This window comes from Lagenorhynchus albirostris, chromosome 9 (assembly GCF_949774975.1).
Source record: "Lagenorhynchus albirostris chromosome 9, mLagAlb1.1, whole genome shotgun sequence".
Lineage (NCBI taxonomy): Eukaryota > Metazoa > Chordata > Mammalia > Artiodactyla > Delphinidae > Lagenorhynchus > Lagenorhynchus albirostris.
The window spans coordinates 10,239,517-10,300,464 of record NC_083103.1 but is presented as its reverse complement, the minus strand read 5'-3'; the positions used below and the strand labels follow the sequence as shown (position 1 = coordinate 10,300,464).

Below are 60,948 nucleotides of genomic sequence, written 5' to 3'. Positions count from 1 at the left end.
AAAGGCTATAATGAGAAAGTTGGATAAAGAGATGGAGATGACAGTGGAGGTTTCTTAGAGTATAATATAATAATAATAATTTATTATAAATCAGAATTTCTCAAACTCAACACTACTGACACTTCAGACCAGCTAATTCTTTTTTTTTTTTTTTTTTATTTTGCGGTACGCGGGCCTCTCAGTGTTGTGGCCTCTCCCGTTGCGGAGCACAGGCTCTGGATGCGCAGGCCCAGCGGCCATGGCTCACGGGCCCAGCAGCTCTGCGGCATGTGGGATCTTCGCGGACCGGGGCACAAACCCGTGTCCCCTGCATTGGCAGGCTGTCCTGTGCATTGTAGGGTATTTAGCAATATCCTTGGCTTCTATTAACAAAATGCTAGCTGCATCCCTCCACCTCCGTGTGACAACAAAAATGTCTCCAGACACTAGCAAAATGTCCCTGGGGGGTAAAATCATCCCTGGTTGAGAACTACGGCCATAAATAAGTGTCTGCTGTGAGAGGGTATCGTGGGCTGAATGGTGGACCCCGAAAAGATATGTCCACATCCTAATCCCTGGAACCTGTGAATATTATCTGATAGGACAAAGGATGTGATTAAATTAAAAATCTTCAGAGGAGGAGCTTATCCTGGATTATCTTTTGGGTCCTAAATGCCATCACAAGTATCTTTATAAGAGAAAGGCAAAGACAAGAGGTAACAAGTATTGGTGAGGCTGTGGAGAAAGGGAACCCTCACGCACTGTTGGTGGGAATGTAAATTGGTACAGCCAGTATGGAGAGCAGTATGGAGGATTCTCAGAAAAGTAAAAAATAGAACTATCAGAGGATCCAACAACTCCACTTCTGGGTATCTATCTGAAGGAGTTATCTGCACCTCCATGTTCACTGCATGGAGTTATCTTGAAGAGTTATCTGCACCTCCATGTTCACTGCAACATTATTCAAGACATGGAAGCAACCTAAATGTTCACTGATGGGTGAATGGATAAAGAAAATGTGGTGTATATACACAGTGGAGTATTAGTCAGCCATAAAAAGGAAGGAAATTCTGCCATTTGCAGCAACATGGGTGGACCTTGAGGGCATTATGCTAAGTGAGATAAGTCAGAGAAAGGCAAATACTCTATGATTTCACATATATGTGGAATCTAAAAAAAATGAATTCATAGAAACCGAGACTAGACTGGTGGTTGTCAGAGGCAGGGGATGGGGAGGGGGGAAATGGGTGAAGAGGGTCAATTTACAAAGGGAGAGAGGGCTTCCCTGGTGGCGCAGTGGTTAAGAATCCACCTGCCAATGCAGGGGACATGGGTTCGAGCCCTGGTCCGGGAAGATCCTACATGCTGCAGAGTGACTAAACCCATGCACCACAACTACTGAGCCCGAGTGCCACAACTCCTGAAACCCAGGCGCGTGGAGCCCGTGCTCTGCCAGAAAGGAAGCCACCCAATGAGAAGCCTGCGCACTGCAACGAAGAGTAGCCCCCGCTCGCCGCAACTAGAGAAAAGCCCGTGCACAGCAACAAAGACCCAAAGCAGCCAAAAATATAAATAAATAAAAAAATTTATTTTGTTGAGAAAGAGAGAAAGGCAGAAAGGCAGAGGGAGATTAGACAGACCCATACAGAGGAGCAGGCACTGAGAAGACAGAGGCAGAGATTGGAGTGATGCTGCAACAAGCAGGAAATGCCAGGGACCTCCTGCTGTCACAAGAAGGTGGAAAAGGCAAGGTACAGATTCTCCCAAAGAGCCTCTGCAGCCCTGCCGACACCTCGATGTCAGATTTCTGGCCTCCAGAACTGTGAGAAAATAAATTTCTATGGTTGAAGTCACCAAATCCTTGGTAATTTATTACATCAGCCACAGTAAATAAATCTAAAAGAGATATGTCATTAGTGAGTGTGGTTTCACCGTTAAACGTTATACTCCAAGATTCACATTTCCATAGGAGAATTGATGAAAGAGGTCGTTGACATGATGATGGGGACCCCATCTGCTGATCACACAGAGCTGTAAACACTTTAGCCAGTGGACTCCAGACACCAAAAGATGTCTACAGGGCAGCTCTATATGGATGAAGTATACAGATTTGAATGTCAGGCCCTCTTCTTGGGGCCCCAGACCCAGCTATAAAGGTCCAGGATGACATGGCTTAGCACTAGTAGGACAAAAAAAGCCTTAGGGATTTTCATCAACGGTGAATTCAGGATGAATCAACATTGTTTGAGGTCACCCTTGGCCACAACCTAACAGTGGTTGTCAAGGTGATGAGATTATAGTGATTTTTTTCTTTTCTTAATTTTCAGAGTTGCTCTACTGTGCTTCTAAGGCTTTGATTGTTCACAAAGGTCACATTTGGTATCGGGGGTATCATTCTGCTCAACTCCAGGCTGATCAGACCCAATAGGGAGTGTTGGGTTCAGCAGGTACCACATTAAAATTTCAGTGGGGAGTGATCAGGAGGGGGCGTGGACTCGAAATCCTGCCCGTGGGAGAGGAAAGACACCTGGGCATCCTGTCCCTGTTGTCAAATGTCCACAAGGCTGCTCCTTCAAGGGGGCTTACGTGTCACTGGCAATGCTTGGGAGAAGAACAGGATATTCAAGATGCTGGGTTTCAGCTCTAAGTACCATAGCCCTTCCCACTGAACCAGCAGTTCTCAAAGTGAGGACCATGGGACCCTAATGGGTCCCTGAGACCCTTTCAGGAATCTAGGAGGTCAAAACTATTTTCATAAAGAAAGTAATTTTGAGATAACCAACAAGGACCTACTGTATAGCACAGGGAACTCTACTCAATATTCTGTAATAACTTATATGGGAAAAGAATCTGAAAAAGTGTGGATATATGTATACGTATAACTGAATCTCTTTGCTATACACCTGAAACTAGTACAACATTGTAAATCAACTATACTCTAATATAAAATAAAAATTAAATTAAAATTTTAAAGTATGAAGACATAATTTGCCTTTTTCCTGACATAATTTGCTTGGTACAAAAGCAGTGATGGGTAAAACTGCTGGTGTCTCAGCATGAATCAGAGGGGGGGCATTAAAGTTTACTAGTAGCCATTGAATTCTTCACCCCCATATGCACCCAGAGTAAAAAAAAAAATTTGCTAATTTTACTTAAGCATGTCTTTAAGGAAGCAATTAAAATGATTAATATGATTAAATCACATTTCTAATGTACACGAATTTTTAATATTCTACATGACAAAATGAGCAGTATAATATCGTAATAATGTATAAAACACTTCTGCTGAATATTGCAGTATAGTGGTTGCCTCTGGGAAGAGCAATTGTGCTATTGCTTGCTTTGCCAGCTGAACTAGTTGTTTTTTTTTTTTCTCATGGAACGCCACATTTACTTGAAACTATGGTAATTCAGACTTAAGGACTGGCAGACAATTTTGTGAAAATCAATGAAGTGAGCTTGTCACTTCAGAGAAATCAACTGACAGTATTTGTTGCCAATGATGAAACTGGAGCTTTTAAGTGAAAACTGGAATTTTAGAAAACTTGTAGTAGCCACCATGATCTTGACAGCCTCCCAATACTTAAAGTTTCCTGATGGGATCAGAGATGATATTAATGAATGTGATTTTTTGTTACATTGTATAATGAAATACATCAACCTTTGGAAGATCTACATAACCCTGTGAACCAGTATGTTCCTGAATGACTGATGCGTGTTATTTCAAAATCACGCATGGATAAAAGATCCATTCAGGTGCAAGACAGACCAATGGATTTTAATTTAATAGTGCATTAAAGTTCATTGATATGGTTTCAGATTCCATATTGCAACTAACCTTTAGAAATTATCACTTAAGTTTTGTAGTAGTGTCAGAGAAGACTAAAATTACCTAAAAAGACAATTAAAATACTCCTTCTTTTTCCAACTACATATCATGAGGCCACATGTTTTCCTTATACTTTAACCAAAACAACATATCTCAGCAGATTGAATGAAGAAGCAGATATGAGAATCCAAGTGTTTTCTATAAAGCCAGACACTAGAGAGATGGGTAAACATGCAATACAATGTTACCCTCCCCAATAATTTTTTTTTGGTTTGGAATATATATTAATGTTTTCATAAAAAGTGTTACTTATGTAGATATGTAATGAGTTTATTGTTGCTATTTATTTACCTTTTTATTGAGGTATAGTTAATTTACAATGTTGTGTTAGTTTCAAGTGTACAGCAAAGAGATTTAGTTATACATATATGTATTCTTTTTCAGTATTGTTGCTATTTTTGAGCAAATTACATATTTTAAATTTCTCAGTTTAATTTCAAATACGGTAAATATGGACAGATATAATCCACATAAACAAAAGTTCTTTGGCGTGCTTGATAGTTTTTAAGAACATCAAGAGATCTTGAGACCAAAAGAGGTTGAGAGCTGCTGCCCTATTTGTGCTGAACGATGGCAGAAAAACCACACAAAGGTTTAGGTGGCTGCCAAACTGAGGAAGATTTGGGAGATCCAAAGGTCTGGGGCGTGCTGGGGCATTGCCTCTAGGGTAAAGAACAAGCTTTGCACCTTACATACCCTACCGCTAAGAACAGCACAGTACACGGTGGACCTCTTTGGATTTTTTTTTTTTTTTTTTTTTTTTTTTTGCGGTACGCGGGCCTCTCACTGTTGTGGCCTCTCCTGTTGTGGAGCACAGGCTCCGGATGCGCAGGCTCAGCGGCCATGGCTCACAGGTCCAGCCGCTCCGCGGCATGTGGAATCTTCCCGGACCAGGGCACGAACCCGCGTCCCCTGCATCGGCAGGCGGACTCTCAACCACTGCGCCACCAGGGAAGCCCCCTCTTTGGATTTTGGAACATATATCACCTTTGGGGATTCTGTTCTGACTACTTCTCACGTGACCTGGGGAGCTGCTCATTCTGAGTGGGGCTCAGAGCAAGAGGATGTTCTTGTAGCAGGTCCAGGCAGTGGTGCAAGCCATTGTGCCATTCTGTCCCTAAGACCCATACAGTTTAATCATGCCAGAGACACCAAGGTGGATAAGGATGCTGTGTGAAGTCTCTGGAAGGCTCCAATGGAGGAGAATTTGCAGCACAAACCTTCAGGGTCCTGGAGCAAAGCCATGACTCCTGCCACAGAGAACCACCTGTCATTTGAAAACCATCTCCTGGTATGTTACCGGGCCCTGGTAGAGATTGTGCCTGATGATGGGTCACCAATGACCAGGCAACCTGAGGGCCCGTCATGATCTGGGCATTATCATACACACCAGTTGTAAGATCTAGGGAGAGGGTAGCAGTGATTCACTGTACAACAGCTTCAGGCCCAAAGAGGCCCAGAAGGTGCAAGTTAGTTACATGAACAGAAGGTCCCCACCTCTGTGGTCTCCATGTTCCTCTTTTAACTCATGCCTCTGTCCTCAAGGGAGCTGCCCTTGTTGGAGGCAAACCTCAGGCTTGGTTCACAAATGGGACAGCACAATGGTTGTTACTAACTTGAAATGGACAGAAGCTGCTTTAAAACCTCACTTAGAGGTGGTCCTAAAGGATAACGGTGAAGGGAAATGCTCCCAGCAGGCAGAGATGTGAGAGTACAGTTGGTCATCCACTGCCCATGGAAGGAAAAGTGGCTGGAGGTGTGGATATACATGGACCCCTGGGCAGCAACCTGGAAGGAACATGACTGGAAAATCAGAGATAAGGATATTGGGGTAGATGAAGAGGGACCTGTCTGTGGGAGTGAGCATAAAACCTGCAGTTCTTGATGTCTTATGTTAATGCCCAGCAGGGAAGGTGTACACAGGGAGGCCTCCAACAAGCAAGGGGGCGTGATGTCTTTTCCTGCAGGTGTTTCCAGCGTCTCTCCTTTGGCCACACCGGTGCTGCTGCTGTGGGTGACAGGAATGGAGGCCACATGTGGGGTGGACATTTCTGAGGACAATCTCATAAGTCTGAGATGGAGCACGAGTTGCACACAGTGTGGCCAACTCAGTGGTGCATTCTTTTACCGACTTTCCTTCTTTTCCGATTTCACTGCTTCTTGTTCCTCTCTCTGCTCCCTGGGATCCCATTCGCAAATAACCTACCTGCAAGCAAAGGCTCTATAAGGTATCACCCTATTTAAAATTATCACCTCTTCCTGGCACTGCTAACCCCCCTTACTCAGCGCTGTGTCTTTTCTCCATATAACTTACTTATTTATCATGTCTACTGTTTATTATGAGACTCTCTCACTAAAATGTGAGCTTTATAAGAACAGGAACACCTGTTTGTTTTGTTCAGAGCTGTGTGTCCCCAGCGCCTAGAACACATGATAAAGTTGTTTGAATGAATGGCTAAGGGATTAGGGCTAATGGCATGTACATCAAGGGGCTGAATATTTAGACTGTGGTAGAGAACTCTGGACCTTAGCAAAGACAAGGGCTGGCTGTGGCTGCTTTGAAGATTGTGGTCAGGACTTGGGTGTCTCAGGACTTGAGATGCAGCAGCAGGCTTGACTTGGACTGGGGGCAGGGCTGGTCCAAAGTTCAGAGCCCCACGGAGCCAGAGCCTTTCCTGGCAGAGGTGCTATGTTTCAGCCCAAGTCTTTATTGTTGTCTAGTGACAACTCCCCCCACCACCACCCCCAGCAAGGCTGAATTGCCTGTGGTTACAGGCAGGGTCTTGGGTCAGACAGACCTGAGTTCAGAGCCCAGCCCTACTACTCTTAGCTGTGGGAACTTGAGCAAACTACCTCTCTAAGTTCAGTTTTCTTATCTGCAACGATGTGTTAAGGCTGGTACCTATTTAGTTGGGTTGTTGTGAGACTTGAGCGGGGAATCCCATGTCAAGTGTTTAGTACAATAGAAAGTGCACACGAAGTATCAGTTGGCATTAAACGTTCCCCTATGTCACATGGCGGGGGCTGCAGCCCTAGGGCCTCCCTTCCTTCTGGTCAGAGTCAGATTTCCCTAAATAATGTTGCTTGTTCTTCTCTGCTGGGCCAAGGGCAGGAGAGAGATTCAGTATGGATGAAAAATGTCTGTTTGTCCACATGATGCAGAAAGATAAGGTGTTCTTGCAAACTGAGTTTGAAAAGTCCTGGCTCCAAGAGTTCTAAAAATGAGCACATAGATTTGGGCAGCCAGCTGGGTACATCTGCCAGCTTCCTGTTCAGAGTTTTGTGTCCACGAAACATAGGCTACTTCAGGTGAATCATGTGAGTTCCCAGTGATGCTTCCACCATGTGGTCCTCCCTCGTCTTACCCTGTAACCTCTGCCAGGAGCACCCTTCCTGCCACCCTACACCTGTCTCTACCTGCTGAATCTACCCATCCTACTGTTTGTCCTGCCTTTCTTATTTCATTTCTTTTCCTTTCCTTTCTTGGTTTTATAGAAGGCTTTCCCCACTAATTGTTCCACATTTAACACACACATTTAATTTAACAAAGCTAAAAGCTACTCAAAAATTTGTGTTCCTGCAAGTAATAGACCTTCTTTTTTTTTAAACTCTGATCACTCCTTAGCAATTCCTTTGCTATTGTTTCCTGGTTCTTTGTTTTTATCTTTTTTATTTTCCTAACCCAACAAATTAGACATTCTCACAATTATTTTATACCACTGATGCTTATTTAATTTATCTCCATGTTCACATATTCCTTTGGTCACTATTCCTACTTGAATCTTATACTTTCCTTCTGGGATTATTTTCCTTGTCCTTGAAGAATATCTTTTAGAATTTCCTTATGTGAGGGTCTGTTGTAAATGTTTTCGTTTTTTATCTGAAAATGTATCTGAAGCATACTCAAGCTTAACAGTTATTTTCTCTTTGCACGTTGAGATGTTATTCCACTGTCCTCTGGTTTCAATTGTTGCTATTAAGAAGTTAGCTGTCTGTCTACTTTATAGTTCGTCTTCTCTTCAGTGATTAGCAGTTTCGCTACTGTAGGTGTTGGGTGCAGATTTCTTTTTACTTATCACACATGGATTGGGGGAGCTTCCAGGATCTGAAGATTTTGTCTTTCATCAACTCTGGAAATTTTCCATTTAGACCTATTCAAGTCCTTGTTCCATCTTCTACATCTCTTAAGCTCTGTTTCCCATTTTCCATCACTTTGTTTCTCTGTGTTGCATTTTCCATAAGTTCTTCAGATATATTTCCAGCCCATGAGTTTTCTCTGTAGCTACGTTATTCTGCTGTTTAATCTGCCCATTGGATTGCTAGTTTTTTTTGAAAATTATATTCATCATTTATAGAAGTACTATCTTGTTTTTTTTTTCAAATTTTCCTAGTCATTTAAAATAGTCTCATTCCTCTTTTTAGGATCAAGTACAAGGTTGAAATGTTCCTTCTTTCAGGTTTCATGCAGCATGGTCTGGGGAGGAACTGGGCACCGAGCGGGGCTGAGGATGTGACCCAAACCAGCAGGTCAGCCTAGCCCTGGGTCCAGCCTCAGCCTGAGCTCAACCTTGGTCCTCAGCATTCCACATGTTTCTTCCCCTCCTCCCCAGTTCCACTGGGAAAGTCCAAACCTCCAGATATACTTCTCCTTACAAGACCATCGATTGACCTGGCTGGAGAACCTGAGTGTAAATCAACATCAGTCCAGGGGCCCAGTGGTAAAGCAGAGCCCACGTCTGTCTGAAGTGCTTAGCAATAAAGCAGAGGTGGTGAGTTTTTTTTTTTTTTTTTTTTTGTGGTACGCAGGCCTCTCACTGCTGTGGCCTCTCCCGTTGCGGAGCACAGGCTCCGGACGAACAGGCTCAGCGGCCATGGCTCATGGGCCCAGCCGCTCCGCGGCATGTGGAATCCTCCCAGACCGGGGCACGAACCTGCGTCCCCTGCATCGGCAGGCAGACTCTCAACCACTGCGCCACCAGGGAAGCCCAGAGGTGGTGAGTTTTAAAAATGAATGATAATAAAAAAAAAATAATCTCATTCCATATATATACCACTGATAACTAACTTTTATTTCTTTAGGCATAGGAAATATCCTTATTTTATATTATGTATACCATAATTCCAATATGCAAAGTTTTTGAAGATTTGAGTCTATTATTTATTGCTATGTGTAATTCTCACTTAAAATGACTTGTTGTGATGGTTAATTTTATGTGTCAACTTGACTGGGCCATATGCCCAGATATTTGGTTAAACATTATTCTGGGTGTGCCTGTGAGGATGTTTCTGAATGAGATTCACATTTGAATTGGTCGGCTGAGTGAAGCAGATTGCCCTCCCCAATGTGCGTGGGCCTCATTCAGTCCATTGAAGGTCTGAATGGAACAAAAGGACTGAGTAAGAGAGAATTTTCTGTCTCTCTCTGCCTGTCTTTGAGCTGGCATACTGATCGTATCCTGCCTTTGGACATGGACTCAGACTGTAACTTACACCATCAGCTCTGTGGGTTCTTAGGTCTTCAGACTTAGACTAGAAATACATCACCAGCATTCCTGAGTCTCCAGCCTGCCAACTGAGATCTTGGGACTTCTTAGCCTCCATAATCACGTGAGCCACTTCTTACAATAAATCATATATATATATCCTACTAGTTCTGTTTCTCTAGAGAACCCTGACTAATACACTTGTATCTTGCATTTTATGATTTTTTTTTTTTTTGGCATATGAACTCATGTTCCTGTGAAACTTTTCTGTGGGGGTTCTTTGAGGCCTAAGTTTAAGGTGTTACTCCAGAGAGGATTTTCCTATTTGATTCTGCTGAGTACCTAGGGAACAACTATCTACTTTCTTTAAATTCTCCCGTTGTTTTTGTTTTTTGTTTGTTTGTTTGTTGTGTTGTTGCCACACACGTGCTGTGAATTCCACCTCCAGGCCCATTTGGGGTCCGGCTGGTGGTTAGGAGAATTCAGGGGTGACGTTCCTTTTTCTTTCATTCAGTATCAAGGCTGAGCTTAGCAAGTTCTGCATCAGCTCCCTTCCAGAGGTTTTCCTCTCCTAGGTCATCCACTGGGGGTGTTATTTTTCATCATTTTGCTTTAAGTGGGAGCTACTGATTCTGCTTTTCACTTTGCTCAAGCTCTAGGTTTTGACCCATTAAACTGAAGTTCTTGGCCACGTGGGATCAGCAGGTACTACAGAGCAACCTCTGCTTATGCTCTCTGGGATCTCTTTGGATGTTTGATTTTGTTGTTTCTGGCCTCTGATAATTATCCTTAATTTCTTGCCACCTCTGCTAGGCATTTCTAAAGATACTTTAAAATATTTTTATCCAGCTTTTTTTTTTTTTAGTGGTTTGTTTCAGGAGAACTTTCCAGCACTTGCTATCTCCTGTATTGCCAGAAACGGAAGTCTAGCCTTCTTTCCTGTGCAATCAAACATGTGTCTCTCAGGACACTGCTTATCAGCAGGAGACCACCCACTGTGTCCATCCTACCCTGGCCTGCGGTTGGTCAACTGTGTTTGTGAACTACCTGCTCTTTGAGGGCGGGGCTGTGGTTTCTCTTCAGAGAGACCTGAAGAGGTCTCTCTAAGGGTCGGTTGAATGGAGTTGAGAATGGAAGTGGGAGGTATCCACCTGCTGCCTGTGCTACCAGAACTTTCCACAAGAGGGCAGCCTCAGCTCAACTCCCTCCACCCCGCAGGGACGGGCAGGAGGGGCCCAGGTCCCTGTGGCTCCAACACCTGTAACTTCAGATACCCCCTCTCCATTCCACAGGGCGGGGAGGTGAAGACAAGCAAGGATGAGGGAAGTGTCAAGCCAGGCCAGGTGAGTCTGAGATGGGGTCATGATGGGGAAGGGTCAGGACAGAACCAACCTCCTCTGGACTCAACTTCTTCAAGGGTTCTGTTTGGACGACCAAATTAAGTGACCTGTTCCTTCGTTCACCCAACAGCATTTGTTCGGCATCAACTGTAGGCCCCACAGGGAGTGCAGTGGTGAATTAAACACCCTTGGGGCTTCCCCCGTGGCGCAGTGGTTGAGAATCCGCCTGCCAATGCAGGGGACACGGGTTCGAGCCCTGGTCCGGGAAGATCCCACATGCCGCGGAGCAACTAAGCTCGTGAGCCACAACTACTGAGCCCACGTGCTGCAACTACTGAAGCCTGCGCGCCTAGAGCCCGTGCTCCACAATGAGAGAAGCCACTGCAATGAGAAGCCCGCGCACCGCAACGAAGAGTAGCCCCCGCTCGCCGCAACTAGAGAAAGCCCGTGCGCAGCAACGAAGACCCAACACAGACAAGAATAAATAAATTAATTAAAACAAAAAAACCCACCCTTGGTCCCTGCGTCTTTCCCAGTGTCCACTGCAGCCCAACTGGACAGCTCAGCGTTTCCCAAACAGCCCCGGGCGGCCTGCCCCCGCCCCTTTGCTCCTGCTGCTGCTTCTGGCCCAGCGGCGTCTGCCCGTCACTGCCTGTTGAAATCCTGCTTATCCTCCGGAGCCCGGCTCCCGTGCCTGCTTCCACAGAGCAATGAACCCTCAACCCAGGACCCAGGGGAGCAGGGACTGGAGCCTTCTGCGCCGTCGCTGGGGCCGGTTCCAGCCTGCAGAGGAGGTGGGGAAACCATCTATCAGACCCTTCCTGCTTTACCATTCTCTGAGGGGAGGTGGAGGTGCTCCCTCTTGAAAGTGCAAAGCCACGTCCTCTCTCTTCCCAGCCATCTTTGCACCTGAGAACAAGGTAAAGCTTGGGATTCAATCCCATGAGAGCCAGATTCCATGGACTAGGACAGAAATGGGTCACTCATCCACTCTTCTAATATGTACTGATGGGGCGCTCTACTTACTATGTACCAGGTCTCCAGAAATGAGGCATGGCCCTCTGCTTCCCTCTTCCTTAGGAGACCCTTGAGGCCCCTGTGTGTGTGTGTGTGTGTGTGTGTGTGTGTGTGTGTGTGTGTGTGTGTGTCTCACTCTGCGACTCTTGGGGTTCAGCCAGGCTTGGGGAGCTCACAGTCGAGGCAGCTGAGCTCTCCTCGCCTATATTACCAGCCTTGCTTCCTGGAGACCGAAACCACAAGTAGAGCACAGAGGCGTGAGAGACACTCACAGGCTGGGTTTGGCCGCATGCGTGCAAAGGGGTGCTGTCTCCTGCTGAGAGAGATACACAAACGGGAGCAGCTAAGGGCAGAGCCGCTGAGAGGGGCACTCGGTAGCCTGCCCACCTTCTGGCCCTAGGATGGTACTTCCCACTGGCGGGCAGGCATAGCGGTCGGAGATGACACCAGACATAATGCTCCTCTTCGTGGTTGCTGGATTGCTGACGGCAGCTCTCTCAGGTAGCCCTCTCCCCACCTCCTGCACTCCTGCAGGAGAGCCTGGGACCTGCCCTCCTGGCCCCTTTTCTGCTTCTTTTCTCACACTCACCTGTCTGGAGCCTTTTAGCCAAGAGTATACTCTGGTACCAGGATGGTCCCAGCTGTGTCAACAGCATTAGGGGCCCAGAGAGGGTACAGGGACCCCCGTGAGGGGCTGAGGCTGTGCCTGGGCAGTGCTAAGAGGACCCCTGAGGGTCAGATAATGCGGGTAGCACGTGGGGTGTCTTACCAATGGGCTCCCAGGCTCACAGGAGGGAGACACTCCCACCCACAGGCTCAGGAATCCCTGCATCCCTATTTCTTGCCAACTCTCAGGAAGGAACCGTTTGCCTTCCAGAGAACTAGGGCCACTGACGATCATACTTTCAACCCCAAAGCTGAGGCCCTGGGTTCACCAAGCTTGTACCGCTCACAGCAGAGCCGTCCTGAAACAGAATTCGGGAAGCTCAGCAGAGCTGGGGACAGCTGGCCGCTGGTTGCTCCACTGGGCGTAGTTTAGGGCACAAATGAACAGAAAAGCTCTGAGGCTCAGATCCTCCCTGATCCTGAGCTCCGTCTGGGTGCCCAAACACCCTCGCAACCTGGGCCAGGCATCGGGTGGCAGGAAGTTTTGGGCCCTGGGCTGTGCTCATCGGGTGCTTGTTGGCCCCTGTGGAGTGCAGGGTCCAAAGTGGCAGGAGCTGGGCAGGAGATGCTCTGGGCCCTCACACTGGGGGATAAGGAGATGGGTATGGAAACAGAATGCTGGGCCTGGGAGTCTGGGTCCACCTGGCAGTAGAGATGCTAAATGCTTTGAGTGTGGTGTTAGGGAGACCCAGGAAGGCCCCATCAGGAAGCCTGGAGCATTTGGGGAGCCGTGGGGGGCTCTTCTCCCTGCCTCTGTCTATCTAGAGGCACGTGCTCCCAGCCTCCTGACCTCACACTGGTTCAAGGAAAGCCGTTTAGCTCTGGGACCAGGAATAGGTGCTCCTTCGGCCCCATATGGGCCCGGAAGAGAAGCTTTGCCTGTCTCACTCTACCAGGAGACCCTGGAGCTTGGCCGCTTTCTGCCCCTGAGCTGAACAGACAGATGGTCTGAGACTGGGGCCCTCGCTCTGCGTCTCCATCCTCTGTTCTCCATGAGCTGCCAGCCTCAGCTCAAAATTAAGTCTGGGTCTGACGGCCAGATCCTGGGCCCCGGGATCTGGTCTTGAACAGTGCCTGAAGGGTGGTGGGAACCTGGGCTGGGCAGAGCCCAGGAAGGTGAAGAGGAGGGTCCCTTGGGGCCCAGTTCCTCACACATCACCTTGTCTCTGCCCGGCCCACTCCACTCTCAGGATAGTTATTTACTAACTTCGTGTTTTCAAAACTGTACTTACAGTCAGTTGACTCACTTGTTACTAATACAAGTTCAGTTTTGAAAGGAAACTTTATGTCACAATTACAAATGGAAAACTGACATCATTTGCCACAAATAAAAGGTAAAGGTAAGCATAAAAAAAAATGGCGGTGAGGGCTTCCCTGGTGGCGCAGTGGTTGGGAGTCCGCCTGCCGATGCAGGGGACACGGGTTCGTGCCCCAGTACGGGAGGATCCCACATGCCGCGGAACGGCTGTGCCCGTGAGCCATGGCCGCTGGGCCTGCGCGTCCGGAGCCTGTGCTCTGCAACGGGAGGGGCCGCAACAGTGAGAGGCCCGCGTACCGCAAAAAAAAAAAAAAAAAAAAAAAAAAAATGGCGGTGAAAACCAGTTCCTCTGATGTGTTAGTAAAAAGTTAGAAGAATGTAAGGCCCTTGAGCCCGAAGCCTTTGGCAGCCCTCTTTGTTAAAGGGAAGATGAGGGGATGATAAAGACATCCTGCCTCCAAATTGTTATTTTCTTCTTGACGCTTCAGGGGGTCTGAAAGCCCTTTGGACGGGAATAGTTTCCTCGCTATGCGATTTAATGGCATTAAATGCTGCTCCCTTCGACCCTCCTGAGGGTGCGCAGTGGTATAGGTCCTAGTGTTGGGAAATAGGGCCTGGCAGGAGGGGCACTCTGGGCAGAAGGGAACTTGCGAAAAGAAAAGGAAAGAAAGAAAAACAACTGGGAAGAGGGAGGAAGGAAAGGGAGCTGGGAGAATGAGGTAACAATCAGGGAGCTCCAGGGCATCACCCCGAGGGCTGCACGTGGCCTGGGCGGGTTACCAGGCCGTGCCCTCAGACCACAGGCACGTGGAGTATGGCCCTCCTGGGTCCTGGTGGACCCGGCCTCCCCTTTCCTACTTCCCTTTGCAGTCTTGCCTCCAGGCTCCATCCTGGGCCTCACACAGCTGTGTCTCTGGCCAGGCTGGCCTGGATTCTGGGCCGGCCTCTCGGCAGGCCTTGGTTTTTGTTGTCGAATGACCAGGGCAGGGACCAGGGCCTAGAGAGCCCTGCTTCCGAATTCTCTGCTGGCGCTCCCTGGAGGCCTGGGTCCAGGACCTATTTGTCCACTTATCCTCCAGTTCTGCCTCGGTTTCCAGATCAACCAAGTGGGGATGGAGAGGTGGAGAGAATGAACTAGAAGCCCCTGACCGGGGAGGTTGTGGGGGAGGGGAGTCAGGAGACCAGCCGATTGCTGCCACCCTGCCTTTAATTCACCTTGTGACGGTGCTTGTCGGCTCTGGACCTCAGTTTGCGTGGAATGGGGCTCTTTGGGCAGATGATCCTTAAGAGCTTGGTCAGATCTGACACTCTGCATTAGATGCAGGAGCAAAAAACCCGGCCGTTCCCACCAGGGCCGAGCCGGGGTCGGTGACTCGAATTCCATCCGGACCGTGGTTGGCGCGAGGTCCTCAAGGGCTGCCGTTGTGCACTTGAAAAGGCTATTTGTGGTTTTACTTTAAAAAAATAGTTTCTTAAATTAACACATTTAAAAAAATCTGTTTTTCCTTACCTTGTAAATTCAATACACAGATCTCATTTTTTTTTGCAAGTCCAGTAGTTTTTAACAATGGCTCTCAAGGGGTCTTTGTTTAATATTTCAGCAAGTCGAGTTGAACAGAGTAAGTCTCCTTAAATAATAAATACCACTGACAAATGTAGCTAATTGAGCTCCCTTAGATCTGTGATGTCTAATCTAGCTGCTATTAGAATGTACCATTTGGAACGCGGTCGTCTGAATGGAGATGCGTTAGGAATATAAAATACACAGCAGAGTTTAAAGATGTGTTCAAAAAAAGAATTGTAAAATAGCTCATTAGTAACTTTTATATGATTACATTGAAATGATAATATTTTGGATATGTTGGGTTAAATAAGTGTTACTGTTACAATTAAGTTTACCTATTCCTTTCCTTCTTAAAAATGTGCCTCCTAGGGGCTTCCCTGGTGGCGCAGTAGTTGGGAGTCCGCCTGCCGATGCAGGGGACGCGGGTTCGTGCCCCGGTCTGGGAGGATTCCACATGCCGCGGAGCGTCTGGGCCCGTGAGCCATGGCCACTGAGTCTGCATGTCCGGAGGCTGTGCTCCGCAGTGGGAGAGGCCACAGCGGTGGAAGGCCCGCGTACCGCAAAAAAAAAAAAAAAAAATTGAAAAATGTGCCTCCCAGAAAATTTAAAATGACCTATGGAGCTCACCTTACATTTATACTGGCTAGCACCACCTTAGATACTCTACACTACATTTATAAATTTAATGAATTTGATTTTCTTATAAATGCTTCAAATACCTCTAAGAAACACAACCTTCCCAAGGATTTAAAAGAATGCTTATAGATCTAAAAAACTAACTTATTAAGAAAGTGAATATTAAGTTCTCTTAAGTAGTCTAATCAAGTTTACAGATTTCAACTGAAGTCAGTTAGTCACAAACATGAGAAACTCTATGGCTAAAAGTTCTTAAACATTAAAATACAGGATTTTATGCACCAACATACAGAACTTGACCCAACTTAAACGTAACAGAAAGGTACAGATACTATGGGTTTCTGTTTATTTCACATCTCTATTTTTTAAATTCTAATCTTCCTGGGCTTAAAAATCACTTACCAAGGAGAAAAGAATCCTACCTTTGCACGTAACTTGGCTTATCCCGAGCAGGTTGGAGTTTCCATCTCAGTGGACTGAGATGAGGACAGCTTTTTGGTTGTTTTGCCAAAATATAAGATATGATTCTCTTGTGCTGCTGACGGTTAGCCCATGGCCTCTGATGGGGCTGGTTGCTCGACCCGCGACCCAGGTTTCAAAAACTTAGTTCTCTCTGTCTCCCCCCAGCCCAGGGAGTTTTACCACTTGATTGGATTAAACTAAACAAATGTTTACTATTCTTTTTTCCCCTCCATGTTCTTCCTGCCTGGCAAGACTCCAACTCATAGATCTATAAATAACGTATGACAGACACCTGCATATTTCTCCTAGCATAGTCTGGCTCTCTGGTCATATGACTGGTGGGGACCTTTAGCATGGCCGTGACCATGTGGTAATGTGGGACAAGGCAGCTCCTAGGGCGTTGGGTCTGGCATTATTTAGCCAAACATAGATGATTCCAGAGGGATCTAGAATGAGTGAGAAACGCTGCCCACGGCCTCCTTCGTTCAGTTCGCATTTATTGAGGCCTGCTCCGAGCCAGCCTCATTTCTCACAGGAATGCTCGAAAATTCAATTGGGCTCCCAGCTGTCGGATTCTGAGGCTGACGCATCAGCCGCGCCCCTGGGACAGGGAGGGGTAAGCAGTTGACTCCAGCTGAGGCTTTGGGACAGGGGCCTGGAGGAAAAGACCCCCCTGGCATGGGGCCCACCCTCCCCCTGCCTGGACCACAACTAAATCCCATGCCAGATGCTCAGCCCTGCACTGAACAGACGCTGGTGGGGCTGGAATGCCCGGGTCGCTAGCCTGCCCCAGTCTCAGGTCCTCCAGACCGTCCATCCCCCCCTCAGCACTGCCTCCCATCGGCCAGGTCAGGGCGAGGTGCATCAGAGGAGCGGCATTTCCTGGGGGCCCTCGTTCCTGCCCTTCCGGACGATTACTAAAGCTGCCATCCTACCTGACCGTTTGCTTGATACTCTTAATGGATGTTTTAAAGTATAAAGACATTTATTTTTAGAAAAAACTTTATATTGCTGCCTTCAAGATAAAGCCATTGTAAATCACCTGATGGTAACGATGGTGAAAATAAACATCGTGGAAACAATGTGATTCATTTCTGGCCAGACATGTGGTATTTAATACCCTGTCAGTGACCACCTAAATGTGAGCTTATAAATGTTACACAGCCAAGACAAAGATCTCTTACATGTAAATACAGGATTTAGCGGTTCACGTGATGCCATTTGCACAATAAACTCATTTACCCACGTGACAACCCCATGGTGTAGGTGAGGAAACCGGGGTTTAGCAAGGCTGAGGCCTGTCCAAAGTCTGGAGCTAAGACGTGCCAACGCTTGAGCTGAGGTGTCCTGACGGGGAAGAGTGGCCCGCCCTGTCTCCTGGCTGGCTACCCCTGGGGTTCCCTCTGAGGATGAGGCATCTCCCCAAGGTGTTGTACCTTCCCGGGTTTGCAGCCTCAACATTGCATCCAGGGACAGCCCCGAGCGGCCTCTGGGGTCCTGGGACCCCCCGGAAGACTTCTCAGGATCGGATGGGAGCAAATGGGCTGCCTCTTTCAGCAAAGCCCAGCCTTCATGGGTTTGCTGGGCATTTACCCTGCCCACCCAGGCCAGGAATGAATGAAGTGAAGCTGAAGAGACACAGTGAGACAAAGGAAAGCTTGTCTGGTAGGGGGCTCCCTCTACCCACAATTTATTTAACACCTGCTATGTGCCAGGCCCTGGGATGGCACTGAGATATGAAGGTTTGACCTTGAACATATTAAATGTTGAAGGTGGCAAAACATACAAGGGTCATTCTGGGATAGATGTGACAACAGGTGCAATCCGATGACAGCCATAACCACCCTCCATTGCAGGGGACTTACGTTCTCCAAGCAGCAGCCATGCTTATCCTGTCCTACATTGACACTGGGGCACTCGTCCCCATTTTACAGGTGGGGAAATGGAGGCTCAGAAAGTTCTGTATTTTGCCCCAGGCTAGTGGGTGATGCTGAGTTTAAAGCCATGTCTGTGGATCTCCAAAACCCATGTTCTCCATCACTGGGCTGCACTATTTCTGGGAGCCCGGAGTCAGAACAGGCAGAGCTTGAGCGTCCCGGAGAGGGGGACGTCCCTGTCCCAGAGGGGCTGGACACGGGGGACAAGAAGGCTTTTGCATACGAAAGAAAGATGGCCAAAACATCCTAGGCACGAAGACATTTTTTAAATGTGTGCGTGCAAAGGCTGGTGAGATAGTCGTGTTGTGCCAGGATCAACTTCCTGGGTTTGGCAATTTACTGTAGTTACGGAATAGGTCCCCGTCAGGGAAAGCTGGAAGATGAGTGCATGGGACTTCTCTGTGCTATTCTGGCGACTTCTTGTGAGTCTATCATTTCAAAATAAAAAGTTAAGGCATTTCAGGCAAAAGGGCCCATTGGAGCAGGATCTGGAGAGCATGGTCTAAGGCCTATGGGGTAGGTAGGGCCCCAATTCCCAGACGAGCTGGGCTCCGGGCTCTTTTTCTGCTGACTCATCCAGACTGCTGTGTCATGAGGATGCAGTGAGCACGCCAGGCACAGAGACCGGCACAAACCGTACATTTACATTCGCCAGGCCGACAGGTGTAAATTCATATACCTGTCTTCTCCTCATCACAGCCCTGTGAAGTATGAGTTATTGCCCCCACTTTACTGATTCAGCAACTGAGGCTCAGAGAGGTGAAGTGACTTTTCCTGGATGGCACAGTTAATAGCCTGTTAAAAGATACACTGAGGCATATTAAAATTTTTAAACTGAGCAAAAATCGATTCAAATCGGCGGCATACGATCTAGCAGATAGAAAAGACAGGTATAAAAGGGGACTTTTATAGGCAGAAGGGAGTAGGAACCAGAAAGTTATACTAGGCAAAAAAGCAGATTGGTTATTGCAAAGTTACTCTTTTTTTGTCGTTTATTGTTATTTTAATTTTATTTTTTTAAATTGAAGTATAGTTGATTCACAATCTTGTATTAGTTTCAGGTGTACAGCAGAGTGATTTAGTTATACATACATATATATCTATTTTTTTTCATATATATAGGTTGTTACAAAATATTGAGTATAGTTCCCTGTGCTGTCTTTGTTGGTTATCTCAAAGTTACTTTCTTTTAGGGGCTGGCGGGGTCTAGCAGGCAGATGACCTAACTAGTGCTGGTCAGGTGATTTCTGATTGACGGGTTTAAGATGCCATTTCTGGGAGAGCTGAAACCATAATTAAGTCTCGGCTTCATGATGTGCGGCTTTAGCATAAACAACTCCACTTGGGACCTGTTGTCTTATTTTTTTTTTTTGGCGGTACGCGGGCCTCTCACTGTTGTGGCCTCTCCCCTTGCGGAGCACAGGCTCCGGACGCGCAGGCTCAGTGGCCATGGCTCACGGGCCCAGCCGCTCCGCGGCATGTGGGATCTTCCCAGACCGGGGCACGAACCCGCGTCCCCCGCATCGGCAGGCGGACTCTCAACCACTGCGCCACCAGGGAAGCCCTGCTGTCTTGTTTTTAGCTAGTAGGCGCCAGATCTTTAACTTGACTTTATGACTCCAAATCCACGATGTTTCCCAGCCCTGGAAGACCGGCGGGGTTTGGAACTCCAGCCACCTCAAGATTTTTATAGGAAGGGTCCCCCATTCTCTGGGGAGTTTGCACCTCAGCTACCAACAGCTGGGCTGTCATGGAATTTGGGTGAAAAAACCCCTTGAAGGAACTTGTGTGTCAGAAGCCACTTCCTGGCCAAGCTTCCGCTCAGCCTCAGTTTCCCCAGCCATAAAGTGGGGTCAGTGGCAACCTCCAGAGCCCAGGGCTGGGATGAGGCTCCATGAGACGATGGTTGTGAAGTACTTGGGGAAACATGGGGCTTCTCGGGCGCCAAAGACCCTCGTGGCCACACCTACTGTTGGGCGTGGGGCCAGGGCAGGAGCTCGCGGAGGGAAGCCCGGGTTTCCGCCCACCATTTTGTGGATTCCTGTGGCCCAGCTGCCTCTGCCTGAAAGTGGCAGCTGAGACAGCCTCCAAGAGGCCGGGCAGGGAGGCAGGGCTGAGGGGCTGAGGAGGAGACTGCGGAGCCCTTGGGAGATGCTGGATTAGGGTACCATAATGGGAGAGTGACCCCCTTACTTTCCCCTGCAAGGGGGTTGCCCCCGGGTCTCCACTGAGTGTTAGGAGATGGCAGGGCACATTAGAAGTTCCAGCCTGTAAGTTTTCAGGACACCCCCGACCGCTCTATCGTGACTCTGAGCTGGGCTGGGCTTTCCGGGCAGGGCCAGCATAGCCCAGGGAGTCTGCACCCGGAGCTGGGGGCCAGGGCTGTGCGGGGACACAGGCTGTGTGAGTGAGGGGGGCTCCTCAGAGCTGAGAGCTTCTCAAGGCGTCCTGGCAATCCCATCTGTGTGCCGCACTTCCAGTTTGGAAGTCACCTACTGAGCCCCGAGTCAGGGGGAACACAGGTGAAATCGCTGTGTCGCCAGCCGTGTGCAGAGCCAAGCATGGGTCCGTCCATCTCGCAGAAGCACGAAGTGATGCTGGGAAGCTGCGGCCACACAGCGAGTTGCCGACAGAACTGTGACCAGAGTCACCTTCCGGGCACCAACCAACCCATCCCCGCCAGCTGCCTCTTCCTAAATGGGGCTTGGGGAAAGATTTTCTCACTTCAATAAAATTTTTGCTAGGATGTTCATCTCTTCCAGAAGGGGCGCCTGGGAGCTGGGCTGGGGCGGGGGCAGAGGTGGAGAAGCGTGTCCCGGACAGGGAGGACGTCGACTCCCCATTCTGCTCAGCGAGACCAGCTTCCTCTCTTTCCTTCAGCTAAACTAAGTAAACACACTTGCCAAGTGAATCAAGCTCCTTGGAGAGATGTGCTGCACTCTCCAGATGGGGTTCTAGAAATACGGCAGCAGTATCTGAGCTGGAAGACTCCATCCCCAGAGGGCTGCCAGTCATTGACATCCACCCATTTGTCAGAGGAGGAAACTGAGGTGCAAAATGGGGAGTGAGGCACCCAAGGTCAGGAGCAGGGGTGAGAAGGGTCTGCAGGCTCTGCCCGGGGTCCCTTCCCCACATTACCCAGAGGGTGTGGCGCTGGCCTGTGCCCACAGATGCGTCCTCAGCGCCCCCCGCCGCGATGTGGAGATGGCAGGGGAGGGCTGTGGTCTGACGTGGGTCTGAGGTGAACGCAGCTGACCCTGGGCTCTGAGATGTCAGCTTTGTGAGGCGAGGAGCTGGCTTCCTGCAGCCACTTTGCCTCCACCACCTCAATGGCTCCCCGACTGTTTTGTTTAGTTTTATTTAAAAAAATTTATTTCAGCACAATTTTAGACTTACTGAGAAGTTGCAAAAATATACAAAGATTTTCCATATGCTCTTTACTCAGATTCCGGACTAGTAATATTTTTATCATTTTCTCTATTTGTCTATTACATTTTTCTTGAACCATTTGAGAGTAGGTTGTAGACGTAACTTCCCTTTCTCCTAAATACTTCAACATGTCTTAAAAAAAATAAGGTCATTCGCTTATGTAACCACCGTACACATATCAAAATCAGGTGATAAACGTTGCTACAAAAATAATCTGTAGAACTTTTTCAGATTTTGCCAATTGTTCCAAAACAATTTGCCTTAGAGGCAAAAGAAAATTCCATTGAATGTGTTGCATTTCACTCTCCTTATTTTCCTTTAATCTAGACCAATTGCTCAGATTTTTTCTTTCAAGATACTGATCACTTTGAAGAGTACAGCCCAGTTATTCTGTAAAATGTTCCCCAGCGGGGCTTGTCTGATGATTCCTCATGATTAGTTGTGTTGTTTCTGGCAGGAGTATCACAGAAGTGAAGTTGTGTCCTTCTCAGACATGGTATCAGCTTGTCCCATTACCCATGGTCTAACTCTGATTGCTTGGCTAAGGTGACGTCTGCTAGGTAAAGTCACTCTTCTCCTTTGTGATAAATATGTCTCTTGTGGGCAGATTCTTTGAGAATACGTAAATTTTTTGGTTCCCTTCAAAGCTTTACCCACTCGTAATATTATGGCTGATTCTGGCCTGGATCAGTTATTATTGCGATAGTTTCTTGATGGTGATGTTGTGATGCCATTGTTCTCCTACAGATACAGTGGCCGACTCAGCTTTCTCTGCTGGCTCAGTGAGTGGGAACCAGCTGGCTCAGTGTCCTGAAGGCTGGTGCTGATGGGGCCAAGAGTGAGCTCTCAGGTTGAGCCTCTGACGGCCACCACCTTGCCTTGCCTCCTTGTGGAGCCTGGCGGGGCTCCTCCCTGCTCCCCGGCCCGTCCTCCCTCCACCTTCACAGCTTCCTGCCGTTCATTTGTGGAGCTCCTATTACGTGCTGGGCACTGTTTTTAGCCGCTGAGGATGTAAGACAAAGTCCCAGAATTCAAGGAGCTTATATTCTAGTGGAGAAAACAGACAAATGAATAAACGTTTAAAAAATAGTATCGTTTCAAAGCAGAGAGACACAGACGTAGAAAACAAATGTATGGATACCAAGCGGGAAAGGGGGGGGTGAATGGGAGGAATTGGGAGATTGGGATTGACACCTATACACTATTGATACTATGTATAAAATAGGTAACTAATGAGAACCTACTGTATAGCACAGGGAACTCTACTCAGTGTTCTGTGGTGACCTAAATGGGAAGGAAATCCAAAAAAGGGGGGATATATGTATACGTATAGCTGATTCATTTTGCCACACAGTAGGAACTAACACAACATTGTAAAGCAACTATACTCCAATAAAAATTAATTTTAAAAACTGACTACCAAAAAAAATAGTATCATTTCAGAGAGGACTATGTGCAACGAGGGAAATAGAGCAAAGGAGGGAAGACAGAGAGACTGGAATGGGGATCCAGGTAAGGCCCCTGACGGCACGTGAGCAGAGATCTGATTGATGGGATGAGCTGGGTGTGCCAAGATCAGGGAGCAGGACATTCCAGGCAGAGGCCATGGCAGGTGCAAGGGCCCTGAAGCGGGAGTGAATTTCACATGCTGGAGGAGATTACAGAGGGAAGGGGAGAGTGGAGGAGATGGAGGTGGAGAGGTTGACACGTGTCAGGGAAAACAGATCACGTACGGGCTTGGAATTAATCCAAAGGAAATGGGAAATCGTCAGAGAGTTTTAAGTATAAAAGGATGTGATTTGATTTGCCCTTATGTATATACAATTATTTAACAAATACTTTTTATAATCAACTTCGTATGTAAGCCTAAGTAAGTTGATTTAAACCTAGACATCTTCTAGGTTTCATGTGTCTCAGACCAATGTTGCTTCAATAAATTGAATATATCTGTATAAACAGATAAGACACTCAGAACAACTGCGTCATTCACTAGCCCGCCAGCCAAGCCCAAGTCAGCTCTCCCTTTGTGAAAGGCTTGTAATCCCCAGGACTGAGCAATTGGAAAAGGAATCATCTGCTTACTGTGTGATTCAATACTATTTAATCTTGGATCTTAAATTGGTCTGGTGTGGGATATACTGCGTTAACTGGTGGAAAGACCAGTTTGGGGGAGGCAGTGGGGACAGCGGGGTCTGTGTTGTGAGGGAGGGAAGCAAAGTCTGCTTGGCAACCTCACATCAGGGGCTGTCGGAGGAGGGCAAAGGGGACAGGGACTCACCCAAGGTCATAGCAGTGGCTGGTCTCAGCTCTACCGTCTCTCCTTGTCACTCCCACCTGGTTCCAGCTGAAAATTCAGACACGATGTAAACATTAGTCATCCTTATTGTAAGAATGTTATGACAACCACATTAAAAGAGATCTCACCCAGCACGCACACACTGAGGCCCTTCGTTCCTGAGGGAGGGAGTGTGTAGGTCTCTGTAGCGTCGTGGGCGTTTAGTCGCGTCAGCGCGGAGGTGGGTGTGCGGAAGGGCACCGTGTTGGTTGTGATGAATATTTGTCAGAACGGCTGTGAGAACGTGGATTCTGGGGTCTCGGAGACCAGCATGGGATCCCAGGCCGCACCACCTTCTCTGTGACTTTGGGCACGTTTCCAAACCTCTCTGAGGGGAAATGGGTACCACCGGAACGTCAGCTCCCCAATTCTCGCTCTCTAGATAGACTCTAAAGCCATCCCTGAAGGTCTTTAGAGACCATTTTTCATCACCTGCATCTGTGGGGGCTGGCTCGGTTCCAGCCACGTCCATGTAGCCATGAAGCTCAGTCCCACAAAGCACTTGTGGAATTTCTGACTCTGGCGATCTGGAAGTGGAGGGCACAGCCATCCGTCCTGCGGTTCCCCCCCTGCCCCCCGCCTCTCCCAAGACTCCCCAGAAGCAGCTGTGGGCTTTTGTCAGCTCTTGCCTCCCAGAGGTGACCTTTGTTGCAGGTACGTGTGTGACTTAGTTTCCTAGGGCTGCAAAGTACTATAAACGGGTGCATGAACAACAGAAATGTATTGTCTCACAATTCTGGAGGCTGAAAATTCAAGATCAAGGTGTCAGCAGGGTGGGTTCCTTCTGAGGCTGTGAGGAAGCATCTGTTCCACGCCTCTCTCCTAGCTTCTGGTGGTTTGCTGACAACCTTTGGCATTTCTTGGCGTCTAGAAACAAATCCCCACCTCTGCCCTCCTATGTGCATACGTCTGCCTCCAAATTTCCCCTTTTTATGAGGACACCAGTCATACTGGATCAGAGCCCACACACTAGTGACCTTATTTTAACTCTGTGCAGACCCAATCTCCAAACAAGGTTGCATTCTGAGGTACTGGGAGGTATGGACTCCAACATATCTGTTTTGCTGGGACACGATTCAGCCCATAGCAGTGCATGCATGTGTGTGCGTGTGTGTACATGACTCAGGAGTGGAATTTCTGGGTCACGACTATGGAAATGCTTTCTAGAGTGGCTGTGACAGTTTTGTTCCACCCCGCCCCCCTCCAGCAATGTACAGAGTCTCTACTGATCCCCATTCTCAGCAACACTCCATATTACCACCCTTCTTAATTGTCGACAATCCAGGGCCTGTGAAACAGTCTCTCCGTGTGGCCTGACATTGCTTTCCTCTGCGGCTGTGTGGCTGGGTTTTTCATATGTTCAAGGGTCCTGTGTGTTTCTTCTTCTGTGAAGGGCCTCTTCCTGCCTTTTGCCCATTATTCTATTGCTTGCCTTTTCCTCACTGGTTAATGGATGAAGATTCTTTTCTGAGGAGGGTTTCCACTGGGGAAGGTGAGGAAAGAAGAAGATAAAGGGGGAAGTTAGGTCATTATTTCTGGCCTTAAATTTCAAGAACTCATCCACACAGCTGCTCCTTCAAGGGAAAGACAGGAAACCATTTCAGGTCCTGAGTCTCTTTCTGGAATCTCCGGGGCCAGGTTCAAATCAGAATCTAGAATGTTAGGATTTTAGAGAGGTGACATGTTTATGTGATGTAATGTCTCAGCAGGGGCCTGAGCAGCCTCTGTAACCAAATACCTTAACATTTCTGCAACAAAATATATGATTTTTCACACCATGTAGAATAAATAAAGACCATGGACAAACCAGCATCTTTTCAGGTCAGGAAGTTATGAAAAATCCACAGAGTTATGAAAAATCCAGGGGTATCTGGGGCTTCAGAATTGCATTAAAGATTGTGCAAGCGTGTTGCCAAATAGCTATTGAGAGTCAGGCCCCATCACGATCATTTTCTCTTTTAATCTCCCAATAGCCCCAGGAGGTGGCTATGAACATCACCGCTTACTTTGACAAAGGTCACTGATGATACTAGAGTTTAGCAAAAAGAGTGCATATATGTATATGTAAAACTGATTCACTTTGCTGTGCACCTGAAACTAACACAACATTATAAATCAACTATATGCCAATAAAAATTTTTTAAAAAAGAAAAGAAATCCAGATCCTGGTATTAAGAGGAAGAGATGGGATTCGAACTCACATCTGTCTGACTCCAAAGCCCACCTGCTTCCAACTCTGCCGTGCTGCCCCCAACCCTATGGAGGTGGCTTCTTGACTTCTCTGCTCTCCAGGATTCTGGAGTTTAGAAGCAGAGTCACCAGCCAGAGGAGTGGATTGGGAGGGCGGGATGCGGTGGGGAGTGAGTAGGTGGGAGGTCTGTTGGCTGAGCCAGACCCTCACCCCAAAGCAGTGGGTGCTGGTTGCCAGAGTTAGAATGCCCACCTCAAACCTCTGCAAAGCTTCCCAAGGGTCCATCGTACTTTGGCATTGACCAAACATTCAGCTGGCTCTCTCCTTGCCCCAGTTTGAAGGCCTCTTTAGACACCGGAGGGGGAGACACTGATCAGAGATCTTACCTGTTGCTGGGGTTCAGGGACTGAGAAAGCAACAATGTCTTCCCAGCATTTAAGTCAGAGCTCGAGCACCTTTGCAAGGAAGGATAGGGAAGCCCTGTGGTGTCAGACCACTGGTGGGGAGAAAGGGTGGCATGGAGAGTGGTAGGTCACTGCCCCACATGATCTCTCCTCTGAGCCCGCTCACCCCCTGGAAAGGTACAAGTTAGATCTCCAAGGTTGTTTGGCAAAGGCTTGGATATTTCCTGCTCTCCATCATGTTCTCATCCTTGAGAACTCCTACACATCCTCTAAGGCCCCTCCCAATTGTCAGAATGATTCCCTCTCACCTCTACTCTTCCCAGAGCACTTTATCCTGACCCCTGGGGTAGCACTTCTACCTGATCATAATCAACTCTGAGTATATCTTCATCCTCTGCCATGGCTTGGGACCTGGCACAGAGCCTGGCCAAGAATGAGGAACAGATGAACGAATGAAGGAAGGAAGGAGTGACTAAGGGCTAAGATGGGCAGAAACGTGAAAGATTTTGAGCCACTTCAGAAATGCCCTAGACGTGACTTATGGAGGGGAGTGTGGGCTGACCATGTCTCCAGAGAGCCAAGAAGTGGGCTTGAATTTAGAGAGACCGGAAGTTGAATTCTGGTTCTACATCTTAGTAACTGTGGCCTTGGGCAAGTCGCTCAAGTTTCTTACCCGGAAAACTGAGACTTCAGTGGGCCCAACGGAGAGTCATAGGAGAGTGCGTGCTGTATGTAAAGCCGGGACACACACATGCTACCTCTTCCCAGGGAGCCCAAATTTATTTCCTGAACTTGAACTCATGGGCCTGGTTGGCCTTGTGGCCGTTGGCTACTGCCGGCCTTTAGCTGCTAATGACACAAGGTGGCCGTGGAGATTCAGGCTGAATATCCCCCGTGCCTCCCCAGTTTCCCCTTTGAATCTGGATTTGGGCCTGGATTTGTTTAGAGAGAGGAGGTGGGTAGTGAGAGGGGAGGGGCCCCTTGGAGCTGATGGGCACAGCTGCTGAGCCAGGGTTGGTCCCTACATCCCAGGAGACATTCTGGTCCCAGCCTGCTTGGGAAGGGCTGTGTTTCCTTCCCAGGAAGGATGACGATGACTTCCAACAGCTGCTAGATGCCTGATATTAAGGGGGCCCTTCTCCGAAGGGGGCTTTCGGCCACCTCAGGAAGGCGTCAGCATCACCCCTGAGAGCTGGGGGGATTTTCACCCCTTGCCCACACTCAAGCTTCCTTCACCCAGAAACTGCTGCTGCAGCAGCTCTCGGAGACTTCGAACCAGAGCCACTCCTGAGAGCCGGTGGGTGGGGACGGGCCCCCTGGAAAATCCTGCATGGCCAAGCAGAATTTCAGCTTCCACTGAAACCCGGAAAAACCCAGCCCTGCCCTTCGTACAGAGGCCAAACTCTGGGGAATTTTATTCTTGAATTTCACATACTTGAGTTTCTAGCTTAACACAGCAGGCCCTGTCCTGCCTCCGGGCCTTTGCATGTGCTGTACGCCCTACCCAAAATGCCCCTCTGCCTTCTCTCACTTGTAGAAGCCGCCTGACACAGTGGAAAGAGTGAATCTGGGGAACATGCTTGGATTTGAATTCTGGCTTTTTCACCACCAAGCTCTGTGACCTTGGAGTAGTAACAATTTCTCTGAGCCTCTTTGTCAGTTAAATGGGTTTCATGATAGCACTTCCTCACAGGGTCATCATGATGCTTCTGAATGACGTCTATAAAGCTCTCTGTTCAATAAATCTGGATCCGCTCCCTCTGCCCCAGTGAAATGTTCCTAGACCCCAAGCCCTGGCCCAAAGGTCACCTCTCTTGCAGTAAGTTCCTGAACAGGTGTAATCAAGGCAGCCCAGGAAATCCTTTGTCTGGGTGCAAATCCTTCTTTGCCTTTATTTATTTATTTATTGGCTGCATCCGGTCTTAGTCGCGGCACGCGGGATCTTTCGTTGCGACGCGTGGGCTTCTCTCTAGTTGTGACGCAAAGACTTCTCTCTAGTTGTGGCAAGCGGGCTCCAGAGCACGTGGGCTCTGTAGTTGTGGCACTCGGGGTCTCTAGTTGTGACGCGCAAGCTTCATTGCCCCGTGGCATATGGGATCTTAGTTCTCCGAGCAGGGATTGAACCTGCGTCCCCTGCATTGCAAGACGGATTCTCTACCACTGAACCACCAGGGAAGTTCCCCTGCTTTGCCTCTTATGAGCCCTGTTGTTCTGGAAAGTTCCTCCACACCTCTTGGGCCCTATATTTCCCCATTTGTAAAGTGGGGATAATAATACCTTCCTCTGAGCATCATGATGGAGATGAAAGAATTTAAAGCTATTAAAAACCCATGTAAGCACACAAGACTCCTTGGCAGGGGGCATTGATATGATTCAAGCAATTTACAAAGGCTTTTTCACATATGTTGTCATTTAAAAAAACTGTTGTTTTCATTTTCAACACTAAAATTATATATAATGTAAATAGTACAGAATTTAGCAACTACAGGAAAACAAAGAAAGAAATTTACCTGTAATGGTAACTGTTGTTACCACCCTGTTATAGAATCTTCCAGACATTTTGTTAGAGAGAAATATTGAAAAACACACAGAAGTACAGAGAGTGTTTCAAAAACTCCTAGGCATCCCCACCACCCAGATTTAAGAAATGTTTACATTTTCACATATTTGCTCAGATCTATTTTAATAAGAAAACAAACCATACAGATGCTGCTGAAATATTTCCTTATCCCTCCCTCCCCAGAGCACTCACGCTCCAAGGTGTGGTGTGTGTACCCTTCTTTTCCATGTTTTTGTACTTTTATTACATAAAAATGTATCAATACCCAATAGATAGTACATGTGCCGTATTTTCTATAAACGGCATCATATTGGATGCATTGTTCTACAGCTCACTCCTCCTGCTCAATATATGTTTCAAAGATCTATCCAAGTGGCTAGATATAGATCTAGTTCATTCTTTTAACAAAATAATTCAGTCTATAAATATAACATAGTATCATTAATTATTTTCTGCTGAGGAACTGTTAGATTACTTCTAATTTTCTTTGATTACATACAGTGCTGCAGTGACAATCTCTGCATATGTCTGCATGTGAACTTGCCAGCGAATAGTTTTCTAAGCTATATATAGAAGAGTATTGCCGTGGAGTCAAGATAGCAGCACCCTCAGCTTAATGAGATCTCTGGCCATTTCTCTATGCATTGTATTTACAAGAATATGGTCATCCTGTGTATCTTGTTTATAATCCTTTACTGCCTATTACTCATATGCACACGCACATCTATCACATATATTCATTTGTGCTTGTTGATTCTGCAGGATCCTCTTCGCTACTTACTGCGGCCAGGTATTGGATTTTTGTGTGATCTTGTTTCAGTCCTGTGAGGTTTTTATACCTGTGAGGTGAGGGAGGCAAGTTGGCCATATGAAGAGATTTGCCCAAGGTTTCCATAGTAAGGAAGAAGCTGGTTTTCAAACTCAGGCTTGTTCAGTTCCAATCCCATGCTCTTTCTGCTGCCCAAGACCTGGTAGGCGGTTCTACGCAATCCTCATTCTAGAGCCCCATCCAAGACCTACTGAATCGGAATTCTAGAGGAGGAACCCGGATGTCCATTTCCTGCACGCAGTGGTCTGAACCCTTACGGGGAGATCAAGAAGATGGGGCTTGTAAAAGGCCAGTGTCTCTGGCCTGCTGGGCTCACTTGGAGAAACTCAATCGTGAGTTGCTCATGATTCTCTATGCTTGGTGGTATCCCATCTTACCATCTGGTAGCTGCAAAGAAGGCAGAGTCTGGCATGGGAACCTGAGCAAGCCTTGCGGCCAGGTCCACAGGAGCCTTTGCTTTTAGAGGAACTCCTGTTACCATGGCAACTGCAGTCCACATCTCATCTCTAGGAATGCTGGATGCCGTGTTTGTAGGGCCAAGGAAGGGAATAGCGAGTTGTGAGTGTGAGGCAGCTCTGCTAAGCTTCCTAAGAAAGACAGGGAGGCAAGAGGAAAGAAGGCAGCTTTGGGGGAACTGGAATTGTCCCTTTGCAGAGAAAACTGAGGCACCCTCAGAGCCATCTTTATGCCTGGGGTGAATGAATAGATAGATAGAGCTGCCCTCCTATGTCCATTGGGGATTGAACAGGAGAGAGCAGGGTGGGGGGACATAATGGCAGCGGCCATGTACCACGTCCTAAGCATGTTACATATGTTATCCATGCACCCCCTCAAAGCGATCCAATGTGGCTTATGTATTATGCCCAGTGCCAGGTTAAAACTGAAGTCTAGCAGGGCTCAGTGACTTTCCCAAGGTCACACAGCTAGTGATCAACAGAGATGGGTTTGGATCACTATTCTGTCTGTCCCCAAAGTCTCTGTTCTAAATCATGAAAAGAGAATTTCCTGTTTGTTTCCAGTTTGGCTATCACAGATAAGTTTACTATGAACATGTACATAAAATTCTTTATATGAACATATGGTTTCTTGTTCTAAATGAATGACTGTACCCATTTGTATTCCCATCAAAAGTATGGGAGCAGTCCAGTCCCCCTGTATTCCTCACCGGTTCTTGGTTGGTATGATCAGTACTTTGAATATTACCTGTTTTAAAAGTGTGGAGATGGGGCTTCCCTGGTGGTGCAGTGGTTGAGAGTCCGCCTGCCGATGCAGGGGACGCGGGTTCGTGCCCCGGTCCGGGAGGATCCCACATGCTGCGGAGCGGCTGGGCCCGTGAGCCATGGCCGCTGAGCCTGCGTGTCCAGAGCCTGTGCTCTGTGACGGGAGAGGCCACAACAGTGAGAGGCCCGCGTACTGCAAAAAAAAAAAAAAAAAAAAGTGTGGGGATGTATCTCACTATGGTTTGATTGCATTTCCCTAATGATTCATGATGTTGAACATTTTTGTGTTCATTTGCCAGGTGTATGTCTTCTTTGATTAAATGTCTGTTCTTTTACTAGTAACTGAGAAGACAATTAAAAAAACTTGAAAATAAAAAAATATTTCCCAAGAGTGGCAACTGTGAAGCTGATGCATTGGTGCTGGGAAGGCTGTGGACTCTCCTACTCCCAGGATCATCTCATTTACGCTTACTTCCCTAATACGTACTCCAGGCCCCAGCACGTGGTACAAGTTCAGCAAGTGTTAATGGAATTGAATGCAGAACAGCGATAGACTCTTTTCTCAGCTTTCCGGAAAACATGGCTCACACGCCCTCACTTTCCTGAGCATGAGAGTAGGAAGGGGAGTTCCAGAAACAGATCATACCCCAAAGCCGGTGGTGTACCCTGATTTCATCTTTGAGTTTCCTCTCACTGCAGATTACGAACGGTTGTCTTTTACCTCCCCTGGGTTTGGTGATGGAAAGGAGGGGAGTTCAATCTGGCATGTAGGGAGGATGTCATGCAGGTGAGCATCCTCTGTTATATAACATGGTGACAAATACAAGCTAAAAAGTCTGGATTTCTCTGACCTGCGTGACTGAGGACCTTTGGGGCTGGGACTCTTGAAGCTTTTGTCATCACTTTTCTCTGTCAGTCACGTGCTGCTTTAGCTTGGGCAAAATACCATAGACTGGGTGGTTTAAATGTTTGTGGCTTAAACAACAAACATTAGTTTCTCACGTTTCTGGAGGCTAAGAAGTCCAAGATCAAGGTGCCAGCAGATTCTGTGTCTGGAAAGGGCTCTCTTCCTGGTCTGCAGACAGCCGCCTTCTTGCTGTATCCTCACACCATAGAGAGATCTTATGTCTCTTGCTTTTCTTTTTTTCCATCATGAGGGCTCCACCTTCATAACCTCATCTATCCCAAATTATCTCTCAAAGCCCCCACTTCCTAACGCCATCACAGTGGGGATTAGGGCTTCGAATATGAATTTATTCATATATGAATAAAATATGAAATTTTAGGAAGACATACACATTCAGTCCATAGCCTGTGCATTGAGTTTTCCTTGTGTCCCTAAGCCTTTCCTAGGTATGATGAGAGAGAATGAAAACAAACAAACAAAAATCCTGTAAAATATATTAAGTAAGCCTAAGACACCAAGTTGCTGACTTTCTCTTGGGTTCCCAGGGGGGAGAAGTCAGCCCAACCTTCCTGGGTTTTGAAAGTCCCCAGTGGGTACAGCCTGGTCTAGTCACATAGACATTGATGCCGGTCACCTCTGGAAGCGAGGACCACACTGTCCCACCAAGCCCCCAGGACAGCTTCAGTCTCTGCGACAAAATAAACTCAACCTAAACTCTCCAAGTCCCTTCAAAGACAGGACACAGCTATTCCCTCTGAATCAAGTCATAAGTTATTTTTGCGAGCCAGCGCACTGCTTCTTTCCAATTTTAATGGAATTATAGACTGTTTGTCTCTTCTTTCCAGTTGTTTTAACAATTGCTCTCCATCGAGTTTGGGACTGCTTGTACACACTGCTATATTTAAAATAGATAACCAACAAGGACCTACTGTACAGCACAGGGAACTCTGTTCAATACTCTGTAATACCCTAAACGGGAAAAGAATTTGAAAAGGAATAGATATATGTGTACGTATAACTGAATCACTTGGTTGTACACCTGAAACTAACACAACATTGTTAATCAACTATATTCCAATATAAAATAAAAATTAAAAAAAAGCATTTCAGAGGTTTACTGTTCCACTAAAGATCACTAGCTATCAGTAAATAAAACTAGTATTAAACATAAAAAAAAAATTGCTCTCCATCAACAACCTCAAGAGAGTCTTTCAAAGAAAAACATTCACTGTAGTCCCAGCACCCTCCCACTCGGGGCTCCTCTCCCTAAACTCCCTGGGACTATTAGTCCTTGACTCTTCCAAGTAACCCGTTTCTCCTCTGGCCTCAGAATTGAAACAAGCGGGTTCAGGGAGTGCCGGAGCCAGCCTGTGTGGGAGAGTCGGTGGGGAAGTGGTGGAACAGCTCATGGCTGGGCTGCCAGACCTCATCTTGTCCTTGTTGGGGGAATGGCGGGCAGAATGCCATCTCAGGGGCTCCTGACCTAGGGAAGGACAGCTTCCTCGTGGCCGCACATCTTTAGAATCAGGGCCCTTTTGGGAATTGGTCCCTGGGGCTTGACTGAGTACTGAGTTGTATCACCCTTGGAGGTGGGCTATCTAAGTTCAGGGCTGGCTGAGTGGTAGAGCTGGAAGGAGTTTGGAAGACCAGCCGGGCTGTCAGAGCTCCCTGCCCCTCGCCTTTGGCATGGTCAGTCGCTGAACCAGAAACCAGGATGTGGAATTCCAACCCAGTGGAGTAGAGTGGTTAAGAGTGTGGGTTCTTGAACCATGCAGCCTGGGTTCGAATCCTAGCTTTGCCATTTTCTTGCTGGTTAATCTTGAGCAAATTACTGCTAAACTTTTTTGCACCTTGGTTTCCCCACTTTGTGGACTTGCTGTGAGAATTAAACTGGTTATTTCATCTAAAGTATTTTAAAAAGGCCTCGTATGTGAAAGTACTGAATACATGTCAGCTATATCGCTGAGCTGTGCTAGGAAGTTGTGGTGGGTACCTGGCATGTCTTGGGGCCTCCCCTTTCTCCATCAGAGCAATGGGAAGAATCAAAAAGGCCTTCCCTTATCTCTCTACATTTCGGACTCAAGATGCCTGAGATGGGTAACGGCTCCCATCGGTGTGGGATGGAAATAGAACACTAGTTACCCATCTGGTTGTCTCCCAAATGTCCGTCTGCAAACTGGGAATGGCAATCCAGTGCCCACCCAGTGAATCTCAGGACTATGGGCCAGTGGATGTTTCTGGACAGCTGCCCTCTTTGAATATCTGGGCCCCAAGCTAGAGCCTGGGAGGCAGGTCCTCCTGGGTTCAACTAGCCTTCGTCATCCTTGCTCAGGACACGAAAGGCTGGTCTGCATGAACACAATTTGTGGTGCTCTCCCAGCCAACAGTCCCATGCCACTCCCAAAACTTGTGGGCACTGCAGTCCCTGGGGCCTGGTCCCAATCCTGGAGAGGGGCACACCCCACTCCCGCCCCAGCAGTGCCCTGGAGCAGTGGCTGGGCCAACTTGGGAGACACTGCACTGGGAGTCTGTGGGCCTTGGGATACACATGGGACTGTGTGTATTCAGAATTCAGTGGGACTGACAGCCACCAAACTGCTCATAAATAAAATACGTAATCACCTGTGGCTGGGGTCACAGAGGAAAAGTCCAGGGTACGATGAGAAGCTAGAACGAGGCATTGAACTTGGGTCCCTCTGGGTCCTGGAAGACCTTCAGAAGCTTAAAGCCAAGGCTGGGGCGGGAGCCCTGGGGAGAGAGAACTGTGTATCCTGCTTCCATCACTGAACCTTGCAACATGGTCTTCCCCTCACATCCTTAAAAACTCTTGGTAAATTTCGTTTTTTGCAAATATTTTTAACATGCTGTGTTTTCCTAACCAATCCTTCGATCCCTTTTAGACAATTCAGTTGTCTCCTTGTCTCCAGTTTTGTTTTTGTTTTTTAACTATTAGAAGCCACGTGGCCGCAGGCTTTTTGTCTAACAAGGCAGCCACTCAGGGCGCCCCGGCTACACCATCTCTCTTAATCCTCATGGCAAGCCCGCAACGTGGGTGCTTGTTGCTCCCGTTTTACAGGAGGGCCACCGAGGCTCAGAGAGGCCAATGATTTGCCTGAGTCACACAGTTAGAAAGGGGTTCAGCTAGCAAAAAGAACCGAGAACTTTCCAATTCCGATGCGTGGACACTAACCGCTGTGTAGTGGTATTCTGGATCGTTTCTTTAGGATAGGTTCCCAGAAGTGGGATTACTGGATCAAAAGGGGCTGGTTTGTTCCTTTTTTTTTTTTTTTTTTGCGGTACGCGGGCCTCTCACTGTTGTGGCCTCTCCCGTTGCGGAGCACAGGTTCCGGACGCGCAGGCTCAGCGGCCATGGCTCACACGCCCAGCCGCTCCGCGGCATGTGGGATCTTCCCGGACCGGGGCACGAGCCTGTGTTCCCTGCATCGGCAGGCAGACTCTCAACCACTGCGCCACCAGGGAAGCCCTCCTTTTTGTTTTTGAGGCTGTTGACACACGTGCTCACAAACACTTCGCACTGATATTAAGGAGAGAAAGGTGAGCTTCTGGCCAATGCTGCCTGCCCCGCTCCCCTCACTGGTTCTTTTTGTGGGTTCCTCCCCCCCTAGTTCTGTAGCCCTGCTCCACCGTGCCTTCCCCTCTGTACAGCATCTCTGCATCCATCGTCCACTGGGTGAGCATTTACTGTGCGCCTACGTGCTCCTCGGCACATCTGATGGAGCCAGGGCCGAGGGTGCCCTCAGCGGTAGCTGCTGTTTATCTCACCCCCATATGGGTGTGTGGCCAGGCCGGCATTCCACAGCCCCTACAGGGACCTGAAACTCTCTGTGTCAGCCTTGCTCTGACACTGGGCTGGCCAGCTGGGGCCTTGGCTGGGAGAACAACCCCCTTTCCTTCAGTGTCTGTGCCTCCTCCCTCCCTGTGTCTCTCACCTTCCAAAAGCTACGGGGAAATCCCATGGGCCTGGGTGACCCAGGAAGGGGACAAGTGGCCCATTTTTTCCGGTTCCTGGCAAGGTGGCTCTGCAGTGCTTTCATTTTCCCCATGCTCTGGTCTCCTTCACTTCATCCTCCCCTGGCATCTTCCTCTTGCTGCCCTAGCCAACATCCTGCCCCACTCTGCTTGGGACAAGCCTAAAAAAGCTGCCACCTTCCTTGGGGGTGCTGGGTAGCTCTCCCAACTTCTTTCGCCTCCCAGTCAGCAACCTCCCCTCCCTCCCTTATCCCTCTTGGTCCATAACTTTCCAGAATGTAAGGCTCAACCCAAGATGGTTTTCTGGGCACACAGGAGAATTTCAAGTGGTAAATGAACTGAGCATTAAATAACACTGAACAAAGTGGTAAAAAAGGTATTTAGGGCTTCCCTGGTGGCGCAGTGGTTGACAGTCCGCCTGCCGATGCAGGGGACGCGGGTTCGTGCCCCAGTCCGGGAAGATCCCACATGCCGGGGAGCGGCTGGGCCCGTGAGCCATGGCTGCTGGGTCTGCGCGTCCGGAGCTTGTGCTCCGCAACAAGAGAGGCCACAGCAGTGAGAGGCCCGCGTACCGCAAAAAAAAAAGGTATTTAATTATTTTATTTTCAATGCTCTGTCATCCTCAGAGATCATCTGATCTCCTCAGAGAGTCTCTATTTGATGATGACATGTCTTTCAACATTTCTAACTTGGCTTTATTTCTAGTATACTTATTTTTACAATTCCCTTGTATTTTAGGCAAGCAATACAAAAAGCCCATTTATCTTGTTATCTTTCTAGTTTTTCTGCATATCTACCTCTGTACCTAATCTTATATAGATGGAATCTATATAAAATTATGTATAATCATCTGTATATGTGATTTTTCTTAGTACAGCCTTTCATCTCTCCCTTTCACCACTTGTTTCTTCTCTCTCTCCCGCCTCTCTTCTCCCAGTGACATGACTCACCCCCAGGACCAGCAACATAATTTGCAGGGCCCAGTGCAGTATGAAAATTCAGGACCCTTTGTTCCAAAATTATTAAGAATTTCAAGATGGAGACGGCAGAGCATTAAACCAAGTCCAGGACACTTAAGTGCAGGTCACACGGCCACGGAGCTGGCCCTGCTCTGTCCTTCCCTTGAAGCCCTCCTTTTTTGGGGGGGTGTTGCCTTTTTTTGGCTTGCAGGATATTTGTTCCCTGACCAGGGATTGAACCCGCCCCCTTGGCACTGAAAGCACAAAGTCCTAACCACTGGACTGCCAGGGAATTCCCACCCGCCTTTCTAATTTACCCATTTTCATAACTTGGTCTGTGTTCTTCCATAATTTCCTCCATGTTCACATAGTGATACCAGTTCGTAAGTGTGGTTTTTTGGCCATTGTTTTGCAAAAGTTGTATCATATTATTTTTTCTTCTTTGTATCTTGCTTCCTTACTCAACAGAGCGTGGAAATCCCTCCAACTGGTATAAGCCTATTTCATTCTTCATAAAGGCTGCATAAGATGCCATGCTGTAAATAGACCATATTTATTCTGCAACTTTCCCAGCAGATGGGCATTCACTCTTTCTAATTGTTTGCTGTTCAGAAAACTGTAATGTATACTTTTACGTTCGGGCATCTCTGCGTTGTAAAGCAAATTCACAGGATAGGGTAAAGGCTCCTTTTCAAATAACTTTGTTGCAGCAAACATGAGAATTAAATTTATAGAAAAGTCTGAAGCACAGGGCCGGGCAAAGGCAGTAACAAGGTCTGGGAAGGGCAGATCCTGCGCCGGGTTCTCTGTGAACCCAGGCCCGGATGGAAGGAGGCTGAGAGGTAACTTCTGTTCCTGCGCACAGAAGTCAAAACACAAAAGCCAGTCTCCCTTGTTGGGATAGGGGACAGGAAGTGCCTGTGACACAGGAAACAAACCCTTGAGTATATCTGGTATCAATGAACTGCCTCGGCAATGGCTGTCCTCGGAGCTGGCGGCCCCTGCTCACTCTTTCATTCATTCAGTCAATCAGCAAACACTGTGTTGGGCACTCTAGGGGTATGGGGCTGACCCGGCCTTTGGCCCTGCCCTCCAGGGTTTTCTGATCTAGCAGAAAACATGTGTGCCTTTATGCATGAGGAATAGTTTCTCAGACCAGAGATAGGTATACAGAGGCATGTAGAGACCCCCCACAGACACACAGGCAGTCACAACAACACACACACTCACATATACACGCAGAGACATACACATACACACTCTCACAACCACATACACACACACCCCCCACAATCACACACGCACGCACCACAGCCAGCATCCCAGTCCCTCCATTCCCCTCCCCACCCCAGCACATGGAGAAATAATAACAACTGCACAGCAGCACCGGGACCATTGCTGGGGGGAACCGGGACTCTGAAATCCTGACTTGGGAGCATTTGAATCCTCTATGACATTAGCTGCAGAGTTTGTGCTCTGAATTCTGAGTCATTTCCCATTCAGGGGGTCAGGCTGGGCAGCCAACCAGGGAGTTGGTGAGGACAGGCAATTAAAGGCTTGATTACTTCTGTCTGAGTGATGGAGTAGCCCAGTTGGATGCTTGTAGGAGAGCTGTGTCTGCAGGTGTGTGTGTGTGTGTGTGTGTGTACGCTCATCTAGGTGTGAGTCCATGGAATATTCTCAGGTGAGGCTGGGAATGTATAGCAGTCATGCCTGAATCTTCAGCCCCTGCAGCACTCAGGCCAGGTCAGGCTAGGCTGTGATAATAAGTACATCTCAAAATCTTCAAGGCTTAACACTAGAAAGGCTCACTTCTTGCACAAAACTCAAGGTGGGTCAATGTCCCCCTCCACCTCGTCTTTGCATTGGGAGCCCAGGGCTTCTAATTTGGCTACAACAGAGCAGGAAGAGATGGAAGAGGCTCACTGCCTCTTACCTACCTTGGTCCAGCAGTGGGTACACGTCCCTCTGCCTAGACATCAATGGCTCCAACCTAAGGGCAGGAGAACCCAGAAGTGTAGCGGAGCTCCTTTATGAGCACTACAGTCCTAGCCACATCCCTCCTTTCATGTTTCTGCCAACCGAAATATCCCTGCCCGGCATGGATCCAGTTCCTTGGAGACAGTTCAAATCCTGGCCTGCTAGCTTGCTAGCTGGGCACTTGCTAGCTGGGTGGCTTCAGGCCATGTAGCAGCCAGGGTCCCAACAGGAAACAGGTGGCACGCTCAAAATAGGAGTTTGAAGGGGTCTCAGTTAGAAAAGGACTATTTAGAAAGGCTAATGTAGTAACCAGGAGCTCGGAGCAGCTGAGCTGCCATCACCCTGAGCAGACAAGACCACAGAGTGGTCATTGAGACCCAGAAGGAGAAAGTCAAGGAGAAGTGACCCCGTGGAGAGGACCAATGACCTTCAGATGAGGGACACAACCTGCCCAAGGGATCCCACCGGGAGGGAACCAGTAGGATAAACACCACGACTTCACTCTCTTCCTTCCCTCCTCTCTCTGCTGGGACTCCCCATTGGCTGAGCCCAAGTGCCCTGGAAGATGCTGATTTAGTTGAAACAGGTCAGCCTCCCAGGGCAAAGTGGACAGAGGCTCTGGAGGGACAAATGGACACAATCCGGCACAGTCAATTGATTTCTATTCTCTGGGCCTCCCTTTCCTAATTTCTAAAAAGTGGATGCTAATACCTACCTCACTGTGTTGTTGAAGGAAAATGGAATAACATATGCAAAGACCTTGGCGTATAATCGGTCCTCAGCAAATGTTAGCTTCTTAGTGTCTGAAAGTACTTCATAGTCCAATGGTTCCCAGCTCAGGACGCTCCAATTACCCTAAAGTCTGGTGTGAATTTCTCAGACAAATTTTCCAAACCGAAAATGTTTTTCCTGATAATAACTCCCATTTTTTAACTTCTTCTGTATGTGAAGTGTTTTACAGGTATTGCCTCCTTTTAGACTCGCTAAAACTTTTGTAAGTGTTATTGCCAACTAACTGGGACTCTGGCCGAGAGCAGTTAGTAACCCCTCCACGGTCACTCAGCCAGTAAGTGGGTCTGGCCCCAAAGCCACAGCTGTTCCTCTCTGCTCTCCTCTGATTTCTGAGGGTGCGTGCACGATTAGTAGATGAAGTGCAGGATGCTGCAACTCCAAAGCTTGAGAATTTCCCTACCCCGGAAGGAGGTAAGTGCACCCAAGGTCGAGGACCCTGTCCTACCAGAGGCCCCATGTAGCCACAGAAGGATCCAGAAAGTGCCCCCTACCCTTCAAGGCACCTGTGTGCCCTCCAGGCCTGAGCTCACTCATGCTGTTGCTGGTTAATTTCAGGTCACCCAAGTCCAGCCCCATCTGGCCAGCCCAACACCACCAGTGAAGAGAGCCAGCTCTTGCAGCCAGGTGAGGAAACAATCTTGTGGGACTCACAGTCAGCTTTCTGAGACCAAGTAGGTGGTCTGTGGGGGGTGATGGGAAAGGGAAATGGGTTTTTATGGTACCAGGGAGGCTCCCTGACTTCAGACAACACTTCTCCTTCCTGACCCAATGCCTGAAGCTCCACCACTAGATTCACTTTGAGATCTTAGAGCTGCCATCTTTGGGAGGCCACTGATGAAAGGTCATGCACATGTGGGCAAGGTGTTCAGCGGGCATTTAAAGGGGATTTGTTGAGAACAAGCTAAAGGACACTTGGTAGGAGTGGTGGGGCTCCATCAGATGGGTCCTCAATTAACTCAACAGATATTTAAGGACCTACTCTGTGCAAAGTTGTGTGCAATCCTGGGCAAAAACAGGAGGTGATTCCCCCAGGAGGGGCTTTGGGGAAGGGGGGACCACCATCCACTGAGGCCGCCCACCTTCAACCCCATCACCAACCCCATGTCCATCCTCCAAGGTTCCGGTGTCACAATGGCAGCCTACATGGTTGTACCCTCAGAATAGCGGAGGGGCCTGGGAGGGGCAGCATGGCACCCACAGTAGCGGGGGAGAGGGCCTCTCAACCCAGAACCCTGCCCTCCTTTCACACAAGGGTGACTCTGGAGACAGAGGCAAGAAAGAAGGGTCTATGGGAACTGGACACCCCAGGGCTAACCCATCCTAACCTCCAGTCACCTTCGGCCCTACCTTCTCCTGTCTCTAAGGAGGACCAAAGGGTCAGGCGATGAGGCAGCCCAGCCCCATTTTGCAGACTGGAAGGCTGAGGCTCAGGGCGGGTAGGGTATGGTCCAAGGTCACGCATCAGATCAGTGGTGGGACCCTTGGCAGCTGTCCGCCTCCACCTGCATCCCTGAGGTCGGCAGAATCCGAATCAGCCGAGGCTCAGCTAGGGTCTGGCCCTTCCAGGGGAGCGACTCCAGGTCCGCCTGATGAATGGGAGCAGCCGCTGCAACGGGACGGCGGAGGTCTGGTTCCGGCAGTCCTGGGAGCCCGCGTGCGGGGCACTCTGGGACCTCCGCGCCTCCGAGGCTGTGTGCCGCTCGCTGGGCTGCGGCCGGGCGGAGCCGCTGGAACAGCCCGTCCCGCCGACCCCGGCGCTGCCGACTGGTGCAGCCGCGGGAAACGCCAGCTGGGCCCCGAATACCACGTGGGCCCTAGCGCCCACCGTCCAGTGCAGCGGCCCCGAATGGCAGCTCTGCAAGGTGGTGGAGCACGCGTGCAGCAGCGACGAGAGGCCGGTCCAGGTCACCTGTGCAGGTACGAGCGGACCAACCCGCTCCCGCCGCCGGCCTCCTCCCTGTCCTACCTCCCCGTCCTTCGGCCACTGCCCCGCATCCTGTCCCCAGCCCTGGCCACTGGACCCAAGTCTCGCCCTCCGGACTTCTACCCAGACCCACCACCGACGCGAATACAATTGGTTCCCTCACCGGAGGGCTGCAGCGCCTCTACCCCCTGGTACAGAAATATGCCAGGTTCCCAGGATCTCTTAGCGCTGCCGCTCCCCAGCCCCGAGACCTGCTCTTCAGGCTCCGCCCACCCGGTCTCTTGCCCCACCCACTAGTCTGCCGCTGAGCCTACCCCGTCCGCAGCCCTGAGCCGATTCCTCAGCACCGCCCACCAGGTTACTAGCCCCTCCCAAAAGGCTCCCAGCCCCTCCCACTAGGTATCCAGCACCGCCCCTGGGTCCCCAGCCTTGACCAGTTCCCCACCTCCGCCCCACCCCAGGTCCCCAGCCCAGACAGGCCGTGTTCCCCAGTCTTGCCCACTGGGTTACCCGCCCCTCTTTCTCTCACTGGGTCCACAGCCCCGGGCACAGCTCTCCTGCCCAACAACCCTCCCCCTGACTTCCCTTCCTTTCGCCCCTTCCTCACATCCACAAACCCCTTCTCCTCCTATCCCCAGAAAACCTCGATTTGAAATTGGTGGGTGGTGGCAGCCCATGCGAGGGCCGCGTGGAGATGCTGGAGCACGGACAGTGGGGTTCGGTGTGTGACGACACGTGGGACCTGGACGATGCCCACGTGGTGTGCCGGCAACTGAGCTGTGGCTGGGCGGTCCAGGCCCTGCCCGGCTTGCACTTTGCGCCTGGCCAAGGACGCATCCACCGGGACCAAGTGAACTGTTCCGGGTCGGAGACCTACCTGTGGGACTGCCTGGGGCTGCCGGGAAATGGCTACTGTGGCCACAAGGAGGACGCCGGCGTGGTGTGCTCAGGTCAGTGGACGATGCTGCGCCACGGTTATCCAACACTTACTGCAGGCCTGCTGGGCGCCAGGACTGTAGTTAGTGCTGGACAGATGGTCCCTGCCCATGGGACGTCATAGCCCAAGAGGGAAGATGAGACCCAGACAGACATAATCCAGGAGAGAGAGTGGCAAATGCCTTACGAAAGGAAGCCAGGTGGAGTTAAGAGACAGCAGGCAATCCAGAGCTGGGGGGCTAAGCCTGCCCACCTCCTGGAGTAGGTGACATTAGAAGTGAGGCTTTTTCTGAGTGGGAGTTGGTCACCTGGTTCAGAACAGCAAGAGGAGATGGAGGCTGGGAGGCCCTGTGGAGGCTGTTGGAGCCCAGATGAGGACAGGAAGTTCTGGTCCAGCCAGCGCTTCTCTTAATGTGCCCAAGAATGGGGAGGGAGGCAGGTCTCGTCCAATGTACATTCTGATTCAGTAGGTCTGAGGCAGGGCTTGAAATTCTGCATTTCTAACAAGATCCCAGGTGATACGGAAGCTGCCGGTCCAAGGACCACATTTGAGCAGCCAGGATGTAGACAGCAGCAGGGCCAGCTGGAGCAGGTGGGGCAGATGAGAGGAGGGATGCAGAGGCAGGAGGGAGAGCACACAAGATCTGGAGACCGATTGGCTCTGGGGAGTTTGCATTTGTGGGTCGGGGCTGGTGAGGGTTTCTGCCCAAAGGATCCTGACCTGACTCTGATCCCCCCCACCCCCTGCAGAGCACCAGTCCTGGCGCCTGACCGGGGGCGCTGACCCCTGCGAGGGCCAGGTGGAGGTGTACTTCCGAGGGGTCTGGAACACAGTGTGTGACAGTACGTGGTACGAACCAGAGGCCAACGTGCTCTGCCGGGACTTGGGCTGTGGGACTCTGGCCCGGGTGCCCAAGGGGCTGCCGCACTCCCTGTCGGGCAAGATGTACTACTCATGCGAGGGAGGGGAGCCCACGCTCTCCGAGTGCTTCTGGCGGTTCAATAACTCCAACCTCTGCAGACAATCACAGGCAGCCAGGGTCCTCTGCTCAGGTACCCCTCCTCCCACCCACCCCACTCCCCCCACCCCCAGATTTGGACTAGGAATTGCATCTGGATTTATAGCCCAAGGAATACAGCTTGCGCTAGATCAGGAACGGCAAATACTGGCCTAAGAGGGACCATTGCCCTTACCATGCCCAGGCAGACATTACTGATGAATCAGGGCATTCTTTTCCTCAGTCCCAGAATCATGAATCCAATCTTTATTGAGGCGTTATTATACGCGAAGCAGTGCTCCCTCTTGACTGGAGCCGGCTCAGGAGATAAAACCAATGTGCCATCCCAGGGCTGGTGATCATCATAAAAATAGCATTAGGAGACACTAATAATATCAGCCACAGTGTCTGGAGCCCTAACCAGGTGCCAGGCATTGCCGGGCACTCAGTATATATTTCAGCAGAGCCTCCCACCTGCTCTGTGAATTGGGTTTCACGAAGTCTAAGATGGCATTGATGACGAGTCACACTGTTAGTATTTTATGTACCAGAAAGGACAAAAATGCTGCCAAAATAAACTCTTGACGTGCCATCAGCTGTAACGATAGATGTCATCACCCCGATTTCTGAGGTGTTAAAATGTGAAAAAGCAAGAGCGTTAAACAAACACAGCGTTAGCATCTCCATGGAGTTCAGACACCAGGCTATGAATTCCAGCTCTGCCAGTTACCAGCTGGGAGGCTTCGTCTTGTGAATATGTGGATGCTGACACCAGGCACATCACAGGGGAGCCGGGGAGTCAGATAATATCCACCAAGGGACGTTGCAAGCTCCATCCCTTACCAGTCAGATGATTATGATAATGACGAGACTGTCAGATTCCCACTTCCTGAGGCAGGTGTGCAGACCAAATCTAATACTAGATGGAAAAGGGAAATACTTGTGTTCTATAGCAGATGATACAGAAGGAAGGGCTAATTCTTTCATTAGCTCTTTATTTAAACCAAAATACCTTCCTGGCATTTAATCCATGAGATCCTCCTTATGGTGGGGTGTGGGAAAGACTCAGCCATGGGCCCCGGTGGGAACACACCCCCAGTTGCAGGCCACTTGTCTGTCTTGTCCAGTTTCTAGCACAAGGCCTGGCCACGGTAGGTGCTCGGGCACGTGTGCTGAGTGAATGAACAGTGCTTTCTGACAGGTGCCCGGAGCCTGCTCAATCTGTCCACTTCTGAAATCCCTGCAACTGGTCAGCCGGTCACTGTGGGTGAGTGTCCCTGGGGATGCAGTTTCGCAGAGGCTCAGGTGTGCACGTGTGTGTGTGTGTGTGTGTGTGTGTGTGTGTGTGTGTGTGTGTGTGTCTGCAGGAGGGTTCTGACGGTTTGTCCCCCATCCGCTACCTCCAGACGGTGAACTTGACTCCCCCCACCATCCCCGGGGCTCTCTGGCTGCTTCGTGCTCCTTTCACCTTGCCTGCCTCTATCATGTCAGCTCCACAGCTCCCTGAATCCTGATATTTCTTGGACAGGAGTCCTCTTCCCACTCTCTGTGAGCTCCTGTAGGGCAGAGGATAGAGCTGTAGAGAACTGGAGCTGATCTGACACCAGCTGGGGGGTTGGGGACGCCGAGGGCAACAGCCAGTGTGTTTATAATGTTCTGGGCACCGGCCAGTGCTTTACAGTCATTATTTCCCAACCCTTTAATCTTCCCAGCAGCCCCCTGGGGGACGTCTTCCCACAACCCTTACATAGAGGAAGAAGCTTGGGCTCAGAGGGTGAGGTGATGGCCAGCAGTGTCGGCTAGAATTTGCCTGCAAGGCTGTGAACTCTGAATCCACACTTGGTCTGTCCTCCACTTGTGTGTAGCCAACACCTGGGGCCCAGCCCCCAGCTGTGCCTCTTGCTAGCTGTATAATGTTGGGCAATTCTTAACCTCTCTGAGCCTCAGATCCCTTGACTATAAAACGAGGATGATAGGGGCTTCCCTGGTGGCGCAGTGGTTGAGAGTCCGCCTGCTGATGCAGGGGACGTGGGTTCGTGCCCCGGTCTGGGAAGATCCCACATGCCGCGGACCGGCTGGGCCCGTGAGCCATGGCCACTGAGCCTGCGCGTCCGGAGCCTGTGCTCCGCAACGGGAGAGGCCGCAACAGTGAGAGGCCCGCGTACTGCAAAAAAAAAAAAACAAAAAACACAAGGATGATAATCCTAGTACTTCTCTCCTAGCATTGTTGTGAGTCTCCAGTAAATTAATTTTTATAAAGTACTTACAACAGGGCTTAGTACATAGTAAGCACTGTCTGGGCCTCAGTTATTCTTATTTATTGATTATTTAGTCCAGGCAGGGAGCCCCGTGGCAGCTCCGAGATAACCACAGGGGCTGGCCCAGATCCACAGGCTTACCCCTTCCCCTGGCTCCTGGCTCCCTCTCTCAGACCCTCTCCAGAGGTGGGTGGGCGGCTGGGGGAGGGGACAGAGGGGCACCAAGTCCTGCCAGGGAACCTGGCAATGGCTGAGGGCACGGAGAGGGTATGAAATGCTGGGGACTGTGCAGGCTGGAGGGCGAGCTCCTGCCAGGACCCACACACCCTCGCACACTCTCAATTGCTGAGTTCGGGGCGGGGAGCCACGTCGCCCTCAGAAGAGCAGAGCTGTTATGGAGAGCCAGTCTCCAGGGAGCACACTGGGAGCACACTGGGAATGGGACGCACATTCACGGGTCTCCCCACAGCCCCCCACAGTCCAGTCTCTCCCTTGCACCTGCTTGCTGATGCTAAATCCAGTCCCTACCCCAGCCCAGTCTGCCCCGTTTGCAAACAAAAAGGGAGAGGGGAGAAAATGAGGACGGGGTGGAGGTGGGGGTAATCTCCCAGGGGGAGCAGACGCTGCCACCAGCCTCCCGCGTTACCGTCACTACCCTTCCTCCAGCTCTGTGGCCTGTGCACCCCAGGCTTTCTGCACTGAGCAGGAGATGGTTCGTGTCTCTGAGATGATGAGGGTTAGGGCCTCATTGCAGCTTCCGTCCATTCTCTGCTTTGGGCTCTTTTCAGCAGGGGTGAGGCCAAGAGGGAGGGGAAAGCAAGAAGTCACACCAGGGGCTGCAGAGCTGGGAGGTCTGGAATCATGCCCACCCCCACCCCCCGCCCTCAGGGTGCATGTCTGGTAAGAAGGACGCATCTGGGGCAAGGAAAGGAGATCTCGCTCTCCTGATGATCTGTTCCCTGCCAGCAGATGCTCAGAGCCACCTTCTCTGGGGATCCAGCCTTGGTCTCCCCCGTAGAGAATCAGGTGCCCCTTGGAGGGCCGCACGGCTGTCTATACCTTCATCACAGCAGGAAACTTACTGAATTGGATTGAGTCGACTTGTCAATCTTCCCACTAGACAGAGACCCTCAAGGCCCGTGACACTGCGTCATATTTGTCTCCCCAGGTCTAGTGCCTGGCACACAGTGGGTGCTCAATAATTGTTGAGCAGAGACAGATCTCCTGGCTTTGTGGCCAGGAGAAAGTTTCATTCAGCCAGTTATTCATTCAATATGCATTTCTCAGGCATCTACTATATACCAAGCGCCTAAAAGCAGATGGGAAAATTCAAAACAAAAGAAGGAAAGAGGAGTATACGTCCAAAAGGGAAGTGGGTTGGATGCAGAGAAGAAGGAGAGGTGAGAATGGCAAGGAGAAGTCCATGTCCCTTCCTTTTTCTCCCTGATTTGGGGTTCTTGCTTCCAGAATCTTCTGTGACGGTGAAAATGAAGGACTGGGAATCTCGAGAGCTAATGCTTCTCATCCCTTGCATCGTTCTGGGAATTCTCCTTCTTGTCTCACTCAGTTTCATAGCCATCATCCTCTTGAGAATTAAAGGAAAATACGGTAGGTGCAGAGTCCCAGGAGCCACGGGAAAGGCCCAGGGATGAAAAGAAGCAGAACTGAGACAGTCCTCCCAGGGGGACATGAGCCATGGGGAACCTCAGCAGGAATGGCAGTGATCCAGCAATGGCCACCCAGCCCTGGCCCCAAGAAGCACCTCCTGATGGGAAGGATTTTCCCAGCATGCCCCCCAGAGGTTGTCCACAGGAGGACCAGATTGCGTGTGTGTGTGTGTGTGTGTGTGTGTGTGTGTGTGTGTGTTTGGGGGCGTTTGGGGATGGGGAAGGTGAGGAGGGAGGTGTCCCCATGAGAGCAGAGCCAGGAAGACTGGAAGGTGCAAAAAATGACTTGCAGGATCTCTGCCTCCCCTTCCTCAGCCCTCCCCGCTATGGTGAACCACCAGCACCTACCCACCACCACCCCAGCGGGGACCACAAGCTATCAAGAGGTTCCCATCACCATCGCCAAAGAAGAAAGTAGGATGTCACCCACCCTGGGGGTGAGGAGGGCGGGGGAGGACAAGAAGGGGATATTTTCCGGAGGGTCAGTACTGCTTAGGTCAAAGCAGTGCCCCAGCTGGAGATGAGACCTGGGCCAGCCCACGAGTGGCTGTGGGACCTTGAGCAGGTTCAGCTTCAGTCTGGGCCTTGATAGGCTGATGACTTTCCAGTGCACTCATTCTAGAACTTGAAGCTTTTGAATTCTGGACCAAAACAGGCCCAGGGCATTTTGGACCTTGGTTCTCAAAGGAAAGCTCTGTTTTGCTAATTGGCCAGTAGGTTTGTAACACCATTGCCTCTTCCAGTGGTCTGCCCAATCAGCCTCCCTGCAACGCCCCATCAAGATCTTCCTGGAACATAATCTTATTTCATATTTTCCGAGTCAAAAAAAACGGGATCAGTCACCCATCTTTAATGATACATCAATGCATTACCTCTTGAGAGTCTTGTGAAGAAGCTTGAGTTTAATCACACTGCATTATGAATATATTAAATCGCCTTTATTTGAAAGAGTTCAGTGACACAAAAACCAATACAAAACACAGCCATATGTTATAAAGATTCTTTGCACACAGGATATCCAGATATTTGAGGAGAGAGTATGAACACAGACCTAGCACAAGAGTAGGCACAAAGCAGCCACTCACTGAATAAGACCTAGCACAAGAGTAGGCACAAAGCAGCCACTCACTGAATATTATGGTCTAGAGGTTAAGAGCCACGTGGCCTGCTTCTCTAGGCAATGTGAGAATGTCTCTGTGCCTCAGTTTCCCCAGCTATAAAATGGGGACACTAACCTAGCTACCTCACAGAGTTCTTATGAGCATTAACTGAGATAATATTTATAAATGTTGGAATAGTGCCTGGCCTGCAGGGACTACTATGTGTTTGTTAAGTAAATGAATGTATTTAGTTCCCCGTGTTTGAAATGGACGCGGGGGAGCTTGGAAAACCCAGGCCCGACGGTCTTGTACGAGATGGGCTGCCTGGCGCACTCCCTGCCCCTCTGTCTCCGGTCCCCACGGTCCGCGCTCTCTGCCGCCTCTCTCTGCAGCTTTCTGCCCCCTGCCTTGCCACGCTCCCCACTCTGTTCTCTCCCCAGTTCCCAAGCTGCCCATCCAGGTCCAGGCTCCGCCCCCTGAAGACTCGAACTCCAGCTCGGACTCAGACTATGAGCACTATGACTTCAGCAGCCAGCCTCCCGTGGCCCTGACCACCTTCTACAGTGAGTGCCCGCGCCCGGACTCCCGAGGGCCCACCGGCCCGCACCAGGGAGAGGGCCCAGCTGGCCGGGGGGCCTGCGCTAGTTTCCCCCCTTGGTGACCCCTGCACGATGAGAGGGGCATCTCCCTCGCTGTGACCACTGGACTGACGCTCAATGGTCCCGCACTGAAGTTTTCAAAGTGCTTTGTGACCCTGGAGACATCTCTAGTCATTTCCCCTTGGACCACCTTCTCTCCCGTGCTTGTCTGTGGTCACGCAGGTCTCAAGACCAGTCCCTCGACAGTCACCTGACTGTGGCTGCGTCTGTGTCTGCTGCGAGGCACTCCAGTTCAGATGGCTTCTCGCATGCTCTCACCCCTTCTGTGTCCCATCCTGCCCCGTCAATCTCACCTCCTCGCCCACCTCCACCATGAGCCCAGCTCGCACTTCCCATCCGGCTTCTCCAGCTCTGCTCTCTGCCTGTTGGGGATATAGAAGGAGGAAAGCCAGTGCCCAGGCAGGGCCCACGTGAGGCCGGGAGGTCGGACGAGAGCAGAGACTCTCACATCTATTGTGAAATCCCTTGGGAGCTCATCGAAACTTCCTGAGCCCCACCCAGGACCTCCTTTATAAGCTAGGATGAGAGTTTGGCTGTGTGTGACACAGACTCCAAATGACATCATCCGGAGAAGTTGGAGGGGGCCCGGGCTCCTTTCTTGATACTCTGCCGTCCCCAAGACGTTGCCCGGTCCACATGGTCCAGAGTGGCTCACCACCGTGTCTGCATTCTAGGCTGCCGGAAGGGGGAAGGTGAGGCGTGCCCTACCCTGTATGGCAGGAGGCCAGGGATGCTCCCACAGCTCCCACGCACTTTCCACCCGTCAGAACTTAAACCCAGCAGCTGCAAGAGAGGCGGGGAGACGAAGCCTCTGCCCTGGGCAGCTGTGTCCAGATAAAGCCCAGAGGTCTCCTAGTACCGGGAGCGGGGCAGTAGGATGGGTACTGGGGACAGCAGCCACCTTTGCCCCACCTGCTGAACCAGGGCCTCTGGGGGGCAGTGTGGATGGTTCCACTCTGCGGGGCTGTGGTCCAGCATTTGGGAGCCACAGAGATGAGTGTCCTTAGAACCTGAGATTCTGAGTCCAGGCATGTAAGATGCAAGACCGGGAGTCCAAAATCCTGTGACACTGAGACTAAAAGTCAGCAGTAACACATTCAAAAAGCTGACTCCCAGATTCCAGACACTCAAGTTCTTAAGATGCTATGAATCTGCACCGCTCTGATTCTGAAACAGAGGTACCGCAGAGCCCAGGATACAAAGATTCCAGACCCTCAGCTTCACTCTGGAAGGCTCCTCAGGGGCAACATCTGGCCTTTTGCTGCCCTGAGCTGCCCCAGCAGAAGCACTCCCCGTGTTCCCTTAAGTGGCAGGAGGGACGGCTGGGGCTGGGGAGGTGCAGGGCACTAGGGTTTCTGTCCAGAAGCAGCCTGTCCCCAGGCCGGTTTCAGATTGAGGCTTGGGGTCTGCCTGGACTAGAACTTGAGCCTGGGGATCTGATGAAAAAGACTAAGCCATCAGGGTTGTCCTGCTGCCCTGTTCAGCCTCCCGAATCCCGCAGAACACCAGCTCTGCTCCGGACGCCCCAGACAAGGGGGTGGAGCCTACCCACCTCCTTCCTCACCGCCATCTCTGCTTGTAGATTCCCAGCGGCACCGCTTCACAGATGAAGAGGTCCGGCAGAACAGGTTCCAGATGCCCCCCTTGGAGGAAGGTGAGTCAGGCTGGGGAGGGACGTGGAGGGGGGTGACTAGGACGCCAGCCCTGCCTCCAGACTTAGCAGGTCACTCGCCTTGAGATGCATCAGCGCCACCTCCCTCAACAGGTCTTTCCTGACTTTAACGATTCCCATTGGCAGTAAGTTCTTTCTCAAGTTTAACTTAAAGCCCTCTTGCTGCACTGCATCTTCTTTATCATGATTCTGTCTTTCAGGCCCAGGACTCGAAGAGGTGCATGCCTCCCGGGTCCCACCTGCCAACCCTGAACACTGCATTGCAGACCCCTGCTCCACGGGCCCTCGGCGCCACCCAAGGAGCAAGGGCGGCTCCAGCACGTCTTCAGGGGAGGGGCGCTGTAATAGCCCTGGCAGCAGGCTGCCTCCGTGGAACTCTCAAGTGTTTTCTTCAGAGAGGAAGCCCCTGCTGGGGCAGCCCCTGAACTTGGAGCTGGCTGGCTCCCAGGCAAATTTTCCAGGTAAGGTGGGCCCAGGAGGGCTGCATGCCAGCTCCAGCCTCCCATCCTGTAGCCGACCTGGCCAGAGGAAGCGTAAAGCTGGGAGCCCTGAGCCAGTCTGAGTTCAGGACTCTAGTCCCAGCTCGGCAGCCACGTGCTGTGTGACCTTGGACAAGTCTCCTCCCCTCTCTGGGCCTTCATTTCCTCAGGTGTCAAGCTAAGGACCTGACTCTACTGAGTCTTGAGGGCCTCCCAGCTCTGGCACTTTGCGAGCTAGCCTGGCAGAGGGTGACTGGCTCTGGGGGTTTCCAGCAGGGCCCTCGGCTGATGACAGCTCCAGCACGTCCTCCGGAGAGTGGTACCAGAACTTCCAGCCGCCGCCCCGGCTCCCACCTGCTGAGCAGTTTGGGTGTCCAGGTGCCAGGGGCAGGGGAGGGGGCACAGAGGGGGACTGGAGGGTGGATGAGTGGGGTAGCTCTGGATACATTGGCCCACGGGGGAAAAAAAGAGAAGTAACGGGATTTTTTAAAGCAAACAAGAATATAGGGAGGTAGGGAAAATAGATGTAGGTGGGGCAGAGAAAGAGTCAAAGAGAATGCCTTGAGAAGAAGTGAGCTCCCCATTAGTGGAGGCATTCAAGCAGAAGCAGCCAGATGGCCCCTTGGGGGAGCTGGTGGCAGCAGGGGGGGTCCCAGCACTCAGGGACTATAGCCCTGAACTACACAGACAAGGCTCTGCCTTCAGAACTGACATTCTAGCAAAGGAGGTAGCCATGAACAAGATTATAAGATGGTCTCACACAGCATCCCGGGGGAGAGGAATGTGGACCCAGACCTGCTCAGCTCTGTCCCTGCTCAGCAGGCGCAATGACTGGGCCTCCCACTGACCTGAGTCTCCCACCGCACAGGGTCCCTCACTCCCCAGCCTGACTCCTCCTCCAATGAAGACTATGATGACATTGGAGCAGCCTAGCCTGGGCCCGGCGCGGCTCCTCCCCCTGCCCTCCCCCCACCCTCCCCCTCATGCCCCAGGAGCTGAGAGTCCTCCCCTGGAGACTTGAAAGGAACCTCCACACCTAGTATGGCCCAGCCACCATCCATCAACAGGACCTGCCAGCACAGCCCTCCCCCAGCCCCAAACAGCAGCCCCAAGGAAGAGGTGCTGCCTCTGAAAGGGCCCGAGCTGTCTGCCTCAGGGGTGAACAGGCAGAGTCTAGGCCGCTGCCCGGCAGGCCGCGTGGAAGGTTTGAACTGGGAGATTCCTGAGGCCCCTTCCGACCCTCATGTGTCTGAGGCTTTGGTTGCCTGAGTCTCTGACAGCTCAGGGCCCAGAGGAGCTCTGCGAGGGGCAGGGAGGCCCCATGTGCAGGGGCCGTTGGACTGCTGTTGGTCTGACAGGTGGGTGCTAGGGCTGGCGGGGGGGAGCCGCCAGCTGACCCAGGCTAAGCTCAGGTTGGTACCTGCACCCAGCAGGGAGTCCAGCCTTCCTGGGCACAGCCCAGGATGGGACAGGGAGCTGGATGGCTGCCCCTCCTCGACCACCCGGGACCGGAGGCCAGCCCTGCCTCTAGAGAGCCTCGGAGCCCACCAGAGACACAGCCCTGATCTGCAGTGACCATTCCCGGGAAGCAATCCTTATTCTGAGCTTCCAAAGGTTTACAAGGATGGTACCACCCAGCCCCGCCAGAGACCCAGAGTGGGGCTCCGTCCCCGTGGGGCAGAAGCACAGAGATGTCTTCCAGGAGGGGCCCAGAGGCTGCACTAAGCCCCGCGTCCCCAGCTGTCTGCTTGGATGGATGGGCTCCTCCCCGATGAACACATAAATATCAGTGTCACTCCTAGAGCCGTAAACGTGTCCCAGGCAGCCTCCAGGCAGAGGCCTGAGGGCTCAGGGCCAGCTTCTGGTGTCTTGCTCTGAGTATCCCGAGATTAAACCAGTTGCGAATGAAACCAGGGGTGGAGTGACAAGTCTTTGAACTCACAGAACCCAGGCTCTGCCTCTGTGTGTGTGTGTGTCGGTGTGTGTGTGTCTGTGTGTGTGTTGGGTTGGAGGCAGCTCTATCCATCGAGGTGCAAACGTCAGGGTGAATTGGAAATGTATTGAGTACTGTGGCCCGGCACCATGAAACATGCTGGGGATGCAGCGACAGGAAGGCACAGGGCCTGCCCTCCTGGAGGTGATGGACAGATGCCTGTGAGTTCAGCATCCCCTTCCTGATTTGCCAGTGAGCCCTGGATCAGCGAGGCCAGCCTTGCTGCGCTGAATGCATTTTGACCTGGGCCTCCATAAGCTTCTGAGGCGGGGGAGGGTGAGTAGATTTTATCTCAGACCTGCCTGGAAAAGGTCTTGATCCCAGGTTGCTCAGAGGCTGGGGTTTTAGCCCAGCTGCACCAGCCAATGCCCAGCTCTGCCTGCAAGGAGGAGGCTGGGGGTCAGGTTTCCTCTGAGCCCTCCCAGAGCCAGGGATGGTGGAGAAGGCCACTCAGTGGGTCTTGCCCTGAGCGGTTGAGCAGGGCCTGTTTTCCGTTCACCTCTCCCAGAGGTGCAAAGAAAGCTGGCGCTCCCCAGGGCAACCGTCACAGGATGTGGTTGCCCTGTGATGGGGCCCCCTCCTCCGGCCCTCTGAACCCTCATGGGGCTGCGGGGGATTCCTAGGGGGGGAGCTAGTGCTGGGGTGGGCGGGATCAGACTCCCAGGGTCTGTGGGATTTGTGGAAAGCCTTTTTTTTTCAGACAGCCAGCGTTCAAATCCCGGCTCCACCCTGTCCTGGCTGTGTGGTCTCCGGCAAGTCACTCTACATCTCTGAGCCTTTGCTCTAAAGTTTGTCCGTAAAGTGCACACAGCAGTGGGTTAGAGGCTTGGCAATGAGTGTTCCCTCTCGTTGGTAGATGAATCAGTAGAGGCAAGAGATCTCCGTAAGAGGAGAAAGGGGAGAAGAGAAGACAGCGATTCATGGGGTCTTAGCACATTGGTGCTAGAGGAGGTTTGTCTCACTCTCATTTTACAGAGGAGGACGCTGAGCCCTGGCAGGGGAAAGGACTTGTCCAAGGTCACTCAGAGAGTTAGTAGCCAATTCACAATTTGGCCCTACCCCTCCCCACCTTTGTCCATTGGGAGTCAGACAGGGAGATGGTGACACCCTCTGAGTTCTCCCTCATTTCTCACCAGAGCCACCACCCCATCCCTGGGCCCCTCTGTTCCATACACACTGAGAGAAATTGGGGAAACTCTGAGACATGTCTCCCTTGCTCCCTCCCAGCCCCCAGGCAGCCTGGGACCACCAGGGTCACACATGGCAGGGGACTTTCTGAGGGCTGGCATCCTGAACCACAAGGTCTCCTGCCAGGTCTCCTGGGCCTGGTGATGGGAGCTGCTCCCAGGAAAGACCTTTCCCGCATCTCTACGCGTCCAGAGCACTCAGACCGTTCCTTACAGAGCCAGGCCCTGAGCTGGGACTGGAGAGGCTGGGATGAATGACATCGCTGTGACCTGAAGGAATGGAAGCCCGTCAGGGCAGTTACAGTCATAAGCGGTGCGCTTACCCTCCACTCCTTAGAGACCTTGCATTATATATGCCTCAGTGATCTGGGAGAGGAAACACAAAGACGTTAAATGGTTGTGGCAGCTGAACCCCGATTTCAGAAACACTGATATGGGGGAGGGGCTATATCTGAAATGAAGGCGCTCCAGCAATTGTCCGGCTCTGCGAGCGCAGTGAGAGAACGAAACACAGGGAATGCGTGGGGCCCACAAGAGCCCCTGCCCCTGCTGGAGGCAGGCCATCCTGGAAGGCTTCCTGAGGAGGTGATGCCTGAGCTGGGTCGTGAAGGGTAGGTAGGAGTTAGCTATGGGAGTGGAGAGGAATGGGCATTCCAAGTTGAAGGAATAGCGTAAGCAAGACAGAGCAAGAAACCAGGTGTCTTTCAAGGTAAAGGGTGGTCCAGCCTGAGAAGAGGCTGAGGACAGCCAATTCTCACACCAACTCTATTTCATAGGTGAGAAAACTGAGGCTCAAAGCAGTTAAGTAAAGTGTCCAAGTCACACAGCTAAAAAGCAGCAACACTGGGATTTTAATATGTGCCGTCTGGCTTCGGAGTCTGAGCGTTAACCATGGTACTTCCAGTGGAAACCCATCCCTGTCCCTGTGCCCACTGGAGCTACACTGCTGGGTACAGAGCCCCAGCCAGCTCTGAAGTCGGGAGACACCAGCCTGTCTGTCCACCGACAGCACAGGCACCTTCTGGGTGCTCAGATGCTAAATTCAGGGATGGGATAACTCACTGCCTGGACACTTGTATGCGGCCAGGCTCTATGCTGGCCCTGGGGCACGGAGAGGAATGAAACCTGGCTCTTCCCTGCGGGAGACAGATACAAAGATCAGTAACTGCAATATGTTCTATGGGTGTGGTGGTGGTGACCACGATGGTGATAATGATGACAGTGAGTGGCAATTACTATGTGCCAGGCATGTATTATTTCTTATAATCCACAAAAGAGCTCTCTGAGAAGTTAGTATCATCCCTAATTTATAAAAAAGGAAACTGAGGCCCAGAGAGGTTAAGTGACTAGCCAGAGGTCACACAGCTTGGCAAGTAGTATAACTTTTCTACCTAACTCCAAAGCCCAATGTGAAACCACCACACTGAACGGTGGGGGCGCATCATGGGCATATTTAACCACAGGAACTTAAGTGTATCTACTCAGCCGCAGAAGAGAAAGAAAAAGCACAACTGAGCCCATCATACCCCTCAGTGAACAAACACCCGGGAAGAGAGATGAGAGATGGGAGCCGGGACTCTCTTCCCTCAGACCCTGAGAACCATTCACTGAGTGGGCATCTTCCCACACCGGATGGGATCTTGGTTATTAATGACTCACATTTTTCATATGTGATGGGCTTGAAACACAAACCCGTTGCTTCTTCTGGCTGCTCTAACATTGGAGGGAGAAACATCTGGTTGGAGGCAGCACAGGACAGACTCAAATACAGGAGACTTCATAAGGAGCTTGCATTTTCTTTTCCTTCCTTCCTTCCTTCCTTCCTTCCTTCCTTCCTTCCTTCCTTCCTTCCTTCTTTCCTTTGTTCCTTTCCTTTCCTTCCTTCCTCCCCCCTTCCTCCCTTCTTTTAAATAGTAAATACGTTCACATGCTTCAAAACTCCAAACATACAAACGTATATCATTAAAATCTTGTTACCCACCCATCTACCCTCTCCCCTCTCTTCCCCATCCCCAAGTAAACACTTATTTCTCTGATGCAAACACCAGCAAATAGGAATACCTCTTGCTTCCCCCCCCATCCTTATACAAAAAAGAGCATTCTATCCACATTCCCAGGCGCCTTGCTTCTTTACACCTCTCAAGGGATTTTCAAAAGTGATATTGACTGTATTCAAGTTTTGTCCCATGTGCTACCCTCATTCAGGACTCCAGCACATTGTAGAGAGTGCTGTGTGGACAGAGGGGAAGAAGCCACCAACTGCCAGAGTTTGTTGGAGATAGCATGACAAAAAGGGAACAAATGAATAGGCTATTGAAGGATGTATAGGAGTTTGCTGAACAGTTGTGTGGTGCATGTTGGCTGAAGCCTGGGGCTGGGCAGGGAGGGCATAAGTGGGAAAGGTCACTGAGAGCATCTCAGAGGTTCTGTGAAACTTTCCCAGGAGTTTGGTCATTGTTCTAGAGGCACTGGGGAGTCATGAGTAGTTTCTAAGGCAGGGAACTGATCTGATGAGAGGGCTCCTCTAGAAAGATCTCTGCTGCAAAGTGGAGATGGGTTTGAGGAAGGCTACCTGGGCGATGGCCATGGAACACTGGTGGCCAGGACTGGAGAATGGGGAATGAGTCTAAGATTTGGAGGGCGATCACATACATGGGAGGTGATTTCCCAACACAGCAGCCTCCAGCCACGATGGTAATAGGACAGTGACATTAATAATAGCTTCCATCCCTGAGTCCCTACAACGCGTCAGGCACCGTTCTGGGCATGACACAGGTACCGCCTCATTTGTGCTCACAACAGCCCTGTGAGGTGTTATTATTGTCCCCATCTTATGGTGGAGAAAACTGAGTCTCGGGATGCTCCTGAGTTTCTCCTGTAGCTGCCAGCTCATCATGGTGTGGCCGGGCCCTGCTGCTACTCCCCGCGGCCTCCTGAAGTGGTCGGGTCCACACTCAAGGCTCGACTCTGCGCTTACAGATCGGAAGGCCTAACCGAACATCTCACTGCTCTTCAGGCCCACAGTTCTGTGGCCTCCAGGTCTGGGTCAGCCAGGGATGAGGCCAGCAGGAGACTTGGGCAGGATACCCCACCAGGGTGTCCGGCTCCTGTCCGCTCTATGGGCCGCGCTGGCGTGGTTCCAAGGCTCTGAGACCACTCCCGGCGGCAGAGGCTCAGGCTTCCCAGCCCTGGCTGGGCACCGCCTCCTGGTACCTTTTCCGCCAGAAGCCTCGCCTCCGAGGCACATCCGCCGAGCCGCCGCTCAGCTCCCCGTCCCTCCCTGTCACCCCACCTGTGGTGTCCACTTCCGCCCCTCCCTGAGACCCTCTCGGAGGCTCTGGAGCCGGGCAGAGGGGACTGGAGCCCCGTGTGGCCACTCAGTGCGGCTGCCTCCTGGCCGTGGCCCCAGGCCCTTGTCCCCACTTCACGAAGATGGGATGGAGTCTCCAAAGCGGGGAGGAGCTGGGGAGACCCATCAAGGAAGGGATGAGTTCAAAGCAGCCTCAGTGGAAAGTTCATCTCCCACCACATCCTTCAGCTGTTTACCAGTTTGACGGGGTTCTGCATCCTGACATGAAAAGAGGCTCATCCCTCGCCGCCAGCACCGAGGAAGGACCAAAATAGCAACAGAGGAAGACAAAGAAGAGAGAGACAGAGAGAGAGGAGAGAGAGGGTGCGTCATGAGACAAGAGGCGGAGAAGCGGAGGCAGGGCTGGTCTGAGCAGACAATGGAACAGACAGCAAGGCCCCACCAAGCTGCCGCCTTTATCTGTGCTTCCTGAGCCAGCCGTCCTGCATCCCTCACACCTGTGGCCCCACCTACTCCTCACACCCTCCTAGGGCAGTGAGGTATCCTAATTTCCATTGTTTTCCAGGTAAGAAAAGTGTAGCCCAGAGAAGTCAAGGAACTAGTTCAAGGTCACCCCGCTGCGGCCTGGGAGCCGGATTCTCAGCCAGTCAGCAGGGCTCCGCACAGCATGCGGGAAGAGGAACAGAAAAGAAAATGGGAAGGTTGATGCTGGAGAGCAACGGGGATAGGACGGAGGATCGAGATGCATCCTTTCCTGGGGGAGGACTCCTCCCCCACCCCACCCCAAGGACCACAGCCCATCCTGGCTGAAGGCAGGTCCCCTTCCTGGCTCCCTTTTCCCCGGCCCACACACCCGGCCACCCACAAGTGCAGAAGCAGGGGCAGCTGCCCCCCAGGGCCATGGTTCTGCTGGACATTCAGCTTCCTTCTGGGGGACTGGTTCCCAAGCACCCTTCCTGCCTGTGGGGCCTCCTGCCCTCCAGGCTGAGCAGAGCTAGGCCCACAGTCTCCCCTCCACCCTCACATGGCGGGCAGAGAAAAATGATCTACGTCCTGCACTCATGAGCACGTTGTCCCCCACGACCCCCCAGGCCGTGCATCGCTCTCCCTCCGGAATATACGAGAGTCCGGCAAATCCTGGTCTCCCCTCTGGGGCATGGCCACCCCTCCCCTGGGCCTCACTCAGACTCCCAAGCCCCACATGGAGGCCAGAGAAGGTGGCTCTCATCTGAGGATGAGATGCTGCAGCCCCCAGGGGTCAGTAACCAACACTACCCCAGCTCTTCTGTGCAACCTGGACACAGTGACACCCTTTGTGTCACCCTTGTGATGGTCACCCTCTTCTCCCCCAGCCCCATGGCCCCTTCTGTGGCAGGCCCTGACTTCCCAAAGTTTGCTGTGTCCTGCTCTTGTCCTCGTGCATTAGGGGCACCCAGCAGCCCCAAGACGTAGGCCTGGCTCCCTGCGGACCACCCGGCTCATGCCCACACTCACCCTCTGGCAAGAGCAACTCATCCCTCGAGAAGACCCTTGCGGGGTCCAGGGCCACAGAAGACCATCCTGGCCGTCAGTTCCCAGGCCACCTATCCTGGGGATAGGGCCAGAGATAGGCTAGTCACCCTGCATCTCCGGCTGTGGGGAACCTCCCAGAGCGTTCGGGTGACGGCCACAGCACGGACTCTGGAGCCCTGCCCAGTAAGGATCCTGAGATCCCCCACTTCCGGAAACTCACCTCTTCTCCCGTCCACACATGAGTCTTCCAGCTGCTTTGTCAGGCTTTCTTCTCCATCCCTGACTTTATGGCCTGTTCTCTGGTGACCTACACAGCTGGGATTTTCATGCACCGTGGACCCACACGACAGCACACCTTCCTCCCAGCCACTCGCCAGCACCCAGGAGAAACCCAGCACCCGATCCCTTCCCCCCGAGGGTGAGCTCACGCCCAGAGTCTGGAACAGCCTTTGCCCACGCTTTACCCTCGTCCTTTACCCAGCGTGCCGGCCCTGACCACCCCAGAATGAAGTTGACTTAAACCAGTAGTTCTCAAACTTCGGTTTTCTGTGTGTTTTTCTTTTCTTTATCTGTGAAAGATTTGTTCTCTTGCTTACTTAATAGTTTTTCTTTAAGTAGAGTCATGTTTTTTAAACTTTATTTATAAAGAAATCTTAGCCATTTTATAAAATACCTAGCATGCACTTCAAAAATGCTATTATCACAAAATACAAAGACTCAAGAACTGTTTCAGATTAAAGGAGCAAAAGAGACACAGCAGCTGAATGCAAGGCATGAGCTGGGATTTTGTTTTGCTATGAAGGACATTACTGAGACAGATGGTAAAATTGGAATGAGGTCTGCAGATCAGATAATAGTATTGTATCAGTGTTAAGTGTGCTATAGCTATGTAAGAAAATATTCTTGCTTTTAGGAATTACAACTGAAGTATGAAAGTATTTAGGAGTGAAGGGACAGCCTATTTTTAAATGGTTAAAAAAAATAATCCGGGCTTCCCTGGTGGCGCAGTGGTTGAGAGTCCGCCTGCCGATGCAGGGGACGTGGGTTCGTGCCCCGGTCCGGGAAGATCCCACATGCCGCGGAGCGGCTGGACCCGTGAGCCATGGCCGCTGAGCCTGCACGTCCGGAGGCTGTGCTCCGCAACGGGAGAGGCCACAACAGTGAGAGGCCCGCGTACCACACACACACACACACAAATAATAATAATCCGTGTGGGGCCGGGGAAGGGGGAGGGGAGAGAGACAGACAGACAGACAAACAAGAGAGACAGAGCGTGGGAAAAACAGTAAAACATTAACTCTAGGGGAATCTGGATGAAGGGCATCCAAGAATTCTTTGTGTTATTCTTTCAACTTTTCTCTAAGTATGAAATTGTATTAAAATTTAAAACACATTTAAAGGAAACTTTATCGTTGCTATTTTAAAT

The 60,948-nt window shown here is 50.6% G+C and overlaps 1 protein-coding gene and 2 long non-coding RNA genes across 6 annotated transcripts; 2 read left to right on the top strand and 1 right to left on the bottom strand.

Moving 5' to 3' along the window:
* The first annotated feature begins 9,386 nt into the window (after positions 1 to 9,386).
* On the top strand, positions 9,387 to 10,895 carry LOC132525223 (uncharacterized). Its single transcript, XR_009542205.1, has 3 exons — positions 9,387 to 9,475; positions 10,644 to 10,694; positions 10,822 to 10,895. It is a non-coding gene; the product is annotated as an uncharacterized LOC132525223 (long non-coding RNA).
* Positions 10,896 to 12,024: 1,129 nt separating this feature from the next.
* CD6 (CD6 molecule) lies at positions 12,025 to 53,422 on the top strand. Of its 4 annotated transcripts, none has more exons than XM_060157666.1 (13): positions 12,025 to 12,209; positions 40,383 to 40,451; positions 41,394 to 41,744; positions 42,390 to 42,701; positions 43,438 to 43,740; positions 44,887 to 44,952; positions 47,411 to 47,551; positions 47,926 to 48,024; positions 49,151 to 49,273; positions 50,952 to 51,023; positions 51,308 to 51,502; positions 51,794 to 51,898; positions 52,389 to 53,422. In XM_060157666.1, exons 1-13 carry the CDS (start codon positions 12,149 to 12,151, stop codon positions 52,451 to 52,453), a joined length of 1,962 nt encoding a protein of 653 aa, XP_060013649.1. In that variant the 5' UTR covers positions 12,025 to 12,148; the 3' UTR covers positions 52,454 to 53,422. The 4 variants fall into 4 exon arrangements, with proteins under 4 accessions (XP_060013649.1, XP_060013648.1, XP_060013647.1 ...); XM_060157665.1 differs by having other exon boundaries at positions 51,242 to 51,502; positions 51,797 to 51,898; XM_060157664.1 differs by having other exon boundaries at positions 51,242 to 51,502.
* On the bottom strand, positions 25,410 to 41,284 carry LOC132525140 (uncharacterized). The gene is made up of 3 exons (XR_009542188.1): positions 41,175 to 41,284; positions 38,996 to 39,048; positions 25,410 to 25,478 (listed from the first exon to the last, which is right to left on the bottom strand). It is a non-coding gene; the product is annotated as an uncharacterized LOC132525140 (long non-coding RNA).
* Positions 53,423 to 60,948: the final 7,526 nt, after the last annotated feature.

Excerpts from the sequence above, each read along its gene's own strand:
- CD6 (XM_060157664.1), top strand. The coding sequence starts at position 12,149 with ATGACACCAGACATAATGCTCCTCTTCGTGGTTGCTGGATTGCTGACG. Across the intron at positions 47,552-47,925 it reads GAGAATTAAAGGAAAATACG|CCCTCCCCGCTATGGTGAAC; the intron begins GTAGGTGCAGAG and ends CCCCTTCCTCAG. Across the intron at positions 51,899-52,388 it reads TGAGCAGTTTGGGTGTCCAG|GGTCCCTCACTCCCCAGCCT; the intron begins GTGCCAGGGGCA and ends CCCACCGCACAG.